We start from the raw sequence: 65,044 nt of genomic DNA, 5'->3' as shown, positions 1-65,044 counted from the left end.
TGTGGGGATGAAGAACCTCCACAAGCTTCTAAAGGGAGAACACGTGATAGGTCTAACCAATGTTCATTTCGAAAAAGATAGACCTTGTGCAGCTTGTCAAGCAGGTAAACAAGTGGGAGGAGCACATCACAGCAAGAATGTAATGACCACGTCAAGATCTCTGGAGCTGCTGCATATGGACCTCTTCGGACCCGTCACCTATCTGAGCATAGGAGGAAGTAAGTATGGTCTAGTTATTGTTGATGACTTTTCCCGCTTCACTTGGGTGTTCTTTTTGCAGGATAAGTCTGAAACCCAAGGGACCCTCAAGCGCTTCCTAAGGAGAGCTCAAAATGAGTTTGAGCTCAAGGTGAAAAAGATAAGGAGCGACAATGGGTCCGAATTCAAGAATCTTCAAGTGGAGGAGTTCCTTGAGGAGGAGGGGATCAAGCACGAGTTCTCCGCTCCCTACACACCTCAGCAAAATGGTGTGGTAGAGAGGAAGAACAGGACGCTCATCGATATGGCGAGGACTATGCTTGGAGAGTTCAAGACCCCCGAGCACTTTTGGTCGGAAGCCGTGAACACGGCTTGCCACGCCATCAACCGGGTCTACCTTCACCGCCTCCTCAAGAAGACTTCATATGAGCTGCTAACTGGTAACAAACCCAATGTATCGTACTTTCGTGTATTTGGGAGTAAATGCTACATTCTAGTGAAGAAGGGTAGGAATTCCAAATTTGCTCCCAAGGTTGTAGAAGGGTTTTTATTAGGTTATGATTCAAATACAAAGGCGTATAGGGTCTTCAACAAATCATCGGGTTTGGTTGAAGTCTCTAGCGACGTTGTATTTGATGAGACTAATGGCTCTCCAAGAGAGCAAGTTGTTGATCTTGATGATGTAGATGAAGAAGACGTTCCAACGGCCGCAATACGCACCATGGCGATTGGAGATGTACGGCCTCAGGAACATTTGGAGCAAGATCAACCGTCTTCCTCAACTATGGTGCATCCCCCAACCCAAGATGACGAACAGGTACCTCAAGTGGAGGCGCATGATCAAGGGGGAGCACAGGATGTTCAAGTTGAAGAGGAAGAAGCACCTCAGGCACCTCCAACCCAAGTTCGAGCGACGATTCAAAGGGATCATCCCATCGACCAGATATTGGGTGATATTAGCAAGGGAGTAACTACTCGTTCAAGATTAGTTAATTTTTGTGAGCATTACTCTTTTGTCTCTTCTATTGAGCCTTTCAGGGTAGAAGAGGCCTTGCTAGATCCGGACTGGGTGTTGGCCATGCAGGAGGAACTCAACAATTTCAAGCGCAATGAAGTTTGGACACTGGTGCCTCGCCCCAAGCAAAATGTTGTGGGAACCAAGTGGGTGTTCCGCAACAAACAGGACGAGCATGGGGTGGTGACAAGGAACAAGGCTAGGCTTGTGACAAAAGGTTATGCCCAAGTCGCAGGTTTGGACTTTGAGGAGACATTCGCTCCTATGGCTAGGCTAGAATCAATTCGTATCTTGCTAGCATATGCCGCTCACCATTCTTTCAGGTTGTACCAAATGGATGTGAAGAGCGCTTTCCTTAACGGGCCGATCAAAGAGGAGGTGTACGTGGAGCAACCCCCTGGCTTCGAAGATGAACGGTACCCCGACCACGTGTGTAAGCTCTCTAAGGCGCTCTATGGACTTAAGCAAGCCCCAAGAGCATGGTATGAATGCCTTAGAGACTTTTTAATTGCTAATGCTTTCAAGGTTGGGAAAGCTGATCCAACTCTTTTTACTAAGGCTTGCGATGGTGATCTTTTTGTGTGCCAAATTTATGTCGATGACATAATATTTGGTTCTACTAATCAAAAGTCTTGTGAAGAGTTTAGCAGGGTGATGACGCAGAAATTCGAGATGTTGATGATGGGCGAGTTGAACTACTTCCTTGGGTTCCAAGTGAAGCAACTCAAGGACGACACTTTCATCTCCCAAACGAAGTACACGCAAGACTTGCTAAAGCGGTTTGGGATGAAGGATGCCAAGCCCGCAAAGACGTCGATGGGAACTGACGGACATACCGACCTCAACAAAGGAGGTAAGTCCGTTGATCAAAACGCATACCGGTCCATGATAGGTTCTTTGCTTTATTTATGTGCTAGTAGACCGGATATTATGCTAAGCGTATGCATGTGTGCTAGATTTCAATCCGATCCTAAGGAGTGTCACTTAGTGGCTGTGAAGCGAATTCTTCGATATTTAGTCGCTACGCCTTGCTTCGGGATCTGGTATCCAAAGGGGTCTAACTTTGACTTGATTGGGTACTCAGATTCCGACTATGCTGGATGTAAAGTCGATAGGAAGAGTACATCGGGGACGTGCCAATTCTTAGGAAGGTCCCTGGTGTCACGGAATTCTAAGAAACAAACTTCTGTTGCCCTATCCACCGCTGAGGCCGAGTATGTTGCCGCAGGACAATGTTGCGCGCAACTACTTTGGATGAGGCAAACCCTCAGGGACTTTGGCTACAATCTGAGCAAAGTCCCACTCCTATGTGACAATGAGAGTGCTATCCGAATAGCGGAAAATCCTGTTGAGCACAGCCGCACAAAGCACATTGACATCCGACATCACTTTTTGAGAGACCACCAGCAAAAGGGGGATATCGAAGTGTTTCATGTGAGCACCGAGAACCAGCTAGCCGATATCTTTACCAAGCCTCTAGATGAGAAGACCTTTTGCAGGCTGCGTAGTGAGCTCAATATCTTAGATTCGCGGAACTTGGATTGAATTGTAGCATACATGTGTTTATGTCTTTGATCATGTTCATTCTGCATTTTGTTGCTTATTGTGGTGCTCAAGTTGTACAAACACTCCCTGGACCTCACAAGTCCTTTTTGCAAGTGATGCACATATTTAGGGGGAGCTGTGCTACAACTTGACCCTTTGAGACTAACCATGCACTTGAGTTTGGTTGTTTTAGTCTTCAAGGAGGATTGAAAGGGAAAAAGGTGGACTTGGACCATGCACGACTTCCACTGCACTCCGATGAAAAGAGTAACTTTTCCAAGTTCATCTTTATACTCTTATTGCCCATGTGCTCTTATTTGAAGATTTTGGTGAGGCAATGGGGTTAAAGGGCCAAGATTGATCCCGTTTTGGTGCTTGATGCCAAAGGGGGAGAAAATAAAGGCCAAAGCGATAAATGGATCAGCTACCACTTGAGAGATTTTGAAAATAGTAGAATAGAGCTTTTGGTTTGTCAAAACTCTTTTATTGTCTCTCTTGTCAAAAGTTGGCTTCTTGTGGGGAGAAGTATTGATTATGGGAAAAAGGGGGAGTTTTTGAAATCTTGAATCAATTCCTCTTGGAATGACTCTCTTTATGTCTTAACATGTGTGTTTGACTTAGAGATAGAAATTTGAGTTTGATTTGCAAAAACAAACCAAGTGGTGGCAAAGAGTGATCCATATATGTCAAATTTGAATCAAAACAATTTGAGTTCTTATTTGAATTGATTTTGTACTTGTTCTACTAGCTTTATGTTGTGTTGGCATAAATCACCAAAAAGGGGGAGATTGAAAGGGAAATGTGCCCTTGGGCCATTTCTAAGTATTTTGGTGATTTAGTGTCCAACACAAGTGCCTAATTGTAAAAAGGTGGACAAAGTACAAATCAAGGATAAAGGTATGTTTCTCAGACTTAGTACATTGTTTTATGGACTAATGTATTGTGTCTAAGTGCTGGAAACAGAAAAAATCGAGTTGGAGAAGAGATGGATCGAGCAGCCAAAGTCTGCTCAGTCTGGGTGCACCGGACTGTCCGGTGGTGCACCGGACAGTGTCCGGTGCGCCAGGCTGGCTCGAGGGAAAAGGCTGCTCTCGGGACTTCGACGGCGGTGTACGGCTATAATTCACCGGACTGTCCGGTGGGCCGTTCACAGGCGAACTCGTCGCTCTCGGGAATTCATCGTCGACGTACGGCTATAATTCACCGGACTGTCCGGTGTGCACCGGACTGTCCGGTGAGCCAACGGTCGGCAGGGCCAACGGTCGGCCGCGCGATCTGCGCGGGACACGTGGCCGAGCCAACGGCTAGAATGGGGCACCGGTCTGTCCGGTGTGCACCGGACATGTCCGGTGCGCCAACGGCTCTCTGGCTGCCAACGTTCGACTGTGCCATTTATGGAAGGAAATCGGGCACCGGACAGTGTCCGGTGTGCACCGGACTGTCCGGTGCGCCAGTCGACAGAAGGCAAGATCAGCCTTCCTGGATTGCTCTCAACGGCTCCTAGCTGCCTTGGGGCTATAAAAGGGACCCCTAGGCGCATGGAGGAAAATACCAAGCATTCCTACAACATTCCTAAGCACCAAGACATCGATTTCGCGCATTTGTTTCATTGTGATAGCATATAGAGCTCTAGTGGAGTTGTGAACTCATTGAGTTGTGTTGCGAGCTCTTGTTGCGACTTGTGTGCGTGTTGACACCCTGATTCTTGTGTCTTGTGTGCGTTGCTAATCCCTCCCTTGCTCCGTGTTCTTTGTGAATTTCAAGTGTAAGGACGAGAGGCTCCAAGTTGTGGAGATTCCTCGCAAACGGGGTTGAGAAAAAGCAAGCAAAACACCGTGGTATTCAAGTGGGTCTTTGGACCGCTTGAGAGGGGTTGATTGCAACCCTCGTCCGTTGGGACGCCACAACGTGGAGTAGGCAAGCGTTGGTCTTGGCCGAACCACGGGATAACCACTGTGCCATCTCTGTGATTGATCCTCGTTGGTTATTGTGTTTTGTTGAGGATTCCTCTTTAGCCACTTGGCAATTATTGTGCTAACGATTAATCAAGTTTTGTGGCTTAAGTTTTCAAGTGTCACAGGATCACCTATTCACCCCCCCCCTCTAGGTGCTCTCAGGTTCAGCCCCGGAAGACGACGAACTCCGCCTCGCCCGACCCCAGGGCTCAGACTCGGGCTCAGCCCCGGAAGACGACGAACTCCGCCTCGCCCGACCCCAGGGCTCGGACTCGGGCTCAGCCCCGAAAGACGACGAACTCCGCCTCGCCCGACCCCAGGGCTCGGACTCGGGCTCGGCCCTGGAAGACGACGAACTCCGCCTCGCCCGACCCCAGGGCTCGGACTCAGCCCTGGCCTTAGCCGACGGTCTCCGCCTCACCCGACCCAGGGGCTCGGACTCGACCTCAGCCTCGGAAGACAGACTCGACCTCGACCTCGGAGGAGCCTCCGCCTCGCCCAACCCAGGGCTCAGACCGACCACATCACAGGAGGCGCCATCATTACCCTACCCTAAGCTAACTCAGGCTACGGGGAACAAGACCGGCGTCCCATCTAGCTCGCCCCGGTAAACAAGTAATGATGGCGCCCCGCATGCTTCATGACGACGGTGGCTCTCAACCCCGTTACGGAAGCAAGGAGACGTCAGCAAGGACTCGACGGCCCCGACAGCTGTCCTTCCGCCAGGCTCCAGCGCCCCTCCGACGGCCACGACACCACACGAACAGGGTGCCAAAACCTCTCCGGCTGCCACAACGGCATGTACTTAGGGCACTAGCTCTTCTCTGCTAGACACGTTAGCGCACTGCTACACCTCCCATTGTACACCTGGACCCTCTCCTTATGCCTGTAAAAGGAAGGTCCAGGGCCCTCTTATAGAGGGTTGGCCGCGCGGGGAAGGACGGGACGGCGCGCGCATAGGCCTCTCACTCCCTCCCTCGCGGACGCTTGTAACCCCCTACTGCAAGCGCACCCGACCTGGGCGCGGGACAAACACGAAGGCCGCGAGTTTCCCCTTTTACGCCTGTCTCCCTCTGGCTTCTTCCCCCCTTCGCGCTCCGTCTCGTGCCGACCCATCTGGGCTGGGGCACGCGGCGACAATTTACTCGTCGGTCCAGGGACCCCCAGGGGTCGAAACGCCGATAGTTGGCGCGCCAGGTAGGGTCCTGCTGCGTGTTGACGAACAGCTTCCCGTCAAGCTTCAGATGGGTAGTCCCCAGCAACCTTTCTAGCCCGGGACGGTGCTCCGTTTCGGGAGTCTTGAGTTGATGTCCCTCGACGGCAGCTACGACATGATACTCCTTCCCCCGTCGCGCGACAGCGACAATGGCGGCCGACAACCCGCCCACCGACGGCGGAATCGACGACGTCTTCCCCACGTGGCGGAAGAACGACATTCGGGCTTGTCCCGTCCCCTCCGCCACCGACGGAGGAGGAGGCGGGGCAACCAAGGCCAAGCAGGAGGCGGGGCAACCAAGGCCAAGCAGGAGGCGGCACCTCGTCGGCTGTCGAGCGAGTCGACGGCGCCGGCGCCCCAACGGGGGGCACGTCGGGCACCGACCTCGCGTCTAAGACGAAGACGAGCGATGTTTCCCCGCAACACGCCAACTCCAAGCGGACGGACGACGCCAGCACGCTCGCAAAGGACTTGCTGGGCGTCACCCTCGTACGTGAGACGACGGTGCAGTCTGCCCCTGACGCGACTTCGTCACCGCCCGTCGACCAAGAGGTATCGACCGATTCCCATCTCGAGCCTTTTGGATTCAGCCTCGACCCACCAAGCGACCTCGCTTCGGTGGACGCTTTCATAGAGGCGAGTCCAAACCCTCCGGGGTACGGTATGCGATCACCTTGGGACCGGCTGACAGTCGTCTCGACCTACGGGCCCTCGGGTTCCGAGGAAGATGACGAGCCCGACTTCTGTTGGGATTTCTCCGGACTTGGTAACTCCAGTGCCATGCGGGACTTCATGACCGCATGCGACTACTTCCTTTCCGACTATTCTGACGGTAGCCGCAGCCTCGGCGACGAGGACTGCAGCCCAAGTCATGAATGTTTCCACGTCGATCTACGGGGTCCCGGCGAAGGCAACCATCTTGGTATACCGGAAAACGGTGATCCCCTTAGGCCTGTGCCTCGCGTTCACATCCTTCGGGAGCTAGTTGTGGTCCCAGTCCCTGCGGGGGGTCAGGACTCACAGCTCGAGCAAATCCGTGAGATGTAGGCCAGGCTCGACGAGGGAGCAGGAACGCTTGAGCCGTTCCACCGGGACATCGGGCAGGAATGGGCAGGCCAACCTCCGGCCAGAGAAGCGCGTCATCTACCCCAGGGCATCCAGCACCGCATCGCCGAAGATGTCAGGGCAAGGCCGCCACCGGCTTCCAGTGGGGTCGACCAGAACCTAGCTGCAGCGGCAATACTTCTCCGCGCGATGCCGGAGCCATCAACCACCGAGGGGCGGCGTATCCAGGGAGAGCTCAAGAATCTCCTGGAGGATGTCGCGGTCCGACGGGCCGAAAGCTCTGCCTCCCGAAGGCAGGGGTACCCCACGGAACATCGCGCCGCGACTTTCCGATTCATGCGGGAAGCCTCGGTCCACACCGAGCGCACGAGCAACACAGCGCCTGCGGCCCCGGGTCGCCTCGGCAACGAACACCCTCACCGCAACCGTCGAACCCACCTCGACGAGAGGGTGCGCCGAGGCTACCACCCCAGGCGTGGGGGACGCTACGACAGCGGGGAGGATCAGAGTCCCTAGCCCGAACCACCCGGTCCGTAGGCTTTCAGCCGGGCCATACGACGGGCGCCGTTCCCGACCCGGTTCCAAACCCCGACTACTATCACAAAGTACTCGGGGGAGACGAGGCCAGAACTGTGGCTCGCGGACTACCGGCTGGCCTGCCACCTGGGTGGAACGGACGATGACAATCTCATCATCCGCAACCTCCCCCTGTTCCTCTCCGACACCGCTCGAGCCTGGCTGGAGCACCTACCTCCGGGGCAGATCTCCAACTGGGACGACCTGGTCCAAGCCTTCGCCAGCAACTTCCAGGGCACGTACGTGCGCCCTGGGGACTCCTGGGATCTCCGAAGTTGCCGCCAGCAGTCGGGGGAGTCTCTCCGGGACTACATCCGGCGATTCTCGAAGCAGCGCACCGAGCTGCCCAACGTCACCAACTCGGATGTCATCGGCGCGTTCCTCGCCGGCACCACCTGCCGCGACCTGGTGAGCAAGCTGGGTCGCAAGACCCCCACCTGGGCGAGCGAGCTGATGGACATCGCCACCAAGTTCGCTTCTGGCCAGGAGGCGGTTGAGGCCATCTTCCGGAAGGACAAGCAGCCCCAGGGCCGCCCACCGGAAGATGTCCCCGAAGCGTCCACTCAGCGCGGCACCAAGAAGAAAGGCAAAAAGAAGTCGCAAGCGAAACACGACGCCGCCGACGCGGACCTTGTCGCCGCCGCCGAGTACAAGAACCCTCGGAAACCTCCCGGGGGTGCCAATCTCTTCGACAAGATGCTCAAGGAGCCGTGCCCCTATCATCAGGGGTCCGTCAAGCACACCCTTGAGGAGTGCGCCATGCTTCGGCACCACTTTCACAAAGTCGGGCCACCTGCGGAGGGTGGCAGGGCCCGCGACGACGACAAGAAGGAAGATCACAAAGCAGGGGAGTTCCCCGAGGTCCACGACTGCTTCATGATCTATGGTTGGCAAGTGGTAAACGCCTCGGCTCGGCACCGCAAACAAGAGTGTCGGGAGGTCTGCTCGGTAAAGGTGGCGGCGCCAGTCTACCTAGACTGGTCCGACAAGCCCATCACCTTCGACCAGGGTGACCACCCCGACTGCGTGCCGAGCCCGGGAAAATACCCGCTCATTGTCGACCCCATCATCAGCAACGTCAGGCTCACCAAGGTCCTCAAGGACGGAGGCAGCAGCCTCAACATCATCTACGCCGAGACCCTCGGGCTCCTGTGGATCAATCTGTCCTCGGTCTGGGCAGGCGCGGCGCCTTTCCACGGGATCATCCCCGGGAAACGCGTCTAGCCCCTCGGACAACTCGATCTACCCGTCTGCTTCGGGACTCCCTCCAACTTCTGAAGGGAAACCCTCACGTTCGAGGTGGTCGGGTTCCGAGGAACCTACCACGCGGTGTTGGGGAGGCCATGCTACGCCAAGTTCATGGCCGTCCCCAACTACACCTACCTCAAGCTCAAGATGTCGGGCCCCAACGGGGTCATCACCGTCGGCCCCACTGAGAGCACCTAGAGGGGGGGAGGTGAATAGGTGATCCTGTAAAAACTTAAACTTATAGCCACAAAAACTTGTTAAGTGTTAGCACAATGATTGCCAAGTGGCTAGAAAGGAGTCTCAACAAAACACAATACCACAAGAGATCAATCACAGAGATGACACAGTGGTTTATCCCGTGGTTCGGCCAAGACCAACGCTTGCCTACTCCACGTTGTGGCGTCCCAACGGACGAGGGTTGCAATCAACCCCTCTCAAGCGGTCCAAAGACCCACTTGAATACCACGGTGTTTTGCTTGCTTTTTCTCAATCCCGTTTGCGAGGAATCTCCACAACTTGGAGCCTCTCGCCCTTACAATTGAAGTTCACAAAGAAACACAGAGCAAGGGGGAATGAGCAACGCACACAAGACTTCAAAAGATCAGAGCAACAACACGCACACAAGTCGCAACAAGAGCTCGCAACACAACTCAAAGAGTTCACAACTCCGCAAGAGCTCTATATGCTATCACAATGAAACGAATGCGCGAGATCGATGTCTTGGTGCTTAGAAATGTTGTAGGAATGCTTGGTGTCCTCCTCCATGCGCCTAGGGGTCCCTTTTATAGTTCCAAGGCAGCTAGGAGCCGTTGAGCACAAATCTGGAAGGCCAATCTTGCCTTCTATCGTCGGGTGCACCGGACAGTCCGGTGCCCGATCTCCTTCCTTAAATGGCGAAGCCGACCGTTGCAGATGCGGGAGCCGTTGGCGCACCGGACATGTCCGGTGCACACCGGACAGTCCGGTGCCCCCTTCCGACCGTTGGCTCGGCCACGTGTCCCGCGCAGATCGCGCGGCCGACCGTTGGCCCGGCCGACCGTTGGCTCACCGGACAGTCCGGTGCACACCGGACAGTCCGGTGAATTTTAGCCGTACGCCGTCGGCAAATTCCCGAGAGCGGCCACTTCACGCCGAGTCAGCCTGGCGCACCGGACACTGTCCGGTGCACCACCGGACAGTCCGGTGTGCCAGACTGAGCTGAGTCTTGGCTGTACACAGCCAAGCCTTTTTCACCTCCTTTTCTTTTCTTCTTCTTTCTGTTTCTAACACTTAGACAAGTATATTAGTACACAAAACCAATGTACTAAGGCTTAGAAACATACCTTTACTCTTGATTTGCACTTTGTTCATCCATGGGCATAGATTCACATTTAAGCACTTGTGTTGGCACTCAATCACCAAAATACTTAGAAATGGCCCAAGGGCACATTTCCCTTTCACCCACGTACCAACACGCGTACGAATGCGACGTGGAGTGCGTGGAGTACGCCGAGGCCCTCGCCGAATCTGAGGCCCTCATCGCCGACCTAGAGAGCCTCTCCAAGGAGGCGCCAGACGTGAAGCGTCATGCCGGCAACTTCGAGCCAGCGGAGACGGTTAAGTCTGTCCCTCTCGACCCCAGCAACGACGCCTCCAAGCAGATCCAGATCGACTCCGAGCTCGATCCCAAATAGGAAGTAGTGCTCATCGACTTTCTCCGTGCAAACGCCGACGTTTTCGCGTGGAGTCCCTCAGACATGCCCGGCATACCGAGGGATGTCACCGAGCACTCGCTGGATATCCGAGCTGGAGCCCGACCCGTGAAGCAGCCTCTGCGCCGATTCGACGAAGAAAAGCGCAGGGCCATAGGCGAGGAGATCCACAAGCTAATGGCGGCAGGGTTCATCAAAGAGGTATTCCATCCCGAATGGCTTGCCAACCCTATGCTTGTGAGAAAGAAAGGAGGGAAATGGCGGATGTGTGTATACTACACTGGTCTAAACAAAGCATGTCCAAAAGTTCCCTACCCTCTGCCTCGCATCGATCAAATCATGGATTCCACTGCTGGGTGCGAAACCCTGTCTTTCCTCGATGCCTACTCAGGGTATCACCAAATCAGGATGAAAGAGTCCGACCAGCTCGCGACTTCTTTCATCACACCTTTCGGCATGTACTGCTATGTTACCATGTCGTTCGGTTTGAGGAATGCGGGTGCGACATACCAAAGGTGCATGAACCATGTGTTCGGCGAACACATTGGTCGAACGGTCGAGGCCTACGTTGATGACATCGTAGTCAAAACGAGGAAAGCCTCCGACCTCCTTTCCGACCTTGAAACGACATTCCGGTGTCTCAAGGCGTAAAGCTCAATCCCGAGAAGTGCGTTTTCGGGGTCCCCTGAGGCATGCTCTTGGGTTCATCGTCTCCGAGCGGGGCATCAAGGCCAACCCAGAGAAAATCGCGGCCATCACCAACATGGGGCCCATCAAGGACTTGAAAGGCGTAGAGAGGGTCACGGGATGCCTTGCGGCTCTGAGCCGTTTCATCTCGCGCCTCGGCGAAAGAGGCCTACCTCTGTACCGCCTCTTAAGGAAGGTCGAGTGCTTCACTTGGACTCCTGAGGCCGAGGAAGCCCTTGGGAACTTGAAGGCGCTCCTCACGAACGCGCCCATCTTGGTGCCCCCCGCTACCGGAGAAGCCCTCTTGATCTACGTCGCCGCTACCACTCAGGTGGTCAGCGCCGCGATCGTGGTTGAGAGACGAGAAGAGGGGCATGCATTGCCCGTCCAGAGGCCAGTCTACTTCATCAGTGAGGTACTGTCCGAGACCAAGATCCGCTACCCACAAATTCAGAAGCTGCTGTACGCGGTGATCCTGACGCGGCGGAAGTTGCGACACTACTTCAAGTCTCATCCGGTGACTGTGGTGTCATCCTTCCCCCTGGGGGAGATCATCTAGTGCCGAGAGGCCTCGGGTAGGATTGCAAAGTGGGCGGTGGAAATCATGGGCGAGACAATCTCGTTCGCCCCTCGGAAGGCCATCAAGTCCCAAGTCTTGGCGGACTTTATGCCTGAATGGGTCGATACCCAGCTCCCAACAGCTCCGATCCAACCGGAACTCTGGACCATGTTTTTCGACGGGTCGCTGATGAAGACAGGGGCAGGCGCGGGCCTGCTCTTCATCTCGCCCCTCGGGAAGCACCTACGCTACGTGCTACGCCTCCACTTCCCGACGTCCAACAATGTGGCCGAGTACGAGGCTCTGGTCAACGGGTTGCGCATCACCATCGAGCTAGGGGTCCGACGCCTCGACGCTCGCGGTGACTCGCTGCTCGTCATTGACCAAGTCATGAAGAACTCCCACTGCCGCGACCCGAAGATGGAAGCCTACTGTGATGAGGTTCGGCGCCTGGAGGACAAGTTCTACGGGCTCGAGCTCAACCACATCGCTCGACGCTACAACGAGACGGCGGACGAGCTGGCAAAGATAGCCTCGGGGCGAACAACGGTTCCCCGGGACGTCTTCTCCCGAGACCTGCATCAACCCTCCGTCAAGACCGACGACACGCCCGAGCCTGAGAAGGCCTCGGCCCAGCCCGAGGCACCCTTGGCCCCCGAAGGTGAGGCACTGCGCGTCGAGGAGGAGCGAAGCGGGGTCACGCCTAATCGAAACTGGCAGACCCCGTACCTGCAATATCTCCACCGAGGAGAGCTACCCCTCGACCGAGCCGAAGCTCGGCGTGCCAAGTCGTTTGTCTTGCTGGGGGACGGGAAGGAGCTCTACCATCGCAGCCCCTCAGGCATCCTCCAGCGATGCATATCCATCGCCGAAGGCCAGGAGCTCTTACAAGAAATACACTCGGGGGCTTGCGGGCATCACGCGGCGCCCCGAGCCCTTGTTGGAAACGCCTTCCGACAAGGTTTCTACTGGCCGACCGTGGTGGCCGACGCCACTAGAATTGTCCGCACCTGCCAGGGGTGTTAATTCTACGCAAGGCAGACCCACCTGCCCACTCAGGCTCTGCAGACCATACCCATCACCTGGCCGTTTGTTGTGTGGGGTCTGGACCTCGTCGGCCCCTTGCAGAAGGCACCCGGGGGCTACACGCACCTGCTGCTCGCCATCAACAAATTCTCCAAGTGGATCGAGGTCCGACCCCTAAACAGCATCAGGTCCGAACAGGCGGTGGCGTTCTTCACCAACATCATCCATCGCTTTGGGGTCCCGAACTCCATCATCACCGACAACGGCACCCAGTTCACCGACAGAAAGTTCCTGGACTTCTGCGAGGATCACCACATCCGGGTGGACTGGGCCGCCGTGGCTCACCCCATGACGAATGGGCAAGTAAAGCGTGCCAATGGCATGATTCTGCAAGGACTCAAGCCGCGGATCTACAACGACCTCAACAAGTTCGGCAAGCGATGGATGAAGGAGCTCCCCTCGGTGGTCTGGAGTCTGAGGACAACGCCGAGCCGAGCCACGGGCTTCACACCGTTCTTTCTAGTCTATGAGGCCGAGGCCATCTTGCCCACAGACTTAGAATACGGTTCCCCGAGGACGCGGGCCTACGACGACCAAAGCAATCGAGCTAACCGAGAAGACTCACTGGACCAGCTGGAAGAGGCTCGGGACATGGCCTTACTACACTCGGCGCGGTATCAGCAGTCCCTGCGACGCTACCATGCCCGAGGGGTTCGGTCCCGAGACCTCCAGGTGGGCGACCTGGTGCTTCGGCTGCGACAAGACGCCCGAGGGCGGCACAAGCTAACGCCTCCCTGGGAAGGGTCGTTCGTCATTGCCAAGGTTCTGAAGCCCAGGACATACAAGCTGGCCAACAATCAAGGCGAGGTCTACAGCAACGCTTGGAACATCCGACAGCTACGTCGCTTCTACCCTTAAGATGCTTTCAAGTCGTTCGTACACCTCGTTCACACACAAAGTCTAACCATCAAGGAAGGGTCAGCCTTGCCTCGGCAAAGCCCGACCCTCCCTCGAGGGCTAGAAGGGGGGAACCCCCTCTGCGTCAAAATTTTCCTCGGAAAAAAAATCTTTTCTGCCAGAATGTCTTTCGTGCTTTTCGACTACTTCGAAAGTGGGATCCTGAAAACGACGGAGTACACGTAAGCAGCCAAGGATGACCGAGCCGAGGGACTCCTACGCCTCCGGGATACGGATACCTCACTCATCACCTTCTGCGATAAGTAACTCACGTTCGGATAGGTGATTCCGCGGACCGAACAAGTCTTCACGCTCGAAAACTCTTCTGCCGAAACGATTTTTCGGGCCTTCTCGACTATATCGATGGCAGAACCCTACGGACGAGTAAGAGTACACGTAAGCGGCAAGGCCGACCGAGCCGAGGGACTCCTACGCCTCCGGGATACGAATACCTCACTCATCACCTTCCGTGAAAAGTAACTCTCGCTCGGAAAAAAAATTCTGTTACCGACAAATAAGTCCAGATACTCGAAACAAGAGGAAAAGAAATGCAGCTTTACAACACGACGACAGTGTGTTTGGGCCTCGGCGGCCGCAGAAAACATACGCACACTACAAGATAAACCGATCCTGCAGGCTCGGACCTTGATAGTTGAAGGGAGCAGCGGCACCCTCGGCGTCAACTACACCTTCGGCGAAGTCCGACCTAGCCTTGGACGGCAACGCGGTCGGAGGATCTCCACTCCGAAGGACGACATCAGCACCGCGCCCGGATCATCGCCGGCAGGGTCTTCTCCAGGAATCCGGCTCGAGCAGACAGCTCGGCCGGCCACCCTGAAGCCTCAGCCAGCTGTCCCCCGAGGACATCAGCCCGGCTCGTGGTCTCGGCAACTCGACTCCGGCGTCGGTCCCGCCAGTGGACGGCCCGGCCAGGCTCCGGCCGATGAAGTCTTCTTTTCGAGCCAACTCTGCCTCTGTCCGTGCTGACACCGCTGCCCCCGGCTTCGGCTCATCGAAGAGCGGCCGAGGGTTTCCTTTAACTAAGCAAGGGAAGCCTCGGGCGGCAAGGCCGACCGAGCCGAGGGACTCCTATGCCTCCGGGATACGGATACCTCACTCGTCACCTTCGCACGAGGCAACTCACACTTGGTTAAGCGGTTCAGTTAGCCGTCAGGCGAGTCCTAGTGCTCGAAATGAGGAAAAAAACACGGCTCCGTGCCGAAAATACATACATGTTCAGGCCCCGACAGCCACAATGAACAGACACCGGCACTCAAGGTGCCATTACAAACGGAACTCCAGTTCCGCCTCTGCAGGTACGAACAACCCCCACGATTGGAGGGCCTGCGGAGCAACAGAAGGCCGACGGATGGCTCGCCGCCGCCCGCTCCAGCAGCGGCGACGACGACTTCTGCTCCGAGCGGCCGAACAGCAGCAGCGATGACCTCAAGGCGGATGCTGCTGCCATAAGGCCCTCGCCCACGTCCCCGCTCAAGGGGCAAGGACGAGCAGAAGGCCATAGAGTTGGAGGTCAGTCTGCGGGCGGCACCGACTATCTCGTCGGCGGAGAAACCTCTTCCGGCTGCCGCGGCGGAAGGTGGCACCGGAAGCAGCGCCGAAGCCGCTCGGACTGGAGAGCCGGACACGCGGCAGCTGCCAGCGCCACGAACGGCGAACGCCCTTCCCCCCGATCGCCGAGGGAAGGAGCAGACCGCTGCCCGCGCGGAGACCGACCCCAACTTGGCGCACTCCCCTCCCCAGCACTGATGATGAACATCCTTGAAGCTGAGGGAGGGGCAGAGGCCGCAGCCCGGCTTGCTTCTCCACACCTAGGGGCTGGTGGTCACCGTCTTGGGTGACCACCGGCGAGGGGATGCGGCCGGGCTGCTTGATGAAAATCCTTGAAGCCGAACGATGGCTGAAAGGTACCAACTTCCACGAAGTTGCGTTCCTCCGACGACAAGGTGGAAAGACTGCGAGTGTCCCCCATCCGGGGGCTCGGAAGGTGGAAAGACGCGATGCATAAGGGGACCATGAAGACATGGTTGCCTTTCAAGGGGGTCACCCTCCTTTTAAAGGCAACTCTCCCCACTTGCGTCCTCAGCCATCGTGGGCTAAGTCTTCTCCAACACGCTCCAAGGTCCTCCCCCTACGACACGGGGGCTGGGCCCCACGCGTCATGCAAGCTGGCCAGGGGCAGAAGAAGCCAAACCGCCACGCGCGCGGTACGCGCAACTGCCCAGCAGTTACGAGCAATCCTCCACTTTCGCCCAGACCAGCGGGTGAAAGGGCGGACCGCCATGCAGGCGGCATGCAACCGCACCAAAGGGGCGCACCCTTTCGACTTCGACGCGTCCAGCATGGGGGCCCAGGCCCACACGTCATATAACCGGCGCGCCGGTTGCTACGTGCAAGAAACTGCACCGCCACTTGCACCACTACCGTGCCTCCTCGACTGTGGAACCAGTACCGCGACTCGAGGCAACCCTATGAATGACCCAACAGTGCCAACCAGGCACATCGGTCACGGGTCAGTCAGCCGCGAGAGAAGGCGCGACGGTCGATACGGCCAGAAGTGGGCCGGCAGTAATGGCGGTGGCAGGCGAGCGGAAGCAGCAGTCAAGTCATCAGCCAAGCTCACGTCCCCTCCTGGGACAGCGAGAGAGCCCTCTCCCACGGCGTGAAGACGGCGCGCCCGTGTTCCGTTCCTCGAACGACTCGCGCACGCGCAACGGCTGCCCCGGCGAACCACTCGTCCCATCGCATTAACCCTGCGACGGGACAGGCGGCACCTTTGGCAGGAGAAGCGGGCGACGCTTCACCTCCGCCATAATGACCGCGTCAAAAAAGGTGCGCCACGTCATTCGATTTCGTATCCTTTTCCTCTTCCTCTTTCTCTCTCTTACAACAGGGACCGGGAAAGGGGATACCCCGAAAGGGATCCTTCTCCGCAAAGGAAACGGGCCCCGAGCCCCCCTACTGATCAGAGGTTCAAAGGCTGGCCCCTCGGAGGGGTTCAACAGCCGCCTCAGAGCGCTTGGGCTCCGCGCCCACTACTGGTCAGAGGTTCGAAGGCCGGCCCCTCGGAAGGGTTCAACGGCCGCCTCAGGCCACTCAGGCTCCGCGCCCACTACTGATCAGGGGTTCGTAGGCTGGCCCTCGAAGGGTTCACAGCCGCCTCAGACGCAGAGCAAGGGATGACCCTGGGTACGTTCGATACATAACCAAGGCTCGGGCTACGCTCCCGAGGTACCCTAGGACATTTCCGAGACCAACGGGAACGATTTTGTAACGGAATCCCATCAGAGGGAGGCATCGAGCCCTCGGACCCCGTCAAAAGGGGACCGGGTCCGGCAAATCACCCGCAAGTACTTTTGGAGCGCGCCTCCGGGCCTCTAGACGACCCCTAACAAATGGGGCACGGGCGTCCACTCGGATTACCCGTTAGCAGCTCACTGGAGACACCATGTTCGACGCCCTCTAGGGGTAACATGGCGCTTTCCCCCCCTCCTCCTTGCGGAAAGGCGACGCAGGGGCGTATGTAAAAAAGTCGAGTCTGTCCTTGACCGTCCTCTCGCCCTGTGCGGAGGCTCGGGGGCTGCTCTCGCAAACCCGGCTCCGGCCAAACCGTTGACAGCGTCAACATACCAGCTCGAGAACTTGGGACCCGACCGTGCACCCGGGCTACGGCCAACTCGCATGAGGGAACAACCAGACCGGCCGAAGCATCGCGAAACGCATTAAGACCTCGAAGGAGTCAAACCACTCCTCCGAGGCCTCGGGGGCTACACCCGGCGGGTGCGCTCGCGCGCACCCACCGGAACAAAATGCAACCGAGAAAGGCCGGTCCCCTTGCAAAAAAAAGTGCGACAAAAGCCTCCAAGCGAGTATTAACACTCCCTTCGAGGCTCGGGGGCTACTATCGGGGACCATAATTAGGGGTACCCTCAAGACTCCTAATCTCAGCTGGTAACCCCCATCAGCACAAAGCTGCAAAGGCCTGATGGGTGCGATTAAGTCAAGGCTCGGTCCACTCAAGGGACACGATCTCGCCTCGCCCGAGCCCAGCCTCGGGCAAGGGCAGCCGACCCCGGAGGATTTACGTCTCGCCCGAGGACCCCCTCAAGCAACGGACACACCTTCGGCTCGCCCGAGGCCCAGTCTTCGCCAAGAAGCAACCTTGGCCAAGTCGCCACGACGACCGACCGTATCGCAGGAGCATTTAATGCAAGGATGGCCTGACAACTTATCCTGACGCGCGCCCTTCAGTCGACAGAGCCGAAGTGACCGCAGTCACTTCGCCGCTCCATTGACCGGCCTGACAAGAGGACAGCGCCGCCTGCGCCGCTCCGACTGTTGTGCCACTCGACAGAGTGAGGCTGACAGCAGCCAAGTCCGGCCTCGGGTGCCACAGGAAACTCCGCATCGCCCGACCCCAGGGCTCGGACTCGGGCTCAGCCCCGGAAGGCGACGAACTCCGCCTCGCCCGACCCCAGGGCTCGGACTCGGGCTCAGCCCCGGAAGACGACGAACTCCGCCTCGCTCGACCCCAGGGCTCAGACTCGGGCTCGGCCCCGGAAGACGACGAACTCCGCCTCGCCCGACCCCAGGGCTCGGACTCAGCCCTGGCCTCAGCCGATGGTCTCCGCCTCGCCCGACCCAGGGGCTCGGCCTCGACCTCGGCCTCGGAAGACAGACTCGACCTCGGAGGAGCCTCCGCCTCACCCAACCCAGGGCTCAGACCAACCACGTCACAGGAGGCGCCATCATTACCCTACCCCAAGCTAACTCAGGCTACGGGGAACAAGACCGCCGTCCCATCTGGCTCGCCCCGGTAAACAAGTAATGATGGCGCCCCGCATGCTCCATGACGACGGCGGCTCTCAACCCCCTTACGGAACCAAGGAGACGTCAGCAAGGACTCGACGGCCCCGACAGCTGTCCTTCCGCCAGGCTCCAGCGCCCCTCCGACGGCCACGACACCACACGAACAGGGTGCCAAAACCTCTCCGGCTGCCACGACGGCATGTACTTAGGGCACTAGCTCTTCTCTGCTAGACACGTTAGCGCACTGCTACACCTCCCATTGTACACCTGGACCCTCTCCTTACGCCTATAAAAGGAAGGTCCAGGGCCCTCTTACAGAGGGTTGGCCGCGCGGGGAAGGACGGGACGGCGCGCGCATAGGCCTCTCGCTCCCTCCCTCGCGGACGCTTGTAACCCCCTACTGCAAGCGCCCCCGACCTGGGCGCGGGACAAACACGAAGGTCGCGGGTTTCCCCTTTTACGCCTGTCTCCCTCCGGCTTCTTCCCCCCTTCGCGCTCCGTCTCACGCCGACCCATCTGGGCTGGGGCACGCGGCGACAATTTACTCGTCGGTCCAGGGACCCCCCCCCCCGGGATCGAAACGTCGACAACATCAAAATACACTTGGAGTTGACAGGAATCATCGTAACAAAATGACATTCAGAATTTGCTAGAAATCAGCGACACCAGTTTTGGGGTCTGAAGTTCTTGTACCTCCTAGGATCGCTCGGCCACCACCTTGGCTGTCGTCTGAGTTGAGGACAACTCTAATTCAAGTTGGGGAGGTTGATGAGGACATCACTCCTATATATACAATGCATGAGCCAATAGCACGATCACATGTACGACAACTCAATCTCTAAGTTCGTTTTAACCTAGTCGATTATGTTTTAGAGCTTACGCTTGGGGTCATAGATGTTTTGATGATTATGAACCTTGAAGAGAACCAGATAGGTTGGAAAGCTTATTTTTTAGCTTTTCAATGGTATCTAGAACGTCGAAAACGGAGTCTGTATGTGGTCTGGATGTCTGTTTTCGTGCTTAAGAAGTTATGCTTGATTGGGCAACGTCCACGTACTCATCACCTTGCCTCTAGGTGGCGCGGCGGCCTCTAGATGCACGACCCTAGGCACGCGCAGGCCTTCGGCGACGAGCTGCTTCGCAAGCGAGTGACAGGCGAGCGGAGGCGAGCTACTGGGGTGACGAATGGCCTGATGGGGATTGTGGCGTCTAGTATGTCGCAGTAGGGTTGGACTCTCAATTCAAACACTCCCAAGTTTAGCAAATTTTGTGTGGCGAGTGGCTAGAATCATGTCAAGGAATTGTGACAGACCAACCTTAGGAGAACACCAAAGACATGCCTAAGTCAATGTGTTACGCCTAAGCTTAGGATCTGGTACCTTGGCGTCAAACCAAACAACCCCTAGAACAGCAACATACTTGGGTAAATATCAATTGCTACTAACGTGCCCATCGTAACAATTTAGGCCAAATACGAGATCTAGGGCAATGAGAAAAATCTGTTAAGGATGAGCATTTTTGTGTCAGCGTCAGTGAGACAGCGACTTGCCTAACCAGCAGCGTGATTTTTAACTATATTTTTGTACATAGAGTCCTAGGGATGAGTGATTTTGGGTCAGTATCAGTGAGACAAACAATACACTTTGATTATTTAGACGAACCAGCTCCTGGAAAATGAAAGAATTCTATATAATAATGACGACATTGCACACTGCAAAATCGACATAAAAGATCACATCATTCACTGGGCAAGAAGCCACACTCAGGAGGAATGTAGACACTTTCGAAGCAAACCCAAACCAGCATACTCAAGCTATCGTACGGATATTCCATATTTCCACGGCAGCAGCAGCACATTCTAAACTAGGAGCCATACGTCCCCTCATGTCTTTCCATCTCCAGCACCATAACAACACCTGTTAATTTGAGCAAACAATGGACCCAGAACAAACAGCGAATGAATTCATCTTAGCTGCCCTAGTAGCAAGTACAAACCCTCCAACTAAGGCCTAGTTTGGGTACTCTAGTATTGACCCCAATCCACCTTAGGGCTTGTTCGTTTTGGTGATAATCTACATGTATTGGGTGGGATTGAGCCGGTTTAAATCTATAACAAGTCAAAATTCATCTCAATTCCACCCAATACACTCCAATACACATGTAATATCAATAACCGAACAAGGCCTTAGGGCTTGTTCATTTCTTCGTCAATCCATGTGGAATGGATGATATTGAGTTTGTTTAAATCTATAGCAAGTCAAAACTCATTCCGATACACTCCAATCCATATGGAATAAGAATAACTGAACAAGGCATTAACATATATAGATTTGGATTGGGATCAATACTAATTACCCAAACAAAGCCTAATGGTCCTGCACAAACTTATCGCTTATCGACTGGTCCTGCACCAAACTTATAACTAGATAAGATTCAAATTCAAGAGAAAACGGTACCCTCAAAGATTTTAAAAAAAACACACACATTGTGTGTTGCAACTCTAGAACAGGTTCTACAACTTTCAGTCATACTGCTCAGCAGCGAACTTGTCCTCGGGATAGAACACGGCCACCACCTGGTTCCCGCCAAATTTCCGCCCATGCATCCCCGTCTTTGCTTTGGTCGAGCCCTCGACATCTGCATATTCCAAAAACACCTGCAGTGCAGCAACATCACATGCATCAGACACATTATGTGTCAGCATTACCCAAATGCTGTTAGAATAAAATGTCAAAGGAAGGAGAATGAAAACTCACCTTTCCAACACCAGCAACTGGAGCATCGCTGGGGTCAGGTCGTGGAATTACAACTTTCACCAAGTTACCTGTCCAAGTGTTAGTGAGTAGAGATATATAGGCAAGAGGCTAATGATATAATGATTAATCAAACTCAAAAGAATAGTGTCTTCTGTGGGTTAAAGCCCGATTGCCAATATTGCATAGGGTCGGACTATAAAACACTCTGCAATGGCATTATGTGGGACTACAAAAAAGACACACAAAAGACAAAAACACAAAAGGAAACCAATTCAGTAACTGAGGGTAGGCAATCATAATCATAACAGCTGAATGTAAGAGCTTTTAAAACAAAGAAGGTATAAGAGAACTCGATGGGCCTCGTGCGGTTTACCATATTTGCGTCCTTCTTCCCTCATGTCCTCCACAATGTCATTGTATTCCTCATCGTCTCTCAGTTCATCTGCTGTCACTACCTGTGTCAGGCAGACAACTTTTGTCGGCAGGGCACCTCCGACTTGGTATACGAGTTTCTATTCACAAAGATTTCAGTCAGAATTAAAGCAATAATATAGATAGACATTGTCATCATATAGAACATGTCTCTTTATTCTACTAAAATCAGTCTAAAACTACTGCCTTGTACCTGCATTTGCACCTGCTGCTGTGCCTGCAGCAGGATGCTCTCTTGCTCTGGCCTAGGCTGAGAAGCTCCTTGGTTTGCCCTCCTAACAGTAAGAGTCTTGTCCCCCATCTTGATGCCATTAAGGGCAGCACAGGCAATGTCGGTGACATTAAGATCCTGGTAAACACAGAAGGCATATCCCTTCGAGTTACCAGTTTCTCTATCCTTCACAAGATCGAATCCACGCAGAGGTCCGAAGGACTCGAGCAACTCCCGCACTTGAGCCTCAGTGAAATAATATGGTAGACCACCTACAAAGATCCGGTCTGGACCTTCTAATCCTCCAGCAGAGCCAGGTGTTAAGCCAACAGCAGCAAGATTGAGATTTGGATTTGGCTGGCTCGGGCCAAGAGCAGCTGCTAGGGAAGGATTATAGTCCGTTGGTCTTCTAACCTTCACTGGTGCTCCCTCAAACATTATGCCATCTAAAGCCATTGCATTGCTTGCTTCCTCCACAGATCTCATCTCCACAAAAGCAAATTTCTTGTCATGGTTTATATAGACATTAAGAACAGCATCACCTGGACCAGCTGTGTTTCCTCCAATAGCAGCCATAACTCCATTGAAGAATATGGCAACGGTCTGTATGAAATAATGAATTGGTAAGATATAGATGATCAAATAGGAACAAATGAGGAGAAATTAAGCTATCCAAGTAATTACCTGCTCATTAGCTGTTGGAGGAAGTCCACCCACATAGACACGCCGAGCATGCCGGGTAGCCTGTTGTGTCATGGCTTGTGGCTGAATAACAAGGGGGTTGAACTGATGCAAGGCAAGCAAAATTAGAAACCAACAAACATAATCAAATAATAGAAGATACAACTGTGGGACTGTGTCCAAGAAACAAGGACAGTTCATTATCAAATTTGGACTCCAGATCACGACAGAATGACCAAACATAGTTGAGCTCAAATTAAACAATCCAAAAAAGAAACACATGGATTACCTGTCCTGCAGCCAAATTATACAAGTTCGGAAGCACCCCAACCCCGGGAATAGGAGCAGTGATACCAGGAAGCTGACCTACAATACATCAACAGAATAATTTATGAAAATGATGAAAATTGCTTAGCAAAAGATATTATAGAACAAAATAATAGAAAACCACCATTGCTAAAAAGCCTACATATAAAACTTTTTTTCTTAAAACTCCATATCAGCTGTAGCATATTGTTTCAAGGAAATCAAACTATGAAACTAACGAAAATATAACACATGCTGATATGAAGACGAACAAGATACCAAACCAGATAGTGTCCTCGTACATCAAAGCTACAGCAGTCAGCTCAATCCATTGGCAGCAGGTGACAAAGTGCGCCAAGGTTGCCTTCTAACCCATATACATACACGACAAAAAAACAAACACCAAGAAGAACAAACAAGAAAATTTTTACTCAGATTCAGTCATCATGCTTAATAAAAATGGAAATACACAGGTCTTCTATGCAGAATAGATCTGATTCCTATAACAAGGATAACTGTGGACAATTCAGATTAGAGCCAAGTTGCCTAATGTCAACCTTACTAAAGAATCTTTAAGGAATAATAATAAAGTTCAATACATCATCAGACTCACTAGTATATATGATAACACTGCTATATAAAACTTATGATAACACTGCTATATAAAGCTTAATGAACATTAAATCTCATCTCATTTTTATTACATGTAGGCACAATACCTGATCAGCAAGTTCATTGATGAGTAATTCCAATTATGGATAAATAAATACGTGCAAAGAATTATGATATTTCCATCATACCAGGGATAGCACCAGCAGCAACAATAGGAAGTGCATGTTGTGGAGGTGCTTGGTCAAAACCACTCACGCGCTTGCTGTTCAAGAGAACAGAAGTTAGCAAGTAGATAAACAATAGAACACAGGAGCACAGCTGACAGATAGTACAATAAGACAAAAGGACAACCATTCTTTTGAAATGAATAAACCGTGCCCAGAAAGAACAACATCAGTAATATAATGCATCATTTATACATGCCTGAATTTCGATCCAACAAATAAACATATATAGCAATTGAAAAATAATCGTTGTAGAGTCAGTTTCCCGAGATGTAAAACAATGGAGATAATAACTAGTGATGAAAAATGCATTTCATTAAAGATATCAAATCACAAGACTTGTATATTCACTGGGTCAGGGTAAACCAAAAGTGGGGTCAGCAACAAAAGAATGAACTTTAAACAAGTATATATAATGCACCTCTTTGATCGAGAGCGTGAACGAGATCTAGATCTGCGGTCACGGTCACGACTCTTAGAAGGGGAGCGGGAGCGATGCCTACGATGACCATCTCTGTCACGATCTCTTCTCCTACATTAGCAAAGAATACAGCACCATATCTTCACAAAAGGCGATATAGACTTTTTTTAATAGATATATAATATCAAGGCACATGTCTCATTTCCTTTAAATATATTATTTTCAACTTCATATTTTTGGCATCACAATATAGAACACATTGAAATCATAGCTTGCCACATAGTCTTTGCAGTTTTAAAAACAAAGCAGACTAAAGAAAGTGAAACGATTAGCTAAAAGTTATCTATATACTATATTGTTCGGTTATCTCAGTTAAGAGACAAATCAGAAAGCCAATAAAAAATACTCAAGCAGTAGGTGACAAGAAAAAGAAGTGTTCCAGTGACTAAGAGCTTTTAATTACATTAGGTGCCATGGAAATACCAATAGTGCATTAGCATATCACAGGATTTTTGAAAATCACTGCATTTTAAAAATATATATATACTTATAAACCTAGATTAGACAGGTAAATAACATATTGCACCATTTTCCAGAATCCCTTGAAATTAGCAGAAGTAAACCACCAAGACAGCATCAGAATACAATTCATGTTTTGGAATGCTCAGATAAGAGCCAACAAATACAACACAAAGTCACTAATAAACACCTCAAGTAGCGCATAACTATTGAATCACAAAGAGTTATATTTACTAATAGTTATTTTCAAAAAAAATAGGTAGCTTAGTAATATAAAGGAAGGAATACCACTAATGGACACTTGGACAGTAGATTTTGGCACAGATCTAACTACAAGATTCAGGTTGAACATGTAGTTTGCAGACTAAAACAACAAGTTGAAGAAATATATAAATGCCCATAATAAACTACATATAAACAAAATGGTTCAACTAAATTATCTCAGAATACACCAGCTCCAGATCAAGATTTCTTGGAGCTACAGATATATAGCTCCAAGAAATCTGTCTTTTTCTTTGAGCTGGAGCTCTTGCTTGTGAAACTCAGAAAGTATTTATCAGACAACTAGAGAGCATTCAAATAATATGTTCTCACGATTTTTCTGAATATCTTGAATGGGTCCCATTAACAGAAGAATATGCAAAAGAAAACTATACAACCCAGTACCTCTCAGAATCACGATCATCACGGTGGCGGTCACGACCATCACGGTGACGGTCACGATCATCAGAACGATCACGGTGTTCCCTTTTCTCGCTGCGCTCTCGATGGTCCCTGTGGTGGCGATCGCGATCTCTGTCACTTCTTTCACGATCCTTATCCCTGTCTCGGTCCCTCCCCTTTTCTCGGCCACGATCCCTGTCACGCTCCCTATCCTTGCCCTTATCGCGTTCTCGGTCCCTTTCTCGAGATTTCGAGGAACCACTGTCATGTGATTGTGTCTCGTGCTAGAGAAAAATAAATAATTCAATTCAACAAGTCAGACGACTGTAATTATGAACACAATCAGCAAAAACCACAACTGTAAACCATGGTAGTAAGCAGGTACAGTACAGAGGTTGGCAGAGATTGACACGGCACCATCAGTCTACAAACAGCAAAAACTAATCCAACTGTAGGTCAAAAGAAAATGCACCTAACGCTTAATCAAAATAAGTCTTAACCAGCCGGCAATCAAGTGCCAACATGTCGCTTACTTGTATGCTAATCTGCACAACAATAACTACAAAACTTGTACATAGATTGCAGAATAAGATGGTATAAAATTACAATAAGCAGTGTAAAAGTTGTATACTTGTATAGGTAATCTCAACACACAGAAACAAAAAAAATCTTGTCATGAGCATTGGGCATGTAACTCGCTATATAGACCGACAAGGCTTATCCCGCAATTAGTACAGAAATATCACTTCACCACCCAGCTTTTACTTTTATATTTGTGAGGAAACAAATCACCAGGAAAAATCAAAGGCTAACAACAATAAACGCTGCACCCACTAGACATCGCAACCATAACGCCGCTACGGGCCTACGGCAGGACAAAGACACATCGGATCTATCCCCCCAGAGCCCACATCCAACTCGGACTCCCACAGATCACGTCACCCACGCATCAGGGCATCGGATCGAGGGCAAGCGTACGAACCTGGTGCTGGGAGGAGCGGCCGTCGGCGTGGTCGGAGAACCCGGAGGGCTTGCTGTCTGCGGGCGGCGAACCCCCGGCGGCAGGCGCGGCGGCGGCGGCGTACTCGGCCTGCGGATAGCCGCCTTCGGCTGCGGGCATGTCGCCGTTGCCCTGGTAGCGCTCGTCGTACTCGGACATCTCACGGCGGCGAGCTCCTCGTCGGTTCGGATTGGGGACAAATTTTTTTTCTAAATCTAGCTAGGGTTTGTTAGGCTAGTTGGGCCGCGTGCGTGAGGGCGGAGACGGATTTGGAAAGGGGAGCATGAGAGGAGGGAACGGCTGGTTATATATGGCGCGTGGCAGCGTGTGGCGGTGAAGGCGATGAATGAACGCTGGGCGCCTGGGCCCGTAGAGTTCGATGCGATTTGTGGTGTGGTGGCGGAGGCTTGTGACGCTTGTCTCTGACGCGTGGGTCCCGTAGCGCGTGGGAGCTCGTGCCGGTTTCGGCGTTCGAGTTGGGCTCCCTGTTGCCCGGGCCGTTTCTGCGTGCGCGCACTCGCAGTCGCAGACCGAGGACAGACTGGCTTGGCGGGCTCTCGGTTTCGTGTTCGGCGTCTTGGGTTCTGGCGAGGCTGAATCTGGTGGGCCGCCAACACATTTTAGGCCCTATACTGTACATACGCCTCTTATGATCTTATCCTCTCGTAAAGAAAGAAATCTATTTTACCTCCCTAACAATATCATAGTCTATTTTTCCCTCTTTAAATCAAACTAGCAAAATTACCCGAGCGTTGTTGCGGAAGAAATCAAATGTTTTTATGTGGAAACTAAGACATAAATAGTATATATTTATTTATACTTTGCTCTTTCTTTAAAATTTAATAAGGTATTCTACGATGGCAAGGCATTTATAATATAAGCTAATATTGACAGTGATATGACAAAAACCTGTTAAGCTTATATCAAATTAAAATATAATATTGATATATCATTTTGGAACAATTGGATCTATACCATTAAAAGATCCAAACTTTAGATATATACCATGGACCCCACATGTCATTGACTCATGTGGACCCACATGTAAGTGAGATAGTAATGGTATGGATCCAAAGTGGTGATCTTTTAATGGTATGGATCCAAATTTCCCTATCGTTTTCTAGTTGTAAAGAACAGAACTATTTAGACTTCAGTATATCATAATATTCAGGGACGGAGGCACGAAATATCATAGAAGAGGATGGACTAAATTGCTACAGCGATATAATCTCATTAAATCACTCACAATAGACATATGTAATAGTTTGAAGTAGCATTATACCAAAACATCGATAAATGATAAAAATCCCATAAAATATGCAATGAGATTATATTATGTATATTTCAAATTTTAGGAGGGGCTAGCGATAGGGGGCTCAAGCTCCACCCGCCCCACCGCTAGATCCATCTCTGATAACATTTATTTTCGCACTATGCATGAATTGTTGCAGTTAATTGTCGAGTCACATGATTATTTTAAAAATATTTATAAATATGTAATTATAATCTTTTTATTGAAGTCAGCAAAGAGTAGGGGTGAAATGGTACAGATAGCAGATCATCCCATATTCTACAATAATATATTTCAATCAGATTTGGATCGGGTACTAAAAATTAAAAATAGGACGGATACATGTATTATTTGGCCGAATACATATGAATATTAGATACCTGTGAGATAATGCATGAATGACTCTCTCAGAAGTCAGAAAGATTACTGATTCACCCATTTTAATCAGAAATGAGTTCATTGTTGTTGTATAGCAAATTGCTTATTATTCACTAGAATTCATTTCACTCATAAGACAATTACACCATGAGCATAGTATTGATCATAGATCAACATGACAATATAGCAATAAATTAAGATCATACAATAGTCCAACACAATAGTTCCAATGTAATAACAAGATTTGAATCACACAATAATCTAATACAACACATGGTAGTTTTTAAATGACATAAGATAGCCTAATACAACACAAGATAATCCAACATATGTGATATATAGTCTATTAATAAACTAAGTATAAGAGCTGTGCATGTGATGTATATTCCGTTACTTTGATATATATATACACACACACATTAGTTCAATATTTTTTACGTGAATATGCGTTCAAACAAAAATATGTTGTACTATAAAGTTGTATATCTCTTTGAGCTATACAGTTTTCGTATAAACTTTATATTCATTTGAATTCATATGTAAAAGTTATGATTCTATAAAACTATTGTAAAAAATGAAAAACAGATACCCAAAACCTGGGTACTGTAACATCCCGTCCAATCCCTGGAGCAGCGGTACTTACTCCTGACAGCTTTCTAGGATCATATATTGTCCCCACAAACCAACACGTGTCTTTTGTGCGGACTTTGTCCTCACTCATGTGCACCCGAGAAAATTTCCCGGTCGGTCACCCATCCCAAATTGCTCCAATCCAAGCACGCTTAACTTGTAGGTTCTTTCGAATTAGGCTTCCAAAAAAGAAGATGCACCTTGTTGATATTAATACTCTATTAATTCTATTAAGCCTTAGGCTAGGATATCACCATCCCAGGGGCCAGGATATCACAATCCACCCCCTTATAAAACCGACGTCCTCGTCGGTCAACCCCAATCCAGGAACCTCCCCTCTTAGCCACGTTTGTGTGTCTAGTGTCGTCATATGCCATGCCAAGTGACCATTCTGGGCCCACATGCGCCATGCGCCATATATCTGAATCCCTAACCCACTCACGGCCGTGAAACCACGAGGGTTGGCTCTGATACCACTTGTAACACCTCGTCTAATCCGTGGACCGGCGGTACTTACTTCTGGCAACTCTCTAGGATCATATATCGTCCCCACAGGCCAACATGGGTCTTTTGTGCGCACTTTGTCCTCACTCATGCGCACCCGAGAAAACTTCCCGATCGGTCACCCATCCCAAATTGCTCCAATCCAAGCACGTTTAACTTGGAGGTTCTTTCGAGATAGGCTTCCGAAAAAAGAAGATGCACCTTATTGATGTGAGTACTCTATTAATTCTATTAAGCCTTGGGCTAGGACATCACCATCCCAGGGGCCAAGATATCACATGTACCTCGTATCAGACCCAAATATTTGGGTATGTACCGGGTAATTTTGTCTCTGAATCTGACCCAAATCTGAGTTGCACTATTTGGGTACTTCCCGTATCCGTCCCGAATATAAAAGTATTTGTATCCTTATCGAAAAATAAGTATTCAAACTATTCGTATCTGATACCAGATGGGTATACCCGACTTGTTTTCACCCCTAGCAAAGAGTAGTTGCTAGTCTCTAACATGTCAAAGTTTGGTTTCTCTTTCTATTATAATGATTGAATACCTAGCTCAAAGTTTTTTAGTTAGTGTTTGGTTGTTAAGATAGTTGGGAAGCGACTCCATGCTAGGAAGCGGCTCCATCTATGATACTTGGGGGAGATGGATGGTTCAACATTTGAATCTATTTTTCCTTTTTTTAGAGACACTCTATACTACATGTAACCAATTCAAATAACAACAAAATGGGAGCGGAGCGGCTATGTTCCACCTACTCTTTACTCTGGAACCAAACATTGTCTTATATGACAGCTCTAGTCAAGGATCGTACAGATACATTTATTCACATCAAATTAGATAAAGAAAGGATTGGCTAAGACTTCACGTTGTTTGATTAGTTGGACGAATATTTTTTGTTTATACTTGTTAGGATAATGGAAGGTTGCACCATCTCAGGTACGCCCAGGTCTCTTTATATAGAAAAAGATTACATGCATGGGATACAACCGAAGGCAACAATAGTGTCGAGATTCTAGGAGAGATAAACAACCCTACATGCCTTATCTTTTATTCCTAACACCCCCTCAATCTGGACGGTACGAAGTTAAGTGCAGATTGGTACAAATTTTGCTGAACGCCGGACCTGGTAACGGCTTTGTCATGATATCAGCAACTTGATCTTTGGAAGAAATAATCCGAACTTCTAGTTGTTGAGAGGCCACACGTTCTCGAACAAAATGATAACCAACTTCAACATGTTTCATGCGACGATGAAATATGGGGTTTGCAGTTAGGTAAGTGGCGCCAATATTATCACACCAAAGACTGGGAGGTCTAGGTTGTGATATACCAAGTTCCCTTAGAAGAACTTGAATCCAGATAATTTCAGCTGTGGTATTGGCAACTTCTTTGTACTCAGCTTCTGTACTTGAGCGAGATACAGTGGAGTGTTTACGTGAAGACCATGAAATTAAGTTGCCGCCAAAAAAATAGCAAAGCCACCCGTGCTTCGGTGATCATCAATGTCACCAGCCCAATCAGCATCAGAAAAATGCACTTAATAGAGAAGAAGTGGTCTTAGTAAAACATAGACCAACATCCAGTGTAGTCTTCAAATAACGCAAAATCCTCTTCACAGCAACCCAGTGAGAGGTGGTGGGCGCAGATAAAAATTGACACACCCGATTAACAGCATAAGATATATCCGGTCTTGTGAAGGATAAGTATTGTAGAGCACCTACAACACTCTGAAATCTTGTGGTGTCTTCAGGAGATAGTATCTCACCATCATGAAGAGAAAGTTTATCCGCGGGTAGCATGGGTGTGTTGACGCCATTAGAAGTTTCCATGTTAGTGCTGAAAGCATCTAGGCCCCTGGTTGGTTTTAGTGATTAATGACAACGTAATATTATATGTGACTAACGTGTGTTTTGCAGAGACAAATGGTAAGTTAGGTCGCATGACAGGTAAAAGCACTACAATGTGAAAGCAATCCCGGAGATAAGAACTCGAAGCGACGGCTAAAACAACGGAACAAAAGGTGAAGGTCTACGGAGTCCGAGTGTCAAGGAGATGTGGACACTCGCGATTTAGTTAGGTCTTTTATTCTCTTTTAGCCGTACTATAAAGAGGGGTTGTCGATGAGTAGTTTGACCAAGAGAGTTCTAGTGTAGTGTTGGTGCACAATCACACTCATATACAGTGCTAGGTGTCACTCTAGAACTCACACACAAGTTAGAACGAAAACCGATTTGAAAATCAGCTGAAAAACAAGACTTAGGGTTTCTGGCTTTGGGGCACCGGACTGTCCGGTGTGCACCGGACTGTCCGGTGCACCCTCTGCCAGGTGGGGCCTGGCTGGTCCTCAGCAGAGTGTTCCCAGTCGCAGAAACCCGAGAGCGCGGCCTTCGGAGATGAATTTTAGTGGCACACCGGACACCGCACCGGACTGTCCGGTGTGCACCGGACAGTGAACTGTTCACTGTCCGGTGCGCCATGAGTCCAACGGCTCTGTGTCAGAACTAGCCGTTGGAAGTGACCGTTGGCGCACCGGTGGCGCACCGGACTGTCCGGTGCGCCATCGCGCAGCAAGTTTCCTGTAACGGCTAGTTGGTGGGTGAGGGCTATTTATACCCCTTCCACCCACCATATTCAATGTCTTGCACTCCACATTTATTCCAGCACCTTGGTAGAGTATTGCAAGCACCAAAAGCCTAGTGAGGAGATTAGAGAATCATAATCCACGCTTGTTCCTCATTAGCGCTAGTGAGAGCCACCTAGAGCACACACCACTTGCATTAGGCTTCTCTTGGTCAAGCGAAAGTCTATGGCTTGTTACTCTTGGTGATCGGCATCACCTAGACGGCTTGGTGGCGTTGGGAGCTCGGTGATCACCGTGAAGATCTTGTTGGTGACCCGGCTCAAGTTTGTAAGCGGTCTCGAGGGATCCACCGCGCCGGAGTGGCAAAGGATCATCTCGTAGTGAGCACTTGGTTCTTGCGAGGATCAAGGGGGAGCGATACCCTTGCGCGGGTGCTCCAACGAGGACTAGTGGAGAGTGCCGACTCTTCGATACCTCTGGAAAAATTGGAGGAGTCTTCTAAACTTTGCTTTACATTCCGCACTTAATTTAAGCACTTTACATTGTGTATTTGTTTAGCAAGTATTTGAAGTATTATCTTAGCGTTGTTACATTTCTAGTATTATTTTCTTAGTGCTAGTTGTTGGGGTGAAGTTGGGCTCTTGTTTAGCTCTTGCTTAGGTTTTAATTAGTGTTGATTTTTAGAAAAGCCCAATTCACCCCCCCTCTTGGGCATCGTGATCCTTTCAATTGGTATCAAAGCCTTGTTGCTCATAGATTAGCTTAACCGCTAGAGTTACGATGTCCGGTGGGGATGGACCTCCTCCCGTTTTTGATGGTGACGATTTTCCTTATTGGAAAATTCGTATGGAAGCATACTTAGAGGCTATAGACATTGGTGTCTATAAAGCCGCCACACAAGGGTTTCCCCAACCTAGAGATCCCACAAATCTTGTAGGTGATGAGTTCAACTATGAGAAATGGAATGCGAAGGCCAAAAACACCCTTTTTAGAGGCCTTTGCAAAGATGTGTTCAATAGAGTTCGGAATCATAAAAATGCTCATGATTTGTGGATGGACATTTATGCTCTACACGAAGGAACTAGAAGTGAACGTGAGGAAAGATATCACATAGCTATGCGAAAGTTAAACTCTTTTGAAATGCTTACTAATGAAAATGCAAACGCTATGTACTCACGACTTAATATTCTTGTAGAGGAAGTCAATGGATTGGGGCTTACTCAAATCTCACAACCGGATGTTGTGAGGAAGATTCTCAGTGTCCTCCCAATAGACAAATATGGACACATTGTCACTGTGCTACATCAAATGGATCTTTCAGTTACCACACCTACACAAATTTTGGGAAAGATCAATGCCCATGAAATGTACATGCACATCAACAAAGAAGAATCATCTTCCAAAAGAAAGGATTTGGCTCTCAAAGCAAATCATGAAAGAAAAGGAAAAGCAAAAATACAAGTTGAGGAAGAGTCCTCAAGTGATGATGACCTTGATGCAAACATTGCCTTGATGGTAAGGAAGACCACCAAAATGTTGAAGAAGCTAAATAGAGAAGGCATCAAATTTGATTCAAGAAAGAAGAAGTTCTTTTCCAACAAAAGAAAGCCCATTTCTGAGATGGACTGCTACAACTGTGGTGAGCTTGGTCATCTTGCTCATCAATGCAACAAGCCCAAGAAAAACAAGTTCAAGGGCAAGAAGGAAGATGACAGCGATGATGAAAAGAAGGAAAAGAAATTCTTCAAGAGGAAGGATGGGAAGCAAAAGAGGTTCCACAAGAAGAAGAATGGAAAGGCCTATATTGTTGGCGACTGGCTCACCGACATCGAATCATCAAGTGGATCTTCTTCAAGTGAAGAAGAGGATGATGAAAAAGTTGCGGCCATCGCCGGGGACTTCTCTTCACCACCACCATCGCCATCATCCACTTCTCACCTATGCCTCATGGCTAGGGGTGAACGAAAGGTACAAAATGATATTAATATTGATGATAATAGTGATAGTGATAGTGATGAAGAATTTGCTTCACCTTCATATGATGAGTTAGCTGACTTGCTTAAAGAATATACTCAAATCATTAGAAAGTCAAAAGCTAAATGTGATAGGTTGAAAAATGAAAATGAATCTTTAAATGCCAAGTATGATATAGTTATAAAGGCTAGTGATGAAATAAAGGAAGAAAATAAAACTATGTCATCAACTGTAAATGAGCTCACAAACTCCCTAAAAGATGCTAAGGAAAAATATGACAAATTAAATGAAGCTAATAGGGAGTTGCAAAATAGACTAGTAAAGATCAAGGAAGACTATACTCAAATTAAATTTGATCATGACAATCTTCTTGTTGAAAATGAACTTTTATCTTGCAAAACACATGAGGCTATTAACCCTGTTGTTAAGCTTGATGTAGCAACCTCATGTGATGACTTGACACAAGAAGAGCAAACTAGTCTACATGATGAATTGACTGAAAAAGTTGAAGTCCTGACTTTAGACAACCAAAAATTGAAGAATTACTTGACTGATGCAACTACTAGAGGAAAAGTTGCTATTGAGAACAATGATTTCAACAATGAGTTGGCAGTGGATAATCAAAGGCTTAAGAATGAGGTCAAGAAACTAAAAAGTGAAAATGAACATCTTGCAACAAGTGTGCAAAAGTTCAACAAGGGTCAATACCTCCAAAATGAGCTGCTTATGAACACTGTTATGAAAAATAACAAGAGTGGTATTGGATACAATGCTTTTGTGCAAAAGAAAGCTATCACTCAATACAAGCCAAAGCAGACTCACAAGCCTATCAAATGCTTTGAGTGTGGAAATGAAGGTCATTTTGCCCACAACTGCAAAGCTAAACCACCAACTCCCTTGCCTAAGCACTCAAGACCTTTTGCTTTCAATGCTCACTATGTTCTAAGAAAGGTTGCAAATGGAAAGATTAAGGTTACATTCCTAGGTCCACCAAATAAGAGTAGACCTAGACAAATCTGGGTGGCAAAGTCCTTAATTGAGAGAGTCACTGGTCCTATGCAATATAGGGCTCTCAAAACTCAAGCTTGAATTGTCTGTGAATGTAGGTGAACTACAAGACCGGTGGGAGCCATTGGGTTATTGACAGTGGATGCACACAACATATGACAGGCAACCCACGGATGTTCACCTCATTAGATGAGAATGTTGATGGTCAAGATAAAATCACATTTGGAGACAACTCAAAAGGAAAAGTACAAGGACTTGGCAAGGTGGCAATCTCAAATGACTTATCAATATCAAATGTTCTCTTAGTTGCACCTTTGAGCTTCAATTTATTATCAGTGGGACAACTCTGTGATCTTGGACTTCAATGCTTATTCACTCCATCAGAGGTTATTGTAACAAAAATGGATGATGAATCAATGGTATTCAAGGGTTTTAGATACAACAACCTCTACTTAGTGGATTTCACTTCAGAAGATGCAGACTTAAGAACTTGCCTCTTCACCAAAGCTTCTCTTGGATGGCTTTGGCATAGGAGGCTTGCACATGTTGGGATGAGCACACTCAAGAAGGTATTAAAGAAAGATATGGTTAGAGGATTAAAGGATGTGGTATTTGAAAAGGACAAGCCATGCAGTGCATGTCAAGCTGGAAAGCAGGTTGCTAATACACATCCCACTAAAGCTTTCATGTCAACATCAAGGCCACTGGAACTACTTCATATGGATTTATTTGGACCTACAAATTATGTCAGTGCCGGTGGCAACCTCTACTGTCTAGTGATTGTTGATGACTTCTCAAGATACACTTGGGTGTTCTTTCTCCATGACAAATCTGAAGTTGCATCTATATTCAAGAAGTTTGCCAAGAAAGCACAAAATGAATTTGATTGCAAGATTAAGAAGATTAGAAGTGACAATGGCAAAGAATTTGACAACACCAACATTCATGAGTACTGTGATGAAATTGGGATCAAGCATGAAGTATATGCCACATACACACCTCAACAAAATGGAGTTGTTGAAAGGAAAAATAGGACCTTGATCACTCTTGCAAGAACAATGATTGATGAGTATAACACACCGGAGAGGTTTTGGGCTGAAGCTGTCAACACTGCTTGCTATGCATCAAACAGGCTATTTCCTCACCGGCTACTTGCGAAGACTCCCTATGAACTGCTAAATGGGAAAAAGCCAGACGTCTCTTTCTTCCGGGTGTTTGGGTGCAAATGCTACATCTACAAAAAACGCCATCATCTAGGGAAGTTTCAAAGACGTTGTGATATTGGTTTTCTTTTGGGTTATTCATTAAAATCCAAAGCATATCGAGTATTCAACCATGCCACTGGCGTGGTAGAAGAAACATATGATGTGGAATTTGATGAGACTAATGGCTCCCAAGGAGCACTTGAAAATCTTGATGATGTAGGTGATGAGCCACTTAGGGAAGCAATGAAGAACATGCCTATTGGAGCTATCAAACCAAAAGAAGATGAAGAAGAGGTGCAAATCATTGACAGACCTTCTTCATCAAATGTACCACAAGATGATGAAAAAGATGAGAGGCATGCAAATGAAGATACATTTGTCTCTCATGAACAAGCAAGGGTACAAGCCGAAGATGTTGATGCTCCAGGATCTTCTTCCCAAGTGGTTGACAGGAGAAACTCATCACTACTTCAAGCTCATCCTCTAAACCAAATCATCGGGAGTCCTTCACAAGGGGTTATTACTCGATCACATAGACATGCCAATTTTATTGAACATCACTCTTTTGTTTCTTGTGTTGAGCCTACTTGTATAGATGAGGCGCTACAGGATCCGGACTGGGTGAATGCCATGCATGAAGAACTTAACAACTTCACCCGTAACGAAGTTTGGACCCTGGAGAAGCCCCCACAAGATGCAAGAATCATTGGAACAAAGTGGGTGTTCAGAAACAAACAAGATGATCAAGGTGTGATTGTAAGAAACAAGGCAAGACTTGTCGCAAAGGGATTCTCTCAAGTTGAAGGCTTAGATTTTGGAGAGACCTTTGCACCGGTTGCTCGACTGGAAGCCATCCGTATCCTACTTGCATATGCATCATGCTATGATATAAAACTTTATCAAATGGATGTAAAAAGTGCATTTTTAAATGGCTTCATAAATGAACTTGTATATGTTGAGCAACCACCTGGATTTGAAGACCCTAGATATCCTAACAATGCTTACAGGTTGTCCAAGGCGCTATATGGGCTAAAGCAAGCTCCAAGGGCTTGGTATGAGCGTCTTCGCGACTTCCTCATCGAAAAGGGCTTCAAAATCGGGACCGTCGACACAACTCTCTTCACAAAGAAACATAACGGTGATATTTTCATTTGTCAAGTATATGTTGATGATATAATCTTTGGCTCGACAAATGACTATCATTGCAAGGAATTTGGTGAGTTGATGTCGAAGGAGTTCGAGATGTCAATGATTGGTGAGCTAACATACTTCCTCGGCTTTCAAGTCAAGCAAATGAAAGATGGTAACTTTCTCTCTCAAGAGAAGTATACCAAAGACTTGTTAAAAAGATTCAACATGGAGAAGTGCAAACCAATCAAGACCCCCATGCCTACAAATGGACATCTCGACTTAGATGAGGGAGGTAACCCGGTTAATCAAACTCTCTACCGTTCTATGATTGGTAGTTTATTATACCTTACCGCATCTAGGCCCGATATTATGTTTAGTGTCTGCATGTGTGCTAGATTTCAATCTAATCCTAAGAAAGCTCATCTTCGCGCTGTTAAGAGAATTCTTAGGTATCTCAAGCACACCACAAGCGTTGGTCTGTGGTATCCCAAAGGAGCTACTTTTGATTTAATTGGCTATTCCGATTCGGATTATGCCGGTTGCAAGATTGATAGGAAAAGTACTTCTGGGGGATGCCATCTGCTTGGTAGATCTCTAGTTTCATGGACATCCAAAAAGCAAAATAGTGTTGCCTTGTCAACTGCCGAAGCGGAATACATTGCCGCAGGTGCTTGTTGCACACAAATTTTATATATGAAGCAAACTCTTCTAGACTATGGCGTAGTTCTAGAAAAAGTACCTTTGTTGTGTGATAATGAGAGTGCTGTTAAAATTGCTAATAATCCTGTACAACACTCTCGCACCAAGCACATTGATATCCGTCATCACTTCCTTAGAGATCATGTTGCTAAAGGAGATATCATTTTAGAAGGAGTGAGGTCGGAAGATCAATTAGCGGATATTTTCACTAAGCCACTTGATAAGACCCGCTTTTGCATGTTGAGGAATGAACTAAATATCCTTGATCTCAGAAATTTTATGTGAAATGTCAAATGGTGTTGTCACTTGCATTGCATATTTAAATTCCTTGTATTGCATCTAGGACTTGTCTAACCTAGTTGAGATAACCGCCAATAAAGCGAGTGAAAAAGCTTAACTCGGGTCAAATTTGACAAGTCTTAGTTTTTAAGCTTTTAGCACTTAAATTCTTACTTTTCATGCAATTATTGGTTCTTGAAATATGCATGAGGTACTGCACTTAGGGGGAGTATTCAAAACTCAAATCACTCTTGAAAACCCCTAGTGCAAGTCCAAATGCAAATTTCACCATTTGCCTATTTTCTCTAAAAATTATCTAGCCTATGGCAAAATATTTTGAAAAGTATATGAGGGTGCCAATACCTGTCCCAACAAGTGTTCTTTTGTGTGATTATAAGTTGGGATTTGGTTTGGTTAGGAGGTAAATAGAAAAATTCAAAATTTTCCAAACTCCCCTCTGTCTGGGCTCACCGGACAGTCCGGTGTGCACCGGACACTGCACTGTGCAATGTCCGGTGCACCGGCAGCCGCGCGCTAAAAGGCATTTTCCTGTGCGCTGTCCGGTGGTTCACCGGACAGCTACTGTGCGCTGTCCGGTGTGCACCGGACAACCACTGTAGACTGTCCGGTGTGCCCATCTCGCGTTTTAAAAAAATCGGCCTCCAGCCCGAGCCAGGCCAGAGGCCTCATTCCTTCCCTGGCTGCGCTCTGCCTCCTCTGTCTCTGGCGACTTCCCAGCGCCCGCCGTCGATCTCTTCTCTCCGGCGGCCTCCATCTCCGGCGGCCTCCATCTCCGGCGACCTGCGCACCCCTTCTGCTCCCCCTCGGTGAGCAGCCCTCTGTCCTTCCTCTCTCTCTCACTTTTCTCTGTCAGTGAGGGAGTGAACACCACCCTTTTGCAAATCTTCTAATTTCTGTGAAATCCGATGAATCCAGTTGGTGAAATGAGTTCAAATACCTCTAGTGTGTATCCCTGCCTGTTTTTAGCTCCTTCGGGAGGGCATTCCCACCTCAAATGGCCATTTCTCTCAAACCCTAGATCCCCGCACACCACGTGCTCGGTGAAATGGCCAAACCAGCCAAACTTGCTCCAATTGAACCCAAATTTTTCAGGCACCTTCACCACACTTCCAGTAACCTACTTGCCAAATTTCACGCCAATCCGAGATCCCAGGCTTAAATTTCACCAAAATTCCCGATTTACGCAATCGTTTCCGAGCCGAGTGCCCCAAAACCTATTTCTTCGCCTAAATTCAAACCAAGCACACACTTCACTCATATTGACCTATATAAACCCATTCGTGAAGTATCGGCTCAATCCCATATCGTTTCATGCCTCAATTCGGATTCCAATCATCCTATGTCTCTATTTGTCTGTCAAACGCCGTTTTCACGTCGTTTGATTTCTTGATCGTCCCGTCCCGTGCCATGTCTCTTTGTGTATGTATTTATTCACATTTCATATGCTTATGACTATGTGACTAATACGTGCTCACCTCTTCTGTCATTTCAGTGACCGTGTGTGATCGTGTGCGGTCTCCTGTCCTGCCTGGATCGTCACCTCTCGTGTGAGCCTTCCAGGTAGACATCTCACTTTTTGCTAAATCTATCGGTCACGTTTGCTCTGTGCTTAGTCTCTCTATCTCATTTGCAGACTTTAGTTCAGGATGCCGCGCACGAAGAATGCGTCGGCATCAGGGGGTGGCGACGATGAGGACCCTCGTCGCCCCTTCAGGCAGGTGAAGGGCAAGACTGTGTATCTGGAGCAGCAGGAAGGCCGCAAGAAGCGGCGTTCGGACAGAGAGGCTCGTGCAGCAGCAGCAGCTGTAGCAGCCGCTGCACAGGCAGCACTTGGAGATCAGCTGGATGTTCCATCAGATCAGATTGCTTTCCGTGCTCGTCGTCTCGCCTCCCGGTCTCGCTCCTCCACTCACACCTCCGCTTCCACTCCGCCACCCACTCTGCCTGCTCCAGTCACTCCTATTGCTCCATCCACCTCCACCGCCATACCCACTACCAGCACTACGCCAGCTTCCACTGCTTCCCCTGCCCCCGCTCCCGCTTCAGCTCCTCCTGTCCCTCCACCTCGCTTCCGGGAGCGCGATGAGACTGAGGTCCGTCCACTGGTTTCGGATCCTCGTCTGTTTGATCTTCAGCGTGCTACTGCAGCCCGGGTACGTCGGTTCAGGTACGTACCCGTGGAGTCTTGGCTGCCAGCTCAGAGAGACCCAGCAGCAGGTGTTCTTTTCAGCACACGGATTCAGGAGTCATTCTTCAGGGCTCAGATGTCTGCTCAGATTGCGCTGCGAGTGCACCGCCTATTGGATCTTCCAGCTTTTTTGCTAGCAGCCGGTGCTGAGTCTGAGGCGCATCTCACCTATTTGCCAGGCCTTCTGTCCTTTTTGACTATCAGCGGCAGATATGTTGAGGAGTGGGTCCGCGTCTTCTATGCCTCTGTTTGGATTGACCCGGATCATCAGTGGATGAGGTTTCGCTTTGAGCGCGAGGATGTTACTATCACTGCTAGTCAGATCCGACAGCTTTTTGGATTCCCTGATTCGACGACTCGCCTTCACAGTCTCTGCTACGGCACTTCAGATCCTCCACGTCGCCCTCACGGCGGTGTGGCTCCAGGGACAGCTCACGTCGCGGCTCTGTTCCGCCCGCCCTTCACAGATGGGTCGCGACGTTCTCCAGCAGACTTCACTACCGCAGCGAAGTGCTTATATGAGCTCGTCAGACGGACACTCCTGCCTAGGATGGGATACAGGGAGGCTACCACTCATATTCAGCTTTGGCTCCTTGGTGCCCTGGTATCCCACTATGAGTTTGATGTTGTGGACTTCCTGATCTGTGAGATTGAGGACACCGTTCTGGATGGGATTCGTGCTCGTCGGCAGCTACCTTATGCTCACTACTTGTGCCACATCTTTGCGCAGCTGATTCAGCCACCTCGATTTCAGAGCACTCTTGAGGCCTCACGCCTTGTGTTTGGATCTTACCGCCCTGCTCCTGAGATTCCAGTGCCAGCTTCTGCTTCTGTGTTTGACTCTCAGGCCGAGGACGCAGCTCTACGTCAGTTTGACACTCAGGGTACAGCTGCTGCTGATGATGATGATGATGATGATTTTGGGGTTCCTCTTCCGCCTCCGCCTCCTATGCCTCCACGCTCACATGATCATGAGGCTGGGAGTTCCCGTGCTGCCCCTGCTCCTCCTCCAGCTTTGGACCCTGCCCTTGCTTCGATTCTTCAGACTCTCACCCAGCAGCAGCAGACTCTCACTCAGCAGCAGCAGACTCTCACCCAGCAGCAGGCTCTTCTGGCAGCCGAGCAGGCCCGTTTATCCGACAGGATGCTCTCGATGTTTCAGAGCATGCAGGACAGGCAGGATGCACTTCAGCAACAGCTTATTCAGGATAGGGCAGAGAGTAGGGCATTCATGGCTCTCATGCTTCAGCATTCTGGTATCTCCGCACCTCCGGTTCAGTCTGTTCCGCCTCCTCCGCTTCACGCTCCAGTGGTGCCTTCGATCTTGTCTGGACCCCCTGTTGGTACCTCTCCGCTCCGGCCGGTCACTTTGGCGTTCACCTCTCCGGTTCTCAGCTCTGTCTGTCCGCAGCCGCCAGTGCCACCAGCATCTGCTGTTACCACTACCGCTGTGGCAGTATCTGTGACCGCTTCTGTTCCGGTAGCTCCTGCAGCGCTGCCTGCGTCCGAGTCAGTACCAGCTCCAGCTTCTACCGCAGATCCTGGATCCGAGACTGACTCTGACCCTCCATCGGCGTTCGCTCTGCTACCTCGACCTCGACCGGATGCGCCCCCGCCACCTCCTCCTGCTTCCGATGTTTAGGTTCAGGTCCCTTTTGGTGTTTGACGCCAAAGGGGGAGAGATATGAGTTGTGAGAGCTAGGGGGAGTTAGAGAGTTAGTAGAGAGTCAGTGTCCTTTTGATGTAATATTTGTGCCTGCTACTCTCTGTACTAGCTTGATGTTTTTGGCTCACAAACTCGTCATATACTCTCGTTGCTTATGGTTGACTGTGTGTATTACGATTTCATCTTATATCATATCACCAGTCTTCTAGCTCTTGTTTCATTAATTTACTTTCTCTTTTATATGAACAAGAATCTTATGATGTGTATGCGCTCACTCTTATTATTATGGTACACATTCTTTCTGTCAAAAAATTACTGAGTATAACTAACCATTCTTTCTATTGACAGAATCTTCAAAACAAACTACTCTCACAAAACTTGTAGGGTTGTCATCAATCACCAAAAAGGGGGAGATTGAAAGCATCTAGGCCCCTGGTTGGTTTTAGTGATTAATGACAACGTAATATTATATGTGACTAACGTGTGTTTTGCAGAGACAAATGGTAAGTTAGGTCGCATGACAGGTAAAAGCACTACAATGTGAAAGCAATCCCGGAGATAAGAACTCGAAGCGACGGCTAAAACAACGGAACAAAAGGTGAAGGTCTACGGAGTCCGAGTGTCAAGGAGATGTGGACACTCGCGATTTAGTTAGGTCTTTTATTCTCTTTTAGCCGTACTATAAAGAGGGGTTGTCGATGAGTAGTTTGACCAAGAGAGTTCTAGTGTAGTGTTGGTGCACAATCACACTCATATACAGTGCTAGGTGTCACTCTAGAACTCACACACAAGTTAGAACGAAAACCGATTTGAAAATCAGCTGAAAAACAAGACTTAGGGTTTCTGGCTTTGGGGCACCGGACTGTCCGGTGTGCACCGGACTGTCAAGTGTGCACCGGACTGTCCGGTGCACCCTCTGCCAGGTGGGGCCTGGCTGGTCCTCAGCAGAGTGTTCCCAGTCGCAGAAACCCGAGAGCGCGGCCTTCGGAGATGAATTTTAGTGGCACACCGGACACCGCACCGGACTGTCCGGTGTGCACCGGACAGTGAACTGTTCACTGTCCGGTGCGCCATGAGTCCAACGGCTCTGTGTCAGAACTAGCCGTTGGAAGTGACCGTTGGCGCACCGGTGGCGCACCGGACTGTCCGGTGCGCCATCGCGCAGCAAGTTTCCTGTAACGGCTAGTTGGTGGGTGAGGGCTATTTATACCCCTTCAACCCACCATATTCAATGTCTTGCACTCCACATTTATTCCAGCACCTTGGTAGAGTATTGCAAGCACCAAAAGCCTAGTGAGGAGATTAGAGAATCATAATCCACGCTTGTTCCTCATTAGCGCTAGTGAGAGCCACCTAGAGCACACACCACTTGCATTAGGCTTCTCTTGGTCAAGCGAAAGTCTATGGCTTGTTACTCTTGGTGATCGGCATCACCTAGACGGCTTGGTGGCGTTGGGAGCTCGGTGATCACCGTGAAGATCTTGTTGGTGACCCGGCTCAAGTTTGTAAGCGGTCTCGAGGGATCCACCGCGCCGGAGTGGCAAAGGATCATCTCGTAGTGAGCACTTGGTTCTTGCGAGGATCAAGGGGGAGCGATACCCTTGCGCGGGTGCTCCAACGAGGACTAGTGGAGAGTGCCGACTCTTCGATACCTCGGGAAAAATTGGAGGAGTCTTCTAAACTTTGCTTTACATTCCGCACTTAATTTAAGCACTTTACATTGTGTATTTGTTTAGCAAGTATTTGAAGTATTATCTTAGCGTTGTTACATTTCTAGTATTATTTTCTTAGTGCTAGTTGTTGGGGTGAAGTTGGGCTCTTGTTTAGCTCTTGCTTAGGTTTTAATTAGTGTTGATTTTTAGAAAAGCCCAATTCACCCCCCCTCTTGGGCATCGTGATCCTTTCAAGTGCGCAGCAACAAATCATTGATGTACTTGCGTTGTGTGAGTAAAAGGCCCTGAGAAGTTCTATGAACCTCAATGCCGAGAAAATAACTGAGGGCACCAAGATCCTTGACTGCAAATTCAGAGCGGAGCTGCTGCAGAAGCTTATCAGTAGCTAAGGCAGATGAGCTGATAATAATAATATCATCCACGTATATGAGAATATACATTTGTACTTCGGGACGATTGAAAATAAATAATGACACATCAGCCTTAGATGCGTGAAATCCCAGCTTGATAAGAGTACCACTTAGACGAGAGAACCATGCACGAGGGGCTTGTTTAAGTCCATATAGGGCCTTATCAAGCTTGCAAAGAAACTCTGGATTGTTAGGGTCTTCAAAACCAGGGGGTTGCTTCATATACACATCTTCATTAAGAAAACCATGAAGAAAAGCATTCTGAATATCAATTTGTCTAAGAGACCAATCATGAGATATAGCTAGAGATAATAATAACCGAATGGTAGTGTGTTTAACAACCGGGCTGAACGTGTCATCATAATCAACACCATACTGCTGCTTAAAACCTTTAGCAACCAGTCTAGCTTTATGGCGGTCTATTGAACCATCAGCTTTATATTTTAATTTGAAAACCCACTTGGAATCAATCACATTCAAATCAGAACGAGGAGGTACCAAGTGCCATGTTTTGTTCTTAAGCAAAGCATCAAATTCTTCTTGCATGGCATGTTTCCATAAAGGTTGAGTCAAAGCAGTGACATATGAAGATGGCTCAGCAGAAGAGACACGAGTCACAGAATATGTTACCGTGTCGTCCGTGCGAATTTTTGGCTTTTGGATATTGTTTCGAAGACGTGTACCATAGTGAAAGTTGCCTAGAGGGGGGTGAATAGGCAAGTTAAAACTTTTTCAACAAAAACTAGAAGCAAACTGGGTAAAACTGAATTGATCTCGAAATTCACCCAGTTAACTTTGGAAATGAGATGTTCTAAATGATCCACAGGGTTCAAAGTAGTAGATCTGAGAAGGGCACTTGTCAAAATCCACACACCAAAAAGATATAAACAATTCTTTCGCGGGATGGTGAGAGAACGAAGAACATGAATAAGCACAATGAACAAGAACACAAGAGACACAAGATTTATCCCGAGGTTCGGTCACACCACCAAGGTGCCCTACTTCCTCGTTGAGGCGCCCACAAAGAGCCGGGTCTCTTTCAACCCTAATCCTCCCTTTGCCAACCACAAAGGTCAAGCCCACACAATAATCTTTGCTCAAACGAGCGGGTAATACAAACTTTCTTGTGGTCTTCCACAAGATTTGGAGACTCACAAGAGACACCTAGTCGTCTAGGAGCTAGAAGCTCCAAGAGTAATGAATCCACAAAGAACTCGGTGTAGTACCAAAGCTCGAATGAAGAATAAGAGCAAGAGAGATTTAGAGATGAAGCACAAAACCGCAGCTCTCAAGCTCACTCAAATATTTCTCTCCAAAGATTTGAAATGGGAGAGGCAAGAGATGTGTGTGTGAGAGAGAGGGAGGTGTTTCTTGGGTTAGAAATGGAGTTCAAATCGTGCTCACTACTATGGGGAGAGAGGTAGGAGGTAGTATATATAGGTGGAGCTCAAAACTAGCCGTTGGGCAGATTTTTCTGCCTGAGGCCGGTTGAACCGCCCCCTAGGGCGGTTGAACCGCCCCTGGCAGGCCTGGCAGCATGTCTGCTAGTCTGACTGGCAGACTGACGCGCAGACTGACCGCAGACTGGTCAAAGTTGACCAAAACCGGTTGAACCGCCCAGGGGGGGCGGTTGAATCGCCCCTGACAGCTCCTGGCGACCTGTTTGCCAGTCTGACTGGCAGACTGCAGATCAGAGGTCAGAGGGGTCAGAGACCAGCTGAACTGCCCCTCAGGACCAGTTCAACCGGTCTTGACCAGTGAGTTTAGGAGAGAAAACCCCAGCTCAACTGCCCGGAGGCAAGTTCAGCTGGTGTATGGTCAAAGAGGTTCACAGCTGAAGTTGAGTTCAGTTGAAGTTGAGAAAGCTCAACTCAGCTGAAGTTCAGCTCAGCTGAAAAGCTCAGCTGCAGCTGAAGAAGCTCAACTCAGCTGAAGTCAAGTGCAGCTGGAAAGCTCAGCTGCAGTTGAAGAAGTTCAGCTGCTTTTCAGCAAGAACACTCTAGGTTTCTCAACCCTAACCATGGTCAACCATAGAACGTTAAAGAGATTTTTGCTTTTCAAAAATAGCTTTTGAATAGAGAGGTTTGAGCTTTGGCAAACACCAACCTTCTTTTTGGATCCCCCTTTATAGTACGACGATTCCTATACTCAAATTAAATAAAATTAATTAAGTAAACTCCTTGAGTCATTGGTGTCTCATGTGTGATTTCTCCATGGAATTGCTTCATAAGGATCACAAACATCTTTGTCTCACCTTTTGAAGCAAACTCAAATCAAACCCAGTGACTTGTACCATATCACCTTATATGAGTTCAAATCATGGCTTCAAGTCACCTTACTGATGCATCAACATGTTATAACTCTTCATAGCTGATTAGTTCATCGACTTAGTGCAAGTACTCTCTTCTTCACCTTAGCCATGGTACCTCGGTCTACAAGCCGTCGCTTGACCTTCACCTTCGCTTAGTTCCTCGAAGCCCTTTCCTTGCTATCTTCACCCTATCAAGCCATTCTTGAGTCACATCAAATTGAGCATCCATTGAGAGAATCATTTCTTCAATATTGTGAACCTTGCTTGAATGTCTTCTAGATATAATTGTCAAGATCAATCAAGCTCTAGTTTGATTCTCATAGAAGCATATATGGACTGACAGTAATATGGTCAAGCCAATTCACGATTCCTCATATCTTATTCTCTTTGGCTTGACCAATCCTCTAAATCACTTTGTCCTCTATTCTGGTCATATGTATGTAGTGATTTCCCAGGTCTTGTCCATATATTCAAACCAATATAGAGATCATATTATATCCATTTGCATTGTCTCATTGGTTATTTAACCTCGTGTTGAACCTTTGTTCACTGATCATTATACACTATTCAAGTATGTTCATCATACTGAATTTCCTGTTCAACACTTAGCAAACTCGTTAGACCTTTAAATGTGTTGTTATCCAAATCACCAAAACTCACAAAAGGGATGAATGCACTTTCACATAGGGATGGCCAGCACCTTCAGTTTCAGCAGCAGCAGAAGGAATCGTGGAGGCAGGTGACATGCAGCTGTCCCCTGCATGCGGTGCTTGGACCAGTGGAGAAGCGGACGCAGGTGGCATGCAGCTGTCCCCTGCATGCTATGCTTGGACCAGTGGAGAAGCGGACGCCTGGCGCCCCTGCTCCATGCATGTGTCCCCTGCATGTTGTGCTTGGACCAGTGGAGAAGCGGACGCCTGGCGCCCCTGCTCCATGCATGTGTCCCCTGCATGCATCGAAGGAATCGTGGAGGCAGGTGATATACAGCTGTCCCCTGCATGCGGTGCTTGGACCAGTGGGGAAGCGGACGCCTGGCGCTGTGATTCGCCAAGCACGCTCCCAGGGGCCGGCGCAAAAGCTGGTGTAGACGCGCCTGGATAGATGCTGGTATTATCCGCACGATAGCAATTAGCAGGAAACAAATTTTGTACCAAGTTATTGTTCAAATCAGTACTTCCACTGCCCGTCTGATTTTCAAAGTTGGATGAAGGATTTTTGAACGAAAAAACAGACTCGTCAAAAGTAACATCTCGTGAGATATATATACAGCCAGAATCTTTATCGAGACACTTATACCCTTTGTGCAATGAGCTGTATCCAAGAAAGATGCAAGGTTTTGATCGAAAATCAAGCTTGTGTTTATTATATGGACGGAGGTGAGGCCAACATGCACAACCAAAAATACGAAGCATGGAATAATTTGGCGGAGTTTTAAAAAGTCGTTCTAAAGGACATAAATTGTCGATGACACGAGTAGGAAGACGATTAATAAGATAGATGGCTGTGACAAAAGCTTCATCCCAAAATTTTTGAGGCATTCCGGCATGGGCCAATAAAGCAAGACCGGTTTCTACAATGTGACGGTGTTTTCGTTCGACCGTACCGTTTTGTTGATGAGTATGTGGACAGGACACATGATGAGCAATCCCAAGATTAGTAAAGAATTGGTTGTGCATTTTACGATATTCACCACCCCAATCAGATTGAACATATTTTATTTTGGCATCAAGGAGACGTTCGACATGATTTTTAAATTGAAGGAAAAAACGAGGAGCATCAGTGCGATCAATCATAAGATAAATCCAAGTGAAGCGAGTAAAATCGTCCACAAAATTAATGTAGTAGCGGAAACCACCAACAGATATAGGAGCAGGACCCCAAACATCAGAATGAATTAGCTCAAGAGGCATAGTAGTGCGATGAATAGAATGAGTATATGGTAATTGATGACTTTTGGCTAACTGACATGCATTACAAATAGAGATCAAACTAGTGTCTTTGAGACACAGCAAATTATTCAAACGTAAAATAGAACTGTCGGGGACCATAATTAGGGGTACCCTCAAGACGCCTAATTCTCAGCTGGTAACCCCCATCAGCATAAAGCTGCAAAGGCCTGATGGGCGCGATTAAGTCAGGGATCAGTCCACACGAGTGACTCGATCACGCTTCACCCGAGCCTAGCCTCGGCCAAAGGCAGCCGACCTCGAGAGACTTCCGTCTCGCCCGAGGCCCCCTTTTTATGGCGGACACATCACCGGCTCGCCCAAGGCCTTGGCTTCGCTCAGAAGCAACCTTGACTAAATCACCACACCGACTGACCAAATTGCAGGGGCATTTAACGCAAAGGTGGCCTGACACCTCTATCCTGACACGCGCCCCCGGCAGAGCCGAGGTGACCGCCGTCACTCCACCGCTCCACTGGCCAGTCTGACAGAAGGACAGCGCCGCCTGCGCCACTCCGACTGCAGTGCCACTCGACAGAGTAAGTCTGACAGGCAGTCAGGTCTTGCCAAAGGCGCCACAGCGAACTCCGCTCCGCCCGACCCCAGGGCTCGGACTCGGGCTAAGACCCGGAAGACGGCGAACTCCGCTCCGCCCGACCCCAGGGCTCGGACTCGGGCTAAGACCCGGAAGACGGCGAACTCCGCTCCGCCCGACCCCAGGGCTCGGACTCGGGCTAAGACCCGGAAGACGGCGAACTCCGCTCCGCCCGACCCCAGGGCTCGGACTCGGGCTAAGACCCGGAAGACGACGAAACTCCGCCTCGCCCGACCCCAGGGCTCGGACTCCGCCCTGGCCTCGGCCGAACGACCTCCGCCTCGCCCGACCCCAGGGCTCGGACTCCGCCCTGGCCTCGGCCGAACGACTTTCGCCTCGCCCGACCCCAGGGCTCGGACTCCGCCCTGGCCTCGGCCGAACGACTTCCGCCTCGCCCGACCCCTTGGCTCGGGCTCGGCCACGGCAACAGAAGGCAGACTCAACCTCGGCTTCGGAGGAAACCCCACGTCGCCCTGCCTAGGGCACAGACCGCCACGTCAACAGGAGGCGCCATCATCATCCCTCCCCGAATCGACTCGGGTCACGGAGAACAAGACCGACGTCCCATCCGGCCAGCTCCGCCAGAGAGGCAATGATGGCGCTCCACAAGCTCTATGACGACGGCGGCCCCCAGCTCTCTTACGGAAGCAGGACAACGTCAGCAGGGACTCGACCGCTCCAACAGCTGTCCCTCCATCAGGCTCCGCCGCACCTCCGACAGCCACGACATCACGCCAGCAGGGTGCCCAGATCTCTCCGGCTGCCACGTTGGCATGTACCTAGGGCGCTAGCTCTCCCTCCGCTAGACACGTAGCACTCTGCTACATCCCCATTGTACACCTGGATCCTCTCCTTACGACTATAAAAGGAAGGACCAGGGCCTTCTCAGAGAAGGTTGGCCGCGCGGGACCGAGGACGGGGCAGGCGCTCTCTTGGGGCCGCTCGCTTCCCTCACCCGCGTGGACGCTTGTAACCCCCCTACTGCAAGCGCACCTGACCTGGGCGCGGGACGAACACGAAGGCCGCGGGACTTCCACCTCTCTCACGCTCGGCTCCGGCCACCTCGCCTCTCCCCCCTTCGCGCTCGCCCACGCGCTCGACCCATCTGGGCTGGGGCACGCAGCACACTCACTCGTCGGCTTAGGGACCCCCCTGTCTCGAAACGCCGACAAGAACGCACTATTTGCGGTGAGGGATGACCAAAATGAGCGTGCCATTGTTGAGGGCGCGCCGAGTAGCTGACGAAAGCTTGATGAAGGGACTCAACATCAGAAGGCTTAATGGGATAAAGGCCGCCTTCACACTTGCCTTCCAGGAGTAGTGCCTGGGTGGCTCGATCCTTAATAAGAAAATACGAAGGATGAAATTCAAAGAATACATTATTATCCTTTGTTAATTTGTGAACAGATAAAAGATGTTTTGCAATTTTAGGGACATGAAGGACATTATTTAGAGCAAGCGGGCGAGTATTAGTACTAATAGAACAAGAACCAGTATTCAAAATTTGCAAACCTGCGCCATTGCCGACTTGAACGGAGTCGCCGCCATGGTATTGCTCGCGAAGCGCAAGACGATCTAGATCACTTGTGATGTGATCTGTTGCGCCGGTGTCGTTGTACCAGCTTGGATCAACCTTGGATGAAGAGGTAGCAGCAAGGGCCATGGTCGAAGGATCATCTTGATAGTTCTCGTCCATACGATGCCAACAGTTGATGGCAGTATGGCCGAATTTGTCACAGATTTGACATTGGGGTCGATTGCCCCGACCACGGCCACCACCACGCGGTGACCATGTGCCACCACGAGACGGCATACCAGCTCGGCCATGAGTTGCACCGCGAGGGTACGTGCCTCCAGGTGCACCACCGCGCCCGCGACCGCGTCGTCCACCGCCGCGACCTGCATAGTGAGCGGACATACCCATATTGACTTGCAGATCAGCTTCATGTTGGAGGCGCCGGGCTTCAAAAACCAAGAGATGTGAGAAGACGTCGTCGAGGGAGAGCTCTTCATTCTTGGTAGTCATCGACGTAACGAAGGGGTCATAATCAGCCGGTAGCCCCGCAAAGAGATAGGAGAGAATCTCATCATCTCTAAGAGGAGCCCCAGCCACCGCTAATTCGGAGGCGAGACCCGTGATCTTGCGGTAAAAATCAGCAGCAGAGAGGTCGCGCTTACGCGCCGTGGCGAGTTCCTGGCGGATCTGAATGACCCGCGCTTTGGAGGAGGAGGCATACTTCTTCTGAAGGGAATCCCACACAGCCTTAGCAGATGTGGCGTCCCAGACATCCTGGAGAACCTCAGGAGTCATGGACGAAAGCAAACCGCTGAGCAGCTGTTGCTCTTGGCCATACCAGCGCTCGTAGTCGGGATTGGGGGCATCCGTCGTGCCGGCTGACGTGATAATCGGCTTGGTCTTGAGAGGAGCAGTATTGGATCCATTGAGGAAACCAAGAAGCTTCGAACTGCGAAGATATGGCAGCAGCTGTGCACGCCAAAGGAGATAGTTTGTTTTTGTGAGCTTGATGGTGACAACTTGGTGGATGGGAATTGGTGGAGAGGAGGATGTTGGCGTGGTGGTCATGGCAACGTACAGGAAGAGATGCAGCAAGAGAGATGGAGGAGGAGAGGAGGCGGTGGAGAAAATTGTGGAGATTAATTAGGATTTCCTTGGCTCTGATACCATGTTAGGATAATGAAAGGCTGCACCATCTCAGGTACGCCCAGGTCTCTTTATATAGAAAAAGATTACATGCATGGGATACAACCGAAGGCAACAATAGTGCCGAGATTCTAGGAGAGATAAACAACCCTGCATGCCTTATCTTTTATTCCTAACAATACTTAATATTACATCAACAGTATAGTAGTGGAAAAAAAGAAGATACAAAACTCTTAGCGAGAGAACCATCGCACTGCCTGCGCCACTGGTGATGAAGTCATCATCCTTTGGATAGATTTTCATTTGGCGAAGAGCACGTCCATGTCCTCGAGACTCCGGCCTTTGGTCTCCGGCATCCGCGCATACACGAACACGCATGCGGCCGCCCCCACGACGGCGTACAGGAAGAAGCATCCGGGCATGGTGATCGCGTCCGCGAGCGAGATGAACGTCATGCTGACCAGCGCGCACGTTAGCCGGTTCACCGCCATGCCCAAGCTGGCGCCCTGCGCACGTAGGCGCAGCGGCATGATCTCGGCGCTGTACGTGCCCGCTAGCGGTCCGAACCCAATCGAAAACGCTGCCATGAAGGCCAGCACCGACAAGACGCTGGCCGCCATGCTCGCGGCCGACGCCACGCCGATGCAGAGCGTCACGCCCAGCGACGCCATGGACGCGGCCACGCCGGCCGTGCTCGCGAGGAGGAGCGGTCGCCGTCCGAGGCGGTCCGAGAAGAGGGTGGCCACCAGGACGAAGCACATCTTGACGACGCCGACGCCGATGGTGGCGCCGAGGATGGCCTTGTTGGACGACATACCGGCCTTGCGGAACACCAGCGGGCTGTAGAGCACGATGGCGTCGATGCCGGAGGCTTGCTGGAAGAAGTGCACGCCGACGACGCAGACGAGGATCCGGCGCACGCTCGCCGACGGCCGGACGAGCAGCTCCTTCCAGGCGTTGCCTCCGTCACTATCGCTGCTACCCTGTGGCTGTGGCTCCTCTTTGACGGCCTGCTTGATCTCCTCGAGGCGCAGGTCGGCCTCGGCCGGGGTGTCCGAGGTGCGCACGAGCACCGCGCGCGCATCCGCGTGGCGCCCGCGCATCGCGAGCCACCGCGGCGACTCTGGCATGGCGAGCACGCCCACGGCGAGCAGCACCGGCGGAAGCACGCCCACCGCATACATGGTGCGCCAGCCAAGGTGCACCGGCAAGCCGGCGAAGGCGTAGTTGGACACGTAGCTCAGAAGTAAGCCGAGGCTGACGAACATCTGCGCAAGCAGAGCAACCACATCAAACTAATTAAGTTCAGAACGAAACAGGCGGCGTGCAGTTTGGACGTTCCATTCCATGCATGCATAATTAACTTGCATACACATACGTCAAGAAACGACGATAGAAAGCCGCGCATGGACGCCGGCGATATCTCGGCGTTGTAAACCGAGGTGACAACGATGGAGAAGCCGGAGCCGACGCTGGTGATGCATCGCGCGGCCATGAGCGCAGGGTAGCTGGCGCCCAGCGACATGGCGAGCGCGCCGGCCATGAGGAAGACGTTGGCCAGCACGAGAGTGCCGCGGCGGCCGAGCAGGTCGGCTGCCCAGCCGGCAGCGAGGATGGACATGAGCATGAACACGTTGATGGAGCCCGCGAGCACCTCGATCTGCGCGTCCGACAGGCCCAGGTCCTCCCGGATGAACAGCTGCGCGCCGCTCATCAGCGCGAGATCTGCGAGCAGAAAGAAGTAGAGCACTCATACCACCATGACATCGAATCTAACACATGCACGGCTGCAGCTACTACGATCGAGATGGTTGTTGAGTGGTATGGCATACGTACTGTAGCCCATGAGGATGGTGGTCATGGACGCGAGCGTGGCGCAGGCGAAGGCGTACATGTTCCGGCGCGGCGGCTTGCCGGACTTCGTGGACGACGCGAGCAGCGGCGCCGTAGCACCATCATCGGCAGTGCCGTCGGCGTGTGCCATGGCGTACGCCGTTGGTTCTTCTCGGTGCGTAGCCCGTGGCGGCCGCCGGCGTTACTGTATAATGACACTCTCTGTTATCACTACTAGTAGAGAAGAGTTCTAACCTGGTGGTTCACACAAATTTAGACTAACAATTTTAGTTACCGCACGCCGATAAAAATAAATAGGTGGAGTCGGCTTATTTTATAGCTAGAGGCTTGTAAGTTGTATGTGTGTACCGTCCGGTTGCCTGATTTTATAGCTAGCTAGAGGCTTTCAAGTTGCAACAGATCTATGCTCGTCGTCCATGATTGATGGCGAAGGTGAGATCTGGCCGCGTGAAGACGATGAGCAAGCCAGCCTGCGAGATCTAAGTCCCTATTTTTCTATGTCTGTTAGCTCGTGGAAACGATGAGTGACTGCTATACCTAACATGGGAGCTCTGCCGTGGCCAAGATGCTTTAATTTGGTTCTCGTAGATTGGAAGCACACAGAATATAGGGAGACTATATATCTAATCTAAAGGAGAAGCACGATCGAAGTATAGGCGGTCACATGAACAACTTGTATAACATGCCATCTGTCCTTTGTCTAATGACATCAGAGTATCTAAAGTACCGAAAGAGAGATACGGAGAAGAGCGGAGAGTAGGTCACAAATTGTGCTCAACCTAGCTAGAGACGACCTAGAGTCCGCATGTGAAAAGTCAGAGCTTATATTAGAGGTACAGCGTGCCTAAAACATTAGGTCACCTTGCTACTCACCACCGACCGATAAATACAACTACGAAAAAGATTACAAGCTCAAATATAATGGAGCATCAATGACGGCATATGCGACGATGGTTAGTTTGTCAGGTTGCCCACTACATGATATACACCGTTAGGAATAGATCCGGATACTTATTTAAATGTTAGGTTTTTGTTCATTTTTCTTCGATTGCGAACAAATAGGATATAAAATTTTGTATGTAAATTTATATTCTTGCTTTTAGCATTGAGCTTATTAAGATTAAAAAATAAACCTAAATTTGTTTTATATATTTTTAAATATTTGATATAAAATCCAGATACGGATTTAGATTCAGATGTTTTTCACCTTTTCGTTGTAGTGCGGAAATAATGCACAAAAAATATACAATAATTTATTTTTTGTCTTTCATAGTATTCTTAACAAGATGACTAAAGATCAACGCCAAATTCTATGCATATCTATGTTAAAATATTAATTTTGTCATATAATTCGGATGTTTAGTATCCATCCCTACCAAACGTCCCTGCCAAGCCAGGTTGCAGACAGGGCTGGGCAAAAAACCCGTAACCTGAAACCCGAACCCGGAATACCCGAAACCCGAATTTTGTTCGGGAATTTCGGGTAGCAACTTGCAAAACCCAAATTTATTTCGGGTAATTAGGGTATCACAATCGGGTACCCGAAATACCCGAATTACCCGAACTTTCATGTGTCATGTACCCATGTCATGCTTAGTTATTAATTTGTATATCTATAATTATGTGTATGTGCGCATAATTTGTGATTCTAGATTGCTTGTGTTTTATATGTTCATGTATATCATTATTCAAACTATATTTTTATAGTAATTTAATAGGGTGTATGTGTTTTATGAAGCCGACACAATAGTTCGGGTAGTTCGGGAATACCCGAACCCGAAATTTCGGGTACCCGAATTTTCGGGTATTGCAAAACCCGTTGTAATTTCGGGTAACGATTCTTGAAACCCGAAATTTTGAAAACCCGAATTACCTGACCCAAAATATTCGGGTAACCCGAACGCCCACCCCTAGCAGACATTCAAGACAAAAAAAAATTGAAGTGTTTCCAATGCATAAGAACTTGGAAGATAAATTTGTCTCACAACCACAACTCATAAGCGGTATGTATTGAGTACTATATTTATAAATTTTGAATGTACTTATTTGGTCTACACATTTCTTGAAGATTTGAATTATATTTTGTTATTTTTGTCATATTAAATATCAATTATACCATTAGTTTAGTTTTAAAAGTTAGTCTTATCTTAGTAGCCCTTTCTTTGATCCATTTCTGGATCCAAGACTGCCCTCAACGCTTGGTTTTGATGGGAGTTTTAGTCTAGTTGTCATAATCCACCTTTATGAATGCCCTTGTATGAAGTGAATTCTACCCTAAGAGTGATTGTGTTATGTGATCCTTTGGGTTATTTAGTCTGACTCGTGGACCTTTGGCTCATGGTTGCCGGAGAATAACAGAGTTATGCTGCTGAAATCATGAACAGAAGGTACACGAGTCGAAGACCAAATAACATGCAACAGCTGCTATTCTTAGGCCATCCAAAATATGTTAGACAATTCGGACTATGCATCTCACAAGTAAATGTGAGATGCGCCATTCTCGAATGGGTGACACATACGTTTTCCTAAATGTATGTCCTATACGTAAGTAATTGAGCCAACAACAGTATAAATGCGTGAAAAAAATAGGTACCGCCATTTACCCTAAACACAAGTGCTTCAGGTAAATGGAAGTATCTACAATGATATCGTATTCAAAATTAAGTGTCACGTGGAAATATTTAGCATACTAGTATTAGCATAATTCATATCCAAATAGCGACTATAAAATATGTAGCATACTAATATTAGCATAATTCATATCCAAATAACGATTGCAAAATATATCTAGCATACTAGTATTAGCATAGTTCATATCCAAATAGTGATTGCAATTGCAATTGCAGCAACACAAAAGATTACTCTAATTGAACACAAAAGAATTAAATCTTTGAAGCGTTGGAGCAAACCGGGGAGCATCAGCGAGAGCGCGGCCACCGAGCATCGGGTGTCGTGGGCGAGGACAATGGGCGGGGGCGCAACCACTGAGTGTCGGCGAGGGGCGGGGGCGGCCACCGAGTGTCGAACTTCGGGGGCAAGGATGTTGGACGGGGCAGCGGCTGGTGTGCGACGCATAGCGGACGTCACAGTGGCAGGGCACGCGCCCGAGCGAGTAGCACAGAGGCGGTGGCGACCGGACGCAGTGGTGGTGGCGGCGATGCTAGGGTAGAAGGGAATGAGCACGAGAAAGAGAAGAAAGAAGAGGAGGCGTGCGCGTGGTTACTTAATAAATCGGTTGTCACACCCGGGTTTTAGGGGCACCAAACCCGGGCGCGAATAATCAAATGTGTGATGGGATCAAGTCTCGCACATATGATGACTTATGGTATAAAAACGAACGTCACATCACTAATATATAATAGAGTCCTGTACAAAATAGTTAATTAATTACATCATACGAAGACAACGATCCAGCAATCATAGTTGACTGGGAGACGACGGCCTAGACCTCTCACGAACTCATCGCGACATCTTTCATGCTCCTCCTCCTATGGTACCTGTTCTTGACCTAGGGGAATGTGAGTACAACAAGGGTGAGCTCACATATGTTCATCGCTCAATAAGCTGTGGGGAATAATGTGCATGAGCTCACTGGTAGGGACTCATGTGAAGTGTAAGGCTTACCAAATGAGATGGTTAAAGCTAAGCATTGCTTTTAAAGTTGGTCAAAATTTTATTAACAATTACTAAGTATACATAGATACCAACTCAATTAAATAAGAGATCACAATTAATAACAACACCCATAATGCAATGCATATGACAATTTAAGCTTAGTTCTATAAATTAATCATGCAAGAGTCCTGAGCTGCTCATGATCGCTAGCACGGCTGATATACCAGTTTTACACTCTGCAGAGGTTGCACATCTTTATCCACAAGTCGTGTTCCCCATTTGCCACGGGGTTGTACAGACCCCATACACCTCTACCGAGGAAGTGAGGCAGGGTAGCACTACGAGGCCTTTCCAAAGTTCCATTAGTTCAAGAATACACATTACAGTTTCAGAACGAAGGAAGCATAGAATCCCTCGTCCGAACTGCCATTGCAGCAGTTCGACCCGAGGACCTCCCTATACTCTGCAGCGACGCCTCCCCGCTTGCCCCTTTCGGGTAAGGTAATCTCTCTCTAGCTTTCCTAATTACTTGACCAAGGGCATCCCATTCTACCCTTGTGGTAGCACTGTATTCTCAAGTTAAGCTCCATGTTCCAAATAACATAATGATCTTGTTATGAACAATAATTAAAACAACAATATAATTGGAACATGATCATAATTCATTTGTAACATTAATCCCAAAACTAGGTAGAGCAATAGCAAATCTACCCAATAGTTCATATGTTTGCAAGCTGTGGGATAGTCAATACTAGGGATACCTATTAGGTCCCACCAAATTAACCTAAACATGTGTAACACCCTGAATTTGAGGGTATAAAATTTCTTTCCTAATATCCACCAAATTCGGTTGTTACTCTCTCTCTCTTCCTTAGATTTTCTTTTCCTTTCCTAAACAGTGGAGAGTTATTTTGTGTGTGAGTGTGTATATATATATGTTGAGTGTAGTAAAATAGAACCCTAAAAGAGTCCTCGATTTTTGCATAACACGCCGATATATTTTATTGTATGTTGAATTGTTGTGGTGGTGCATCCATTCAAACTCATGGAGTATATTTGAATTTTGGATTTCAAAAAAACTAACTAAATCAGGATTCGAATAGGAAGAGAAAAAAAAGAAAGAAAAGCTTTCCTCAACCCCCAGCCAGCCTCCCGCGCGGCCCACACGCCATTTTTCCCACCCCGGCCCACTCCCACGCGCAGCCGCACGGCCCAACTAGGCCCATCCCGCGCGCCCCTTCCCCAAACCCTAGCGCCGCCGCCCTGTTCCTGTGGCCCACGCGCATGGCCCACCCCGCAGCCCCCAGCCCCGCGTTCCCTAAACCCGCGCCGCTGCGTTCCCTGAGCCCCGCCCGCGGAAGTCGCTCGCCTAGCCGCACGGCGCGGTTGCGCGCTCGCCTAGGCCGCGATTGGTTGTGCGCTGCCCCTGGCAGCAGGGCCCAGCAGCCATGCCCGCGGGCTCCAGTTGCGAGGCCGCTCCCTTCGGCGCCCACATCGCAAACCCGCAGAGCCACCTCCCCTCTCCATCTTCTCCCCACGGCACCCTGTTCATCTTCTCCGTTAACTGCTCCCTCCGCAGTCAGCGCGCACGTCCATGGACCCGTGCCTAAAGTTCCAAAGCCAGAACCAGAACCACCTGCGCCCCCATCTTTCGCCTGCGCAGTTGGTTGCCCCCACCCCTCTTCTCCTCGCGTACTGCCCCTCGCCATGGCTGCTCCACGTCTAGAAACTGCACGCCGCTTCATGCCTGCCCTTGCACGCCGGCGTCGTCGTTTCTCGCTTCCGGTGTTCATCGACCGGTGCTCCTTCTCTTCATCGTGGTCAAGTAAGTACGTCTGTGCCACAACCTAGCCTTGCTGCGCGCCCAGCCACATCCGTATCTGTACATGCGTGCGACCAGAACCCGTCTCGACGCGGCTCGTGCCCGCGACTCGCTCGCGCGCCCCGGCACAGCCTCTCGTGCCCTTGCATGTCGCGCAGCACCAGTTCATGGTCGTGCCGTCATGCCCTCGGCCGAAGTTTGCCATGCGTAGGGCTTCCCGCGCGACACGTTTGCCGGCCCGCGCATACATGAAAAACCCCAAACCATGTTCTCGCAGCACGCACATCGCCCTCGTGCAATGCGCGTCTCATCGTGCTTTAGAGTTAAAACGGCGATTATTCGAGTAAAAACACAATCAGAGTTAAGTAATGATTTTATTGGTGCTTACAATAATTGCTCGCTAATATGGCTCAGTCGAATATAATATTATAATCAATATTCGCGTAGTGCGTTTAAGTCGACGCATACCGTTCGCGCGCATCGTGCGTGTCGTTCACACGTGTCGACGCGCGCTGTCGTGTGCGCCGTTCCGCGCACCTTGTTCAGCGGGTTGTGTGTCATGTCGCGCGGCAATAAACTATCTCAGCTAGAATCACTCACATTAATTAATTTACATAATTAAACGATAATTACCGAGTAGTAAACCAATCGGGACTAAGTGTTAATTCTAATGAGAGCGTGCGATAAATACCTGTTTATGTGATTATTCTGATAGAAATGCTTTTGAATTAATATACTTAATATAAACATGATATATGTTAGTGATTCATGCATGTCACGTGTGTTGTCGCGTGCTGTTCGTATGGCATCGTTTGCGCGCCATCGTGCTGTTCGCGCACGTAGTCGCGTTGACTCGCGCGTGTCGCACGCTATTGTGCTCGTTGTTTCGCGTACGCGCAGCGTGTCGTCGGGGTCCCGATGACATTCGTCTACCCCTAGACGACGTTCGTCTACCCGTAGACGACGCCCGTCTACCCCCTAAACCCGTTCGTCTACCCCGCGTGTTAGTAGCATTATTTTGTCGCGACACAGGCTTTCGTTAATTATTTAGTTAGTTGATAATTATTAAAATAGAAATCTAGTTAAGCCTAACTTACAATTTTAATTGGCGCTTTGAAAATACCGATTAACATGATTAATGCCACCTTAAATGTTTTGTGAAATAATATTGATTTAGTATAAACGCGATGATTATTAGTAATTCTCGCGTGCCGTAGGTGTTGTCTGCGTGTTTTCGTGCGTGTTGGGCTCATAGTCGTGTGCTGATTCGCACTGTTTCGTGTGTCATCAGCGTGCTATGTCGCGTGTGTCCGCGCGTCGTTTGCACGCTGTCGTGTTGGGTTCGTCGTCGTCACGTTGTCTGTGCTTGCCACGCGTGGTGCACGCGCTAGGTCGCGTACGGTCGTGCTGTTTCACGCGTTACGTATTTTGTCTCGCTCTGCTAATTCGTCCCGCTTAGAGTCGCTGATGTTATTTAAATTACTTATTTAACTAAGAATTGTTAGTGGTTAGCTAATTAAAACTGTGCGATAGCTCTAGTTTCATTTTAAATAAATATTGATTAATATAATCAGATCAAACTAAATGTTATGATTAATACTCGTTTAGTGTAGACGCGATAACTTCTCGACCGTAGCCTTGACCGTCACGTTTCTTTTTCCTCGCGTGACCGTAGTAACACGCTCTATTTCGTTTTGTATGTTTTATTATGTTTGTATTTGTATGGTGTAATGTTCTTATGCATATATGTGTTTGCTTGCTTCTGTCTGTTCGTCTTCGCTTCACGTTGCGATTAGAGTGTGATCCATCTACAAGCTTCAAGGAATCGACGGTCAAGCTTCGACGGCCAAGTGATCAAGCTCTCTGAGTTATATGAGAATGAAGACCCTGAGCATCTATTTGGTGAAGGCAAGTGTCCTCTGACCCATTATGTCCCATTTACTTTATAATTCACTGTCTCGTATACTATGAACAACCTAAGGATTTACTAGCTTTCTATTTACCTTGTCCTTGATTACCTCTTAGGTTACTATGGTTAGATTCATGTTGTTGCTTTACTTTAATCAATGAACATGATGTGAACACTTATGATACGATGTTGTCATTATTATTATGATGTTGGACTGGTGATACTTTAGGGGGCTCGAGCAGTTTCTCGAGTGCCTCTCCGTAAGGACCTATCAATTGGATGACCGCCCGGGAAAACAGTGCAACCATGAGGGTGGAATGGGACGCCCTTAGCTAAATAATTAGAGGAACTGGGGTGTAGTTCGCTTCGGCGTCGTGTTGTTAATGGGGCTCGGTGTATGCGGCTCGCTCTGCCAAGGTTGGTTCGCCCCTTGGGGAGGAGTGCGATGCATTTAGGAAACCTAACGGACGGCTACAGCCTCAGGGAATCTTTGTAAAGGTTTCATAGTGAATCCCTGGCCATTCACCTTGGGAGTGAATAAGGGTCTTGCAAGCTCGGGCTAGAGAGGGAATCACGACTTGTGGGTAAAGTGCACAACCTCTGCAGAGTGTTATGAAACTGATATATCAGCCATGCTTGCGGTTATGAGCGGCCAAGGGAGCTCCATTGATTAGAGACACATTGACCAGAGATGTTTTGTTTACAGATGATGATGAGGATAATGATGGTTTTTATGATTATGATTATGCTTATGGTTTCTGGTAGTCTTTCCGTTTGGAAAGAGTACTTTTGGGTTAACAACTTGGGTTAATGATAAAACCTGGCTCTCTACTAGTAATAATTACCTGATCAACTAAAAGCAACTGCTTGACCTTAACCCCACATAAAGCTAGTCCACTATAGCCAAACGGGACATTTGCTGAGTACGTTGATGTGTACTCACCATTGCTTTCACAAAACACCAGGTTGCCTTTGGTGCAATCTATGCTCAGGTAAAGAAGAAGGCGTCGAGGTGGATCTCTAGGAGTTCCAAGACGTCGACGAGTTCGAGGATTAGGCTAGCGACCTCCCCCAGTCAGCTGCCTATGGTGGGTTTATTTACGTTGGCTATGTTTCGATTCTGTGTACTTTGATTTATATTATGTAAATGGCTCTAGTCTATAAGATTATTACTTACTCTTTATTGTTATTCGAAGCATTGTGCTATGATGAGTCATTTTTGTAATCGCTGTGTACGTGAATTTCTTATCCTGGCACATACATGGTTCGCATTCGGTTTACCTTCTAAAACCGGGTGTGACATAAGTGGTATCAAAGCCATGCTGACTGTAGGACCGCTGACCTAGAGCAGCATTGGCCGTTTTAAGGACTTATTGATTATTACTTCACCTCATCCTTGATTCTGCTTCAAAATATTAGTCACCTCGACTAATTTTATGTTGTGCTCCTATATGCCCCCTTGCCGAAAAGTATTTTATTCTAATATGGTCTATACTTCTCTCAGTTTATTAGATCCGATATCACTCTTGTGCTTACGACGTATTTGTAGATGCCCCCTGACCATAACTTTCTTGTCCTTTTGGAATTCTTTCCTCTTTCGTCATTAAATTGCTACCATCTGGCGAACCCTAGTCCTTTGGTATTGACATGCTTGTATCCCTTTAATACTCTTGTTTCAAATACTTGCCTCTAAATTTCTACTGCCTACTTAGACATTTTAGTTTATATGTCCATGACCTTCCTGTCTTTTGAGACCCTTTCCTCTTCTGTTGTTAAGTCGCTATTTTTCGGCAATTTCTTGTCTCTTGGTATTTGTATGCTCATCTCCTTGAAATCTTTCATACTCTCATCTTTTTTTTGCTTACCTTTATATATAACCCAAGGTCTGTTTAAGATATTTCATTTTACAAGCCCTTGACCACCCTTGTTTCTCAATGATCCATGAGCATTCATTTTATTTCGCATATCCTTGGTGATCTCGTTAATTCCTCGTAACTTCTCTCGGTAATGAATTTTTACTTCAACTCTTCTGTTGGAACCATACCTATCTTACCCTTGATTATTCTCTCCACTTCGCCACTTTGCAAGTCTTGCCCTAACTCTGTCCATGGATTATACTTTTCATCATCATCACCTTTATCCTTATCACCTCTATATCTTACATTGAGGTTTATCTTATACCTGCCCTTTAAAATCTCCTCTTTTCCATCTCAATCTGAGCATTGTACTGTACCTACTTTTTCCTTGGTCGTATCCTCTTCTTTGTCACTTGCGAGTTTTCAACTCCATCCCTTGCCTACTTGTTTTTGTTATTACCTTTACCTTTCCCATCCCTCAACCATACCTTGGTGATGACGTTATGTCTGTTATCTAAAATCTCCAATCTCCTATCCCAATTTGAGAGCGATGTTTTACTTATCCTACCCTTGGCAATATCCTCTTCTTTATCGCATGAAGGCCTGGACATGACCCCATTCTTTGTTGTACTCATACCACTGGCTATTCAATGCCTTCATCTTTTCTCTCATACCCTCGTCTGTTATTGCCTTTGACCCTTGCGTTATAGATGTCTTCTACCTAAATGCTTACCTTGAACTTATCCTTTAAAAGCCCCCTTTCTTTCAACCTAGTTTGAGAGCCGTGAGTTACCTATCTCTCCCTTTATTTCTTTTCCCTCCTTGTCACCTTACAAGTCTTGTCTAATTAAATCCTCTGTTGTGTTTTTATTTGCTATCACCATTACTTTGCCATTCGTTGATCTTACCTTCATACTTATCTTTATGCTTGCCCTTTAAAAATCTCCTCTCCTCCACCTCAATTTGATAGTGGCAATTTACCTATCTGGCCCTTGGACGTACCCTCTTCCTTTCCATTTGCAGGTCCTGTCTTAACTCCATCCTATAAGGTACTTATATCTTTTGTCTTATGCCTATTTACCTCACCTCTTACATTATAGACCGTTATCACCTTTAACCCTTGTAATATTTATACGCTTACCTTCATGCTTACTTTGAACCTACCCTTTAAAGCCTTCTCTTTTCCATCCCTGTTCGAGGATAATGCCACACCTACATCACCATTGATTGCCCCCCTTCTTTGACACCTTGCAACTTTTGTCTAAAATACATCCTTGGTTGTGTGTTTATCTATTCTCACTTTAATTGTTGTCATCCCTTGATCATTACTATGATGCTTATCCCGTACTTGCATTTTAATGCCTCCCCTCCCATTTCAATTCAAGAGTGTTTTCTTACCCATCCCACTCTTGGTCTTTTCCTTTTCCTCTGTCGCATTGCAAGTCTTAGCTTTTGCTCGATATCACCCTTACCTTCCTAATATCTAGATCTTCCCATGATGCTTATCCTATGCCTACCTCTTGAAATATCATCTTTTCCATCTCGACTTGACAATGGTGTTTACCTACCCTGCCCTTGGTTGCATTTTCTCCCTTATCGATTACAATCCTTGCTTTAGCTTCATTCTTTATAGTGCTCATGCCCCTATCCTGCATGTCTTATTATTTTCCTTGCCTTTCAATGGCCTTAGAGTAGGTTCCCCTTGGTAAGGAAAGACCACCATCTAGTTAACAGTAACGTATAGCAACGAGATGTTTATTGTTGTATGCTTGTGCTGTTTGTCTTTGTGTTATGACTGATTTGCTTCTTTGTGATGAGAGTTAGTGTGTTGTGGCCCCTGGGTCTGCAATGGCATCCGTTTACTAGCTGAGTGCCATAGAATTAAGTACTTGGGTTCTCCCCCTGCTCTCTCTAATTCGTCTATACTTACCTTTTCTCGCTACTCTTTCCTCTTACACCTGTCCATTTGGCAATCTCCAACTCCTCCAAATTAGTCAAGATCAGAGTCGGCATCATCTTCACCAAGTGTGTATCAATGCTCCTATTAAGGTGGTTAGCCGCTAACCCCAATGGAGACGATACGATCAACATCAACCAACAAGATCAGAGTGGCGCAACGAAAGCCTGTGTGGGTCCTAACCCACAGGTCCAAGAAATCCTCAAGAATTGCATCAATCGGTCTCAAGTATCTGAAGGTCAAAGCAACCAGTTCGCAAGTTGAAGTTGCTAGAGTCAAAGTTGAGCTAAAGAAGCTGTAAACAATCGATGAACCAATCTTGTTTTCTTGCTGCCTCTCCTTGAATCTGGAGGGCAAGATTCTATTAAGGGGGTTAGATTTGTAACACCCTAAATTTAGGGGTATAAAATTTCTTTCCTAATATCCACCAAATTCGGGTGTTACTCTCTCTCTTTTCCTTAAATTTTCTTTTCTTTTCCTAAACAG

General features: G+C 48.8%; 2 protein-coding genes across 4 annotated transcripts; both read right to left on the bottom strand.

Moving 5' to 3' along the window:
• Nucleotides 1-20,815: 20,815 nt before the first annotated feature.
• Nucleotides 20,816-26,819, bottom strand: LOC100286059 (uncharacterized). Of its 2 annotated transcripts, none has more exons than XR_564987.4 (10): nucleotides 26,373-26,819; nucleotides 25,394-25,674; nucleotides 24,209-24,319; nucleotides 23,752-23,825; nucleotides 22,935-23,011; nucleotides 22,649-22,750; nucleotides 21,947-22,567; nucleotides 21,695-21,833; nucleotides 21,322-21,547; nucleotides 20,816-21,221 (listed from the first exon to the last, which is right to left on the bottom strand). XR_564987.4 is itself a non-coding variant. In NM_001158947.2 (10 exons), the coding sequence occupies exons 1-10, from the start codon at nucleotides 26,547-26,549 to the stop codon at nucleotides 21,087-21,089; spliced, it is 1,785 nt and encodes a 594-aa protein (NP_001152419.2). In that variant the 5' UTR covers nucleotides 26,550-26,734; the 3' UTR covers nucleotides 20,854-21,086. The 2 variants fall into 2 exon arrangements, 1 of the variants encoding a protein (NP_001152419.2); NM_001158947.2 differs by having other exon boundaries at nucleotides 20,854-21,221; nucleotides 21,322-21,389; nucleotides 26,373-26,734.
• A 24,751-nt stretch (nucleotides 26,820-51,570) lies between these two features.
• LOC103652753 (polyol transporter 5) lies at nucleotides 51,571-53,894 on the bottom strand. Of its 2 annotated transcripts, XM_008679724.2 has the most exons (4): nucleotides 53,662-53,894; nucleotides 53,382-53,583; nucleotides 52,924-53,270; nucleotides 51,571-52,813 (listed from the first exon to the last, which is right to left on the bottom strand). In XM_008679724.2, exons 2-4 carry the CDS (start codon nucleotides 53,527-53,529, stop codon nucleotides 51,845-51,847), a joined length of 1,464 nt encoding a protein of 487 aa, XP_008677946.1. In that variant the 5' UTR covers nucleotides 53,530-53,583; nucleotides 53,662-53,894; the 3' UTR covers nucleotides 51,571-51,844. The 2 variants fall into 2 exon arrangements, with proteins under 2 accessions (XP_008677946.1, XP_008677945.1); XM_008679723.2 differs by having other exon boundaries at nucleotides 53,382-53,894.
• Between the last annotated feature and the right edge of the window lie 11,150 nt (nucleotides 53,895-65,044).

Source organism: Zea mays, chromosome 4 (genome assembly GCF_902167145.1).
Source record: "Zea mays cultivar B73 chromosome 4, Zm-B73-REFERENCE-NAM-5.0, whole genome shotgun sequence".
Taxonomy (NCBI): domain Eukaryota; kingdom Viridiplantae; phylum Streptophyta; class Magnoliopsida; order Poales; family Poaceae; genus Zea; species Zea mays.
This window is presented reverse-complemented; position numbering and strand designations above follow the sequence as displayed.

Coding starts and splice junctions, on each gene's coding strand:
- LOC100286059 (NM_001158947.2), bottom strand. CDS start 26,549: ATGTCCGAGTACGACGAGCGCTACCAGGGCAACGGCGACATGCCCGCA. Junction 25,675..26,372: donor GCCGCTCCTCCCAGCACCAG/GTTCGTACGCTT, acceptor ATTTTTCTCTAG/CACGAGACACAATCACATGA. Junction 21,222..21,321: donor CAGTTGCTGGTGTTGGAAAG/GTGAGTTTTCAT, acceptor GCTGCACTGCAG/GTGTTTTTGGAATATGCAGA.
- LOC103652753 (XM_008679723.2), bottom strand. CDS start 53,529: ATGGCACACGCCGACGGCACTGCCGATGATGGTGCTACGGCGCCGCTG. Junction 53,271..53,381: donor CACCATCCTCATGGGCTACA/GTACGTATGCCA, acceptor TTCTGCTCGCAG/ATCTCGCGCTGATGAGCGGC. Junction 52,814..52,923: donor TTCTATCGTCGTTTCTTGAC/GTATGTGTATGC, acceptor CTGCTTGCGCAG/ATGTTCGTCAGCCTCGGCTT.